General features: G+C 41.5%; 1 long non-coding RNA gene across 2 annotated transcripts; it reads left to right on the plus strand.

Moving 5' to 3' along the window:
* Positions 1–21,429: 21,429 nt before the first annotated feature.
* Positions 21,430–60,132, plus strand: LOC115095194. 2 transcript variants are annotated; one of them, XR_003857716.1, is made up of 3 exons: positions 21,430–21,497; positions 53,851–53,976; positions 57,358–60,132. It is a non-coding gene; the product is annotated as an uncharacterized LOC115095194 (long non-coding RNA). The 2 variants fall into 2 exon arrangements; XR_003857715.1 differs by lacking the exon at positions 57,358–60,132 and having other exon boundaries at positions 53,851–54,163.
* The last annotated feature ends 11,957 nt before the right edge of the window (positions 60,133–72,089 follow it).

A 72,089-nucleotide genomic window follows, 5' to 3' on the forward strand; every position in this document is an offset into this window, starting at 1 on the left:
CACTGCTCTTTGCATTAATGGTGGGGGTGGAAGGGAAATAGAACCAAAGGGTTACTAAGAGCCAAGAGTACAGATAAGTATGAGGAAAAAAAAAAGTGCGAAGCTTGCGGGCAGACTGGATGGGCCGTTTGGTCTTCTTCTGCCGTCATTTCTATGTTTCATTTCTATGTTTCTGTTACCCCATGTTTCTGTTAAGGGTAGTAACTGAAGATCCATCATGCAGGTTATCCCCAAGCCTTATGTTAAGGGTAGTAACTGATGTTCTGCGCAGGTTACCCCATGTTTCTGTTACGGGTAGTAACTGATGTTCCGTGCTGGTTACCCCATGTTTCTGTTACGGGTAGTAATTGATGTTCCGTGCAGGTTATCCTCAAGCCTTATGTTAAGGGTAGTAACTGACGTTCTGCGCAGGTTACCCCATGTTTCTGTTACGGGTAGTAACTGACGTTCCACGCAGGTTATCCCCAAGCCTTATGTTAAGGGTAGTAATACTACTAGCAACATTTTTATGGGGTTAGCATCTTTGATAATTTAGACAATGCTGCTTGAACATGTTTTTGCTTTTGGACTTGACTGCAGAAGCAGAACCTGGAAATAGCAAGGCAGAAAGCATTTGCAACATAGAGGACCTCAAAAATGCAACCCCCCCACCCCCAAACCTTTAGATGCAAAAACAGGGAAAAATAGTAGCAGGGGCTACAATAGTCTATGGAAAACCTCCCCTCCCCCCCCCCCCCCCCCCCCAAACACACAGACAGATTAATGGAGCAAAAACACAAGGAGTCCAATATTCAGAAGGCCATTTAGTGGACAAGTTATCCGGCTAAAGTTAGGTGGATAACTTGTCCCATATATTCAATAGGATAAATATCCTGCTGAATATACTTGACTACGCAGAGGTTATGCTTCCAATGCTAGAAGTGTACAGACATCTGGTGCTGAAAGCCTAAACTGTGTGCAGTTTCTGTTTCTAGTACGGCTTCTGGCAGAGCTGTGCTGGGATTGCGGAGGAGAGCAGGTGAATTCAGATCCTGCTCCCCACAGCGATTTTTGGGGTTCAGAGGGATGGAGGGAGGGTATGGGAGTGGGGTATTGCGGCCCATATTCTATTTAGATTACTGGTTGGTGGGGGAGAGAAGGGTCTGGTGGTAACAATACTTTTTACTGAGAGGAAAAGCAGATCCCACTTCATTTTGAGAAATTTACAAGGGGATTGGGGATTAAGGGTACACGGCCAAACAGATTTTATTTTAAACTTTGTGGGCAAAGATGTAAATTGGACCGTAGGCCCTTTACATTTCCTTTTTTTTTTATGTCAGCTGTACTTACCTGGATATCTTTTGAAGACATCCAGATAAGTATCAAGTTATCCTGATATTTGGCTAAGTTAGTCAGGTGACTAAAGCCCTCCCTCAAATCTCCCGCAGAAAACATCTTTTTAATCCAGCTAAATGAAAGCCGGATAACTACTTATGAGTCGTCTTTTCAAATTCGCTCTTGAATATTGACCTCAAGGAGACTGGGAACCAAAAGTCACAGTCTTGCTTTCCATTGGCAAAACAACGTCAGGCTACAGTTGGCCAAGGTGACACAGGAAAGAGGAGGATGACTTGGCGCCCCCACTCCACACACACTTATCCCTCTCTTCAGTAATTATAGGGCACAAAGCATTGTCATACTTACATTTCAAGTTTATTCCCCATTTCTGTACAGTAAAAATGTAATCTGAGATTTGCCTCTATCAGAATTATTGATGTCTTATGAAAGTCATGTTCAACATGATTCCACTCTAATCTTCAGAGTTGATAGAATAAGTTAACAAGACAGTATGCACTGTGTGCTGCCGACTCCTGGCAGTTGGCCTAGCCTCTAAGAAGTCAGCCCAAGCCTTGCGTTGTGTGGCTTGTAAGAGTTATTTCCCTTTGGATAAATGCCCTTCACATAGCGCCTAGCTCATGGTGTCCAGCCAATGCAAAGATGATTTTGAAGAACAGAGCGTGACGATTCTCACCCCATGAAACAATAACGGATAGACTTTGATTTCTTGGGAAATAAGTACTTCAGCTACATTCCTTGTCAGTCCATTCTTTTGAACATGTTCCCTCCATTATTTAGATTTTGAATCTAGTTTAAATGGCAGTAAAAAATTGTATGTGGCAGTTGGCAATGAAATTTAGCTTGACAGCTCGGACATAAAACTAAAAATAAATGGCTTCACATCCAAATAATAAGTAATAACAATGTTAGCCTGCATAAGAATAGCAGGGCTGGATTCAAATACAATATTAATTTTAGGAATATGAGTGACTAGGGAGAGACAGAGGCAAAGAAACAAATCCTTCATATAGCAATAGTGTCTTCCTATCCCCCAGGCAACTGCCTGCCTTTCACCTCAGCACAGCAATTATGTGGTATAATGACTGCAGTGCAAATAAGCAGAGAGATTTTATTAAACCAAATGAGCAAATCATCTGCGTATTATTGCGATTTGATTGACAGTGACAAGTGTCAAGCAGACATGGATGTGAATATGATAAAGAAGCTTGCAGGAAAGCTCTTGATAATGTTACTCTTGATAAAGTTGCTTGGAAAAACCTCTCTTGGTAAATAAAGGAAGGGAATATGATGCATATTAATTTGCCCAGTTTGCAGCCTGCCCGTAGACTAGCAGAAAAGTTGCATAAGGTTCAGTACATGGCATTTTATATGAATACCAAAATTGCATTTATGATTCGCATAGACTTTACAACAATATATTAATATTAAAAGTAAAGGTCATTCTATATATCAGCTAAGCTGCATGAGCTTCTACTTTTTTTTTTTTTTTGGCCTGATAATTTCCTCCTGCTCCTTTGGGTTTCCAGCTCAGTTGGAACCAGCCTCAGTTGGGCTACAGCCCCAAGAGCCTTCATTTGCAACTACCCAGGGATTTCCCCTTACCCCCCCCCCCCCCCCCCCATGCCCTATTTTATATCCCTTAGCCCAGTCATTGCAGTGGCAACCCTCTGTCAGGAAACACGCAGCAGGCCTCCTTCCAGAAACCTGCCATCACGTGCTCTAAAATTGGATATCAGGGGCCACCATGGCAAAGTGACCTGGACTCCATCCCCCCCCCCCCCCCCCCCCAGGGCCTGTGAATTCTGCCTTTGCAACATCCTCAGCCCTGACCAACTTGCGGGATTAGAGGACCTGATCTGGGAATGAAACCCAGGATCTTTTGCATGGCAGTGAACAGCACGGACACTGAGATGTCCATGGGCTTCCACTTTTCTATGGCAAAGTGCTAGAGAAATTTGAATGAAGAGTATTTTAATTCTGCCTGTAAAATATATTTTACTTCAAGCTAGAGATCGGCTCTCCATTTGCACCATATAGTTTCTCTCTCACAAGGATGATTAGATTTGGTACTGTATACTCTAGTTAGGAGATGATGATTAATTGCTGTAGGTCTGCAAACTCTCTCAAAATTTGCTGCTACATGAATGATTCTCAAATGACATCATGCTGGCTGATGCTGATATTACAGCTTCAGATTTCACTCATTCACTGAGAAGCTTTGACTAATTGCTGTTGATGGTCAGAATTTATTAAGAGATGTAATTAGGATGCTTCAAGAAAAAACACAGTAATGTCCTGAAGCAAAACTGAACCTCAGTCATGCTGAATGACTGTAGTCAGGAGCTGTATGGCTATTTCTGTCAGTATGGAGTTTTTCTTCAATGGAAAAATCAAATCAGACAGTAACATTAAAAACTGCTATTGCCTTTTGTTTCTGGCCATTTGCGAAGCCTGGTTAAATTTATTTATTTAAATGGTTTTTTTAATTCCTCCTCGTCCATAAATTATGCCCAGGGTGGATTACAGAAAATACATTCATAAAACACACAAATATAATAAGACAATACACATCAAAACAGATAAAACACGTAATATCATAAAACATGAAATATATCTTATAAAAGTTCTTTAGGCAAAAGTCTCGTTAAAAAGAAGTTTTTAGCTACTTATGAATAACTTTAAGATCAGATTCACTGTGCAGCTGGTCAGGGAGTTTGTTCCCTGACCAGCTTGACCCTATATTGTTTTAGTGATGGCACATATCATAAGTTTGCTTCTTCTGACCGCAAAGAGCATGCAGATACATAATGTTCTATTTTTGTTTTCAGTGCACTGACTTGTTCATTATGTAATAACTTGTGTATTATTATTATTAACAATTTAAATTGCACTCTGAAATACAGTGGGAGCCAATGGGGTTTTATTAATATCAGATTAATGTGCTCAAATACAGGGACAGCGGTCAATATTCGAGCTGCTGCATTCTGTGTTAATTGCAAAACTCTTACAATATTCTTTGGTAGCCTAATAAGAAGGCTATTAACAATAGTTGATTTGGCCAAACAATAACATAGAAACATAGAAACATAGAAATGACGGCAGAAGAAGACCAAATGGCCCATCCAGTCTGCCCAGCAAGCTTCCCTCATTTTTTCTCTCATACTTATCTGTTTCTCTTAGCTCTTGGTTCTAATTCCCTTCCACCCCCACCATTAATGTAGAGAGCGGTGATGGAGCTGCATCCAAGTGAAATATCTAGCTTGATTAGTTAGAGGTAGTAGGGGTAGTAACCGCCGCAATAAGCAAGCTACACCCATGCTTATTTGTTTTTCCCCAGATTATGTTATACAGCCCTTATTGGTTGTTTATCTTCTCCCCTGCCGTTGAAGCAGGGAGGTATGCTGGATATGCGTGAGGTATCAGTTTTTTTTCTTCTCCCCTGCCGTTGAAGCAGAGAGCTATGCTGGATATGCATCGAAAGAGAAGTATCAGGCACATTTGGTTTGGGGTAGTAACCGCCGTAACAAGCCAGCTACTCCCTGCTTTGTGAATGTGAATCCTTTTTTCTTCTCCCCTGCCGTTGAAGTTATGCTGGATATGCGTGAAGTATCAGTTTTTCTTTTCCCCTGCCGTTGAAGCAGAGAGCTATGCTGGAAATTCGTGATGTATCAGGCTTTCTCCCATGCCGTTGAAGCAGAGAGCCATGCTGGATATGCGTCGAGAGTGAAGTATCAGGTACATTTGGTTTGGGGTAGTAACCGCCGTAACAAGCCAGCTACTCCCCGCTTTGTGAGTGCGAACCCTTTTTTCTTCTCCCCTGCCGTTTAAGCAGAGAGCTCTGCTGGATGTGTGACTGTAGATAGTTCACTATTCTCTCTTTCAGCAGAGACTCCATTACTTTTCCCACCACTGAAGTGAGGCTAACCGGCCTGTAGTTGCCAGCCTCCTCCCTGTTCCCACTCTTGTGAAGCGGGACCACCACCGCTCTTCTCCAATCTCTCGGCACCACTCCCGTTTCTAGGGATCTATTGAACAGGTCACACAGCGGACCCGCCAGAACATCTCTGAGCTCCCTCAATATCCTTGGATGAATCCCATCAGGCCCCATGGCTTTGTCCACTTTCAGGTTCTTTAGCTCTTCCCACACATTTTCTACTGTAAAAGGATTTTCATCTATTCCACTTCCCTCCAGTTTCTTGTTGTGTAGAGATGGTCCTTCTCCAGGGTCTTCTTTAGTGAACACAGAGCTGAAGTATTCATTTAATATTTCTGCCATTTCTTCGTCTGTCTCCACACATTGATCATTACCACCTTTGAATTTCACTATACCACTTTGGACCTTTCTCTTTTCGCTGATGTATCTGAAAAATGTTTTGTCACCATTTTTTATCTCCTTGGCAATCCTCTCTTCTGCTTGATTTTTTGCCAACTTGATTGTTTTCTTCGTCTCCCTCAGTTGATACAAATATTCTTCTTTGTGCTCCTCCCTTTGGGATCCTTTATATTTCTTGAATGCTGTTCTTTTAGCTTTAATTTTGTCAGCCACCTCCTTTGAGAACCAGATAGGTTTCAATTTTCTTTTGCTTTTCTTTATGTTTCTAACATATAGAGCAGTTGCCTTGGTGATTGCTCCTTTTAGATTGGTCCACTGCTGATCCACATCTCTCTCGTTCTCCCATCCTTTAAGTTCTTCCTCCAGGTACTTTCCCATTTCCTCAAAGTCTGTGTTTTTGAACTGTAAAACTCGGGTCTTTGTGGTTCTTTTCCCTATTCTATTAGTGATATTAAACCATACCGTTCGATGATCACTGCTGCTGAGGTGGGCGCCCACCTGGACATCTGAGACATTATCTGCATTATTGAGCAATAAGTCGAGTATAGCACCTTCTCTCGTGGGTTCCAACACCATTTGTTTGAACAAAGATACTTGCATGGCATCCATTATTGCTCTACTATTTTTAGTTTCTGCAGATGGGATTTTCCAGTCTACATCTGGCATATTAAAGTCACCCACGATCACCACTTCTCCCTTCCTGCCTATCTTATGGATGTCTTCAATCAGATCTCTGTCCAGCTCTTCCTTTTGGTTTGGAGGCCTGTAAACCACTCCAATATAAATGGACACTCCGTCTGAGCAAAGCTTTGAGTGGACATAAAATATTTAGTTTATAAAATGCAGTCTGGTCTACCCTCCTAACATGAGCCTTTAAAGTTACTTTAGAGCCCATCAAGCTTTCTTGCTTCTAAGACAATAGGTTTTGAACAACTGCGTGAATTTGGGTATAGGATTCTGCTTACCAATCCACAAGAGAACAGACTTACAGACATTCATAAATAAGCCATGACATTGCAATCAGTTATTAATCAAACACTTGCAATTATCAAACAATATGGTTGGAAAAACACCATCAATGTTGCATGGGAGGAAAAAACTGAATGTCATCTGCATATAAAAAAAATAAGTAATTCCAAGGGATGTAATCAGTTCAGCCAGCTTATTTCCTGTGTATATACATATCTATCCATCTATCTATCTATATATCTATATGTTAAATAAAGTGTCTAATAAAGATGAGCCTTGAGGGACTCCTGATGTAGTATTAAACCAGCTGAATAATATGTGCTAACTTTACGCATTGTCTCCGTACATGGAGGAAGCATTTATACCATAAAGGACCAGTCTCCAATACAAAATTACTCTAGGCTCTTGAACAATTTATCATGAGGAGTGGTATCAAATACTGCACTCTCTAAAATCCTATTTAGGTGACACATGAGATCTGCCACCTTTGCACCAGGCAAGCAAGTTACCAAGCGATCTTCATGTCCAACCATTCCTAATGACTGAACTTGCCAGCTACAATGACCACCTAACCTTTCTCTGCTGGGCATATGAACCTGGAGACACATCCTTGGTGTAGGAGGATAATGCATCACCTGTAAAGTGATGCTAACTACAGAATCACTTTCTGCCTGATGGTCTCGGTACAGGTGACCTTGTTTCTCCAAGGCAGCACAAGGCCTGCAAGTGGTACCTATGTTACTGAAGGCCTCCTCTCTCTCTCTCTATATATATATCTCTGAGTAGGCTCTTCTAGATTTGCTACTGTAGCCTTCCAAAATTGGATTCTTTCTGTGAAAGGCAGGAGCTCTTTGCACCGGGTGCACATATACACCTTTTCACTAACTAATAGATAATCGTATATATGTCATGCAATGTAAGAACAATGGATAACTCTGATCTCAATGTTAGATACACCTTAATATTATTCAATTGTTAGTATTGTGAGGTTGCTAAAGAATAGAAATGTTTAGTCTAAAGTCACTTAAATTTATTGGGTGTAATTTATGTTGGTTTGGGAATGACCAGCAAAGGAACAGCAGCTAATCTGTCTATAAAAGCAGGGCTACTCCCTTGTTTTATCTGAATCCCTAATTGATTCTTGCTGTGAAAAATTTCCCTTGTATCCTTTTAATTGGGAGAACAGTCTAAAATATAAAGAACGTGCTTGGGGGTGAGTGGAAGTTGAGGAGGGAGAGTGGGAAAAAAGATACAGAAATAAGCTATTTAGCTTTTAATGGCAATCAAATACAAGGATAATCTATTTAGTTTTTAGTTGTTAAAGGCTTTCACACATACAAATAAGCCAAGTTAATTTTCAACTTTTAAAGGATCACACAACGAAGTAAGCTATTTAGGTTTTAGCTTTTAAAGGTTCTCACCCACAAAAATAAGTCACTTTGTATCCTGTTCTTTATTATGGAGTGGCACACATGGCATGTCTAGGAAATTGGTTCAGATCTCAGCTATTTCAGGTCTGAGTGTCGTTTGAGCAGCTATAGTTTAGCTTCTTTACTAATCATTCTCTCAGAAGCAGCTCCTTTGAGACAGATATGCAGAAACAGCCCCATCATAACAAGTTGGTCAATAGCTTGCAAATTCTTAAACAAGCTCACTCATGCTCTCTCTTTTATTTATCCTTTAGTCAATAATCCCGGTTTCCTCTTCATCCAGCCAAACCAGTCCAGATACATAGCTTTATGCTCCCCTAACAGCAGATGGATGGCTGATGTCATCTTATATAGGGTTCCATGCTTTCCATTATATTCTATCTCCAGCAGATGGTAAGCAAGAATCCCATGCTGAAAGCTGGTGCAAGGCCTAAGCTGGGTGAAGAGGCTTTTCCTGAAAAGAATTAGCTGCGCCTACGGTGATGGGGTCTTTCTGCTTGATCCTCCTCCTCCAGTTGTGCATAGCCTAAGGAAAAACCGGGGCTTCTGTGAGGCATTCAATTGCAAGGGAGCTGACTGGAATACATCAGCCCCGCCTAGGCGTTCTTCCATCTCCTCCCTGTATCTCTTCCTTTCTTCCCTTCCTCTTCGATTAATAAAGTTTAAAAGAAAAAGAAAGGTAGTAGCAGGCCAGCATCATTTTCATTTAGACAACGTGGGGCCCAGAGTCTAAGGGTGCTCCAGGACCTACTAGGCCACCAGGTTTTTTAAGGTATGCCTGGGGGGGTTGAACTAGGGTGGGCTGGGGGTTTCTAAGGCTGGGGAGAGTCTTGTAAAGCAAAGGAGTGGGATTGGGAAGGGAGAGTGTCATTCAAGGCACAAGTGCACTTTTTTAAAATTTATTTTTTACATCAGGGTATCTGTAGAAGTAGTTGGGGGTGAGTGAGGGTCTCAAGATCCCTGGGAGTGTTTCAATACTTGGAGGTTTATTCAGGCTGCTATGGTCCTTTAATAAGATGGCAGCCCTGGGCAAAAGGGTCCCATCTTATGGCATTTGGAAACCACTAACCCATGAGGGAAGATACTGCATGAGTTCCCAGTAACTTCAGGGGAAAATAGCACAGCTTAGTAAATGACCCCCATAGTAACATAGTAAATGACAGTAGATAAATACCAAATACCATCTAGTCTGTCCAGTTGAGATTCATTCACTTTGGGTGGATGCACATTTAAATTTCCATACTTAATCCCATACCAGATTCCAATCTTTTATTTGATCTCACAACCCTTTTCCTACCACTATCCTCTGTCTCTGACTCAAGTATGCCCCAAAATTTGTCACAATGATGGCATTTACCATGTCTGCTAGTAGGTTATTTCAAGCATTGTCATCTTCAATTTTGATTCTTTCAAGACCAATACTTAAGACAACACCTAGCCCCCTTCTATGCCTTATTATCAAATTTTATAATAATCATCATAGCCACCAAGTTTAGTGAAGCTGTTGTAAATGAATAAACAACTAAATTCCAGCCTCCTCATGCTCATTGTAGTTTGGGTTTTAGCGTTGGTCTCTTCATGCAGGTACCCCCAACATTCTTGGAGGACCAATGCTGTTGGATCACTGCTCTTTAAGATTGTAACCACTGCTCCATTCAGGTTACCCCATATCAACAAGAGGAAATCCATAGGCTGGCAGTGTTTCTAAAGAGTATCCAGAAGGGGTTTAGGAGTAAAGGAAACCCTTACTCCCGAGTGATCTGATAAATTATGATATATATCTGATGTTATTGCTTCGATTTTTGTTTTTGCTATCGATGTTAGATGAACCAGTGTACCTGTCATAAGGGAGATGGGTATAGAAAGCTAGAGTGAACACATTTTTGGACAGTCATAAAGCCAAATCTCAAGGAGGTCAATATTCAAAAGTCATAGCGAGAGAGAGAGAGATAGCGTGCATAGTTGTCAAGTATTTATATCGCCATAGAAGGGCCATATAATAGCTCGAGGTGAGGTGTTGATTGGTGGTGGTTTAGGGTTTAGGAACCAGTTTTCCATGTAGAGTGAGATGTACAAACAGCACAGTACACCTCAGTGAAGATTTGACCATTTGGAGTGAGGAAAGTCTCACAAAGATGACAGTTCTAGACCTGGACCAGGATCAATGGAGACTTCCGGAAGGAAGCAGGAAGTGAAGGTCCTCCGGGTGAGATAGGCAGCACCTAATCGGAGGTAGGCCGCTGGTAGCATCCAAGTAGGCTGGTCTGGTTGTCACAGGAGCAATAGAGTATCCAAGTGTAGCGCAAGGGTCAAAGCCAGGGTATCAGTCCAAGTGTGGTCAGCCAAAGCAAGGGTCAGTTCCGAGATTAGTCCATATGTGGTCAAGAGGCAGGCAGTGGTCAGTTCCAGGCAGCGGTCAATGTGGCCAGTAGGCAGGCAGTAGTCAGTTCCAGGCAGTGGTCAAATGTGATCAGTAGGCAGGTAGTGGTCAGTTCCAGGCAGCGGTTAAACGTAGTCAGGCAAGCAAAGGTCAGTACCGTGAATCAGTCCGAGGAGGTACGACAAGAGGAGGAATGAAGAGCAGGAATCGGGAGAGCGCTGGAGCACTGGACAAGACAGGAACACAGGAGCACTGGAACATGACAGGAATGCAGGAACACTGGAACGAGACTGGATCAAGGAGGCACAGGAACAAGGAACAGCAAACTAGCTACTCCGAGGTGTCAACCCGATTGCCAAGGTGAGGTTTTGGGGACGGGGCATCGCCTTTTATGCAGGGATTATGTAATGTCATCATCGGGCGCTGCCGACTGGGTTCCCGTGCTGGGCCCTTTAAAGGGACATGCAGTCCGCGCGCACGCCTAGGGGTGGGGCCGACACTGTGGAGGATGCTGAGCCCCGGCAAGAGGAGCACTGAGGGAAGGCCCCGACGGGCCTGGAGATGCCTGGGAGCGCCACGGACAGTGGGAGCTGGCCACGGCTTCTAGAGATGAGGAGCCGGAGCTGGTGGAAGGGAGCATTAGGTGAGCAGGCCCGGTTGTGGCACCAACACGGCCGGGAAACGCAACAGTACCCCCCTTCTAGGCCTCCCCCTTACCGGCTTGGGTTTGTTTGGATGTTGATGATGGAAGTCACGGAGGAGGTTCTTATCCAGGATGTGGTGAGAAGGCTCCCATGAATTTCCTTCTGGCCCAAAGCCCTCCCATGAAAGGAGGTACTCTCAGTGGCCTCTATGGGTTGGATGTCAAGGACCTCCTGCATCTGAAGGGTATTCTCAGATTCTGCTGAGAGTTGTCGGAGGAGGAGGTCTTCAAGAAGGCCATGATAATACTAGGGGTTTGAGCAGAGAGACATGGAAGGTATTATGAATACCAAGACTCGTAGGTAACTTCAATTGGTATGTGACAGCTTCCACCCATCGTACAACGGGGAATGGTCCCACGTATTTCGGAGCCAGCCATTGAGAAGGCAACTGGAGACGAATATGTCTGGTGCTGAGCCAGACTCGTTGCCCAGGCAGAAACACTGGTGCAGCATGGCGATGGGCATCCGTCACGTGTTTGGCTTGGTTGGCTGCTTGGCAAAGCCGCCCTTTAACCTGGACCCGGAGGCGACAAATGGTCTGAGCTGTGGAGTGGGCTGCTGGTGAAGGTATGTTGAGTGGAATTGGCAAAGGTAGTCGGGGTTGATGGCCAAAGACCACAGAGAATGGTGAAACCTCTGTAGCAGAGGCGACGTGGGTGTTGTGAGACAGTTCTGCCCATGGGAGGAGATCGGCCCAATTGTCCTGCTGATCATTGACATATGACATAAGGAAGGCTTTAAGGGACCGATTGGTCCTCTCGGCCTGGCCGTTAGCTTGTGGATGGTATGCAGAGGTTAAATTCAGGGATATATTGAACTTTTTACAGCGGGACCTCCAGTATTTTGCAGCGAATTGAGGGCCACGACCAGAAACGATCTCTTGTGGAAGTCCTTGGAGATGAAAGATATGAATCAAGAAGAGAAGAGCCAGTTACAAGGCTGATGGTAGCCCCGGTAAGGGGACAAAGATGGCCATTTTTGAGAAACGGTCTATTATGACCCAGATTACAGTATGCCCCTTGGAAGGGGGCAATTCCATGATAAAGTCCATAGATTTACTAGTCCATGGTTCAGTGGGTGCAGGAAGTGGTTGAAGGAGCCCCCAGGGATGCCCAGTAGGGGGCTTTTGTTGAGCGCATAGGGGGCATGAGTCCACATAGTCTCTGGAGTCTTTGACCATGCTAGCCCATTAATAATGTCAGCGGAGCATTTCGAGAGTTCAGGCTCGGCCGGGATGGCCGGCTGGTTTGGAGTCGTGGTCCCAACGGAGTACACGTTCTCTGAGGTGATGGAGCATGACCGTCTAACCGGCTGGTACAGTGGTAGCAACTGCAAGAGAGATGCAGGTAGGGTCAGTGATGTGCGCTGGAGTCTCTGGAGTGTCCTCTGGCTCTAAAGAACATGAGAGTGCATCTGCACAGAGGTTCTTTGCTGCAGGGTGATAGCGAAGCTCGAAGTTAAAGCGTGGAAAGAAGAGAGCCCAGCAGGCTTGTCTTGGATTGAGTAGCTGGGCTTCTTTCAAGAGTTCTAGGTTCTTATGTTCAGTAAAAATAGTAAACAGGTGTTGTGCCCCTTCAAGCCAGGGATGACATTCTTGGAGGGCGAGCTTCACGGCCAGGAGTTTGTGATCCCCAATAGTATAGTTCTGTTCCATGGGCGAGAACTTATGGGAATAGAAGGAGCACGGGACAAAGGCTCTTTTGGTAGAGTACTGACTAAGGACCGTCCCAGCTCCAATGACAGATGCATTGACCTCTACCATGAAGGGGCCGCTAGGGTCTGGATGGCGGAGACATGGACCAATACGGAAGGCTTCTTTCAAAGATTGGAACGTAGACTGTGCCTTGGGACTCCAGACCCGAAGGTCAGTTCCTTTCTTTGTCATGGCGGTGAGTGGAGTGGCCAGCGTGGAGTAGTCTGCTATAAAGTGACAATAATAATTCATGAATCCCAGGAATCTTTGCAGAGCCCGCAATCCTACCAGCTGAGGCCAATCACAGATATCTTGAAGCTTATCTGGGTCCACGGTGAACCCTTGGCTCGAGATAATGTAGCCCAGAAATGGAAGGCTAGATTGCTCAAAAAGGCATTTCTCTAGTTTAGCGTACAGGTGGTGTTCCCTCAGTCACTGGAGAACAGTTTCGACATATGAGCGATCGGAATCCAGATCCTTGGAGAAAATTAATATGTCATCCAAGTACGAAGAAGGTCTCGGAAGATTTCATTCATCATTCGCTGGAAGATGGAGGGGGCATTGCATGGCCCAAAGGGCATAACTACGTACTAGTAGTGTCCATCCCATGTGTTAAATGCGGTCTTCCATATGTCTTCAGGCTAAATCTGGATTAAGTTATAGGCTCCACGCAGGTCCAACTTTGTGAAGATTTGAGCCCCTTGCAACCGATCACTGATGAGCGGGAGTGGGTACCGGTCCTTCTGGGTAATGGCATTCAGACTCCTGTAGTTAATACAGGGTCTCAGACTGCCATCCTTCTTCTTTACAAAAAAGAACCCTGCACCTGCCGGGGAGGTAGAAGGTCTTATAAAACCCTTAGCTAATGTTTTCTTTAATATATGCAGACATCGCCTGGGTCTCCAGGAGTGAAAGAGGATAGGTCCTGCCCTTCGGTGGTGTGGTTCCAGATAAGAGTTCTGTAGGGCAATTAAACTTCCGGAGTGGGGGCAGGATATCTGCCTTCTGCTTGGAGAATACATCTTTGTATTCCATGTAAGGAATAGGCAAACCAGGAAGGGTTGTTGAAGTTAGTACGGGTACAGGCGGAGACACCTGTTGTAGACACTGACTTTGACATGGAGGACCCCACTAGGTCAATTGAAGTGATTGCCAGTCGAAGTGGGGTGTGTGCAACTGAAGCCATGGAAGGCCAAGGACTATGGGGTGTCGACCGTTTTTAGGATCAAAAGGGTAATTTCCTCTTCATGGAGTGTCGGATAGAACATAAGAACATAAGAAATTGCCATGCTGGGTCAATCCAAGGGTCCATCAAGCCCAGCATCCTATTTCCAACAGAGCCCAAACCAGGCCACAAGAACCTGGCAATTACCCAAACACTAAGAAAAACCCATGCAATTAATAGCAGTGGCTATTCCCTAAGTAAAATTGATTAATAGCCATTAATGGACTTCTCCTCCAAGAACTTATCCAAACCTTTTTTGAACCCAGCTACACTAACTGCACTAACCACATCCTCTGGCAACAAATTCCAGAGCTTTATTGTGCGTTGAGTGAAAAAGAATTTTCTCCGATTAGTCTTAAATGTGCTACTTGCTAACTTCATGGAAGATCCCATGCCACTGATGCAATTAATATACTCCAACACCCACTGCTCAAGGGAAACCCTTGCTCGGTGGTTTTGTGCGGTGGCTATGTTAAAGGACAACCAAAGTGGTTGTCCTTTAACATAGCCACCGCACAAAACCACCGAGCAAGGGTTTCCCTTGAGCAGTGGGTGTTTGGAGTATATTTTGTATAGGGAAAGAGGTTGGTTGGTGAATACTGATGCAATTAATAGCAGTGGCTATTCCCTAAGTAAATTTGATTAATAGCTGTTAATGGACTTCTTCTCCAAGAACTGAGCCAAACCTTTTTTTTAACCCAGCTACACTAACTGCACTAACCACATCCTCTGGCAACAAATTCCAGAGATTTATTGTGCGTTGAGTGAAAAATAATTTTCTCCGATTAGTCTTAAATGTGCTACTTGCTAACTTCATGAAATGCCCCCTAGTCCTTCTATTATTCGAAAGTGTAAATAACTGATTCACATCTACTCGTTCAAGATCTCTCATGATCTTAAAGACCTCTATCATATCCCCCCTCAGCCGTCTCTTCTCCAAGCTGAACAGCCCTAACCTCTTCAGCCTTTCCTCATAGGCATAGTTCGGTGAGTGATACGGTCAGGTCGAGGTTCTCCACGGATGGAGGCAGTTAAAATTTCCCGATCTACTTTGTTTCCACCACAGTGATCGCGGCATCGGTGTGCTCTAACCATTTTTTAATATTAGGGAAGAATATGTGATATATGCTCCATTGATTTCACTCAGGAAGATACAATTTATTAAGAAAATTGAGTTTTGAGTGGGAATATGCTGAGATAACAAGAGGCTCACTTGCTTACCACCTTTTGGTTAGTAATTGTCTTTTGATTGGTAATAGCAGAGCAGACCAGCAAGTTAGTAACTAACGATGTTCTTGTGCAGTAAGCAGTGATGCAGCATAAGTAGCAGTAGAGAAGAATGAATTAAATTAAAAAAAAAAAAATAATTTTTTTTGGAATAACAACAGACAGACCAAGACACACACATAGGGGCGGATTTTCAGAGCCCTGCTCGCGTAAATCCGCCCAAAACCGGGCGGATTTACGCGAGCAGGGCCCTGCGCGCCGGGAAGCCTATTTTACATAGGCCTCCCGGCGCGCGCAGAGCCCCGGGACTCGCGTAAGTCCCGGGGTTCTCCGAGGGGGGCGTGTCGGGGGGCAGGCCCGGTCGTCGCAGCGTTTCAGGGGCGTGTCGGCAGCGTTTTGGGGGCGGGTACGGGGGCGTGGCTACGACCCGGGGCGGTCCGGGGGCGTGGCCGCGCCCTCCGTACCCATCCCCAGGTCGCGGCCCGGCGCGCAGGAGGCCCGCTGGCGCGCGGGGATTTACGCCTCCCAAAGGGAGGCGTAAATCCCCTGACAAAGGTAAGGGGGGGGTTTAGACAGGGCCGGGTGGGTTAGGTAGGGGAAGGGAGGGGAAGGTGAGGGGAGGGCAAAGGAAAGTTCCCTCCAAGGCCGCTCCGATTTCGGAGCGGCCTTGGAGGGAACAGGGGTAGGCTGCGCGGCTCGGCGCGCGCCGGCTATACAAAATCCATAGCCTTGCGCGCGCCGATCCAGGTTTTTAGCAGATACGCGCGGCTCCGCGCGTATCTACTAAAATCCAGCGTACTTTTGTTTGCGCCTGGAGCGCAAACAAAAGTAGGCTATTCGCGCGCCTTTTAAAATCCGCCCCATAGTGAGTAGACAATCAAGAAACCTTTTTTATTTATTATTTATTTTCATTTTATTTTTATTTATATTGAGAAATGTATTGTGAAAAAACAGATTACAATCACATATGTCAAACTATCTATTTCAGACAGACATTGACTGGTGCTGTTTAACCTTCAAACAGAAACAATATATGTATGTTCAGATCCTTGAACAAGTCAGGTAATCCCAAACTAATAATTAACATTCATGGTATGTGTTAAGTTTTGTTTATTCCTTTTTAACTTGGGCATAATGGGTCCTTTTGGTTTTATAAATTCATACAATCCCTAAATGTGTGCAATCTATATTTGATTTTACAGTATCACATATATAGCCATTTTAGACTACTTTCTGATATAAGAAAATGTTATGCATCCAAGAAATACCATGCTCACTAGTTTGGTTGGACATTTTAAAGTTTTTGTTCTCTGAATGTTCTTGTGCTTAAAGATCAGTAATTTATGTCACCTTTTTTGTTGCAATTATTTTCCATGTTTTAGTTGTGTACCTGGATCATTGGTATGGTTGGTTCATTTACAATTTTTAACTGCTTGATGTTCTTGTGTTATAAATTAGGATTTTATGTCACCATTTTATTTGCAACTATCTTTCATATTTGTTTTATTCAGTATTTATTTATGTAAGTTTTGGTACCATATTTATGTTTTTATTTTTGTATGTGCATAAATATATGTGTATTAATATTTATGTATTTTATCATAGCCCCTGAGGCAGCCACTTGAGAAGTGGCGAAACTCGGCCTGAGTCGGGCATTTTTGCGTCTCCACTCTAATAAATGCTTATAAAGGACATCTGGCATCTATCTTGTTTGTTGATACCATTATGGCTTTCATAGATCTCCTCCCTTCTTGTTTTGTGAGTCCTTTGGTGTGGCTCCAGATAAGAGTTCTATAGGGCAATTAAACTTCCGGAGTGGGAGCAGGATATCTGCCTTCTGCTTGGAGAATACATCTTGGTATTCCATGAAAGGAATAGTTAACCCAGGAATGGTTGTGGTAGTTAGTACAGGTATGGGCGGAGACACCTGTTGACTCTGACTTTGACATCGAGGACCCCACTGGGTCAATTGAAGTGACTGCCAGTCGAAGTGGGGTGAGTGCAACTGAAGTCATGGACGGCCGAGGACTATGGGGTGTGCTGACCATTTTAGGATCAAAAGGGTAATTTCCTCTTTGTGGAGTGGAGTGTTCCCACGGTCAGTCAGATAGGCATAGTTTGGTGAGTGATACGGTCAGGTAGAGGTTCTCCGTGGATGGAGGCAATGCACAGTGGCACCTCCAACGGTTGAGTAGGTATCTCTAGGAGAGTGACTATCTCCTCAAGGATGAAGTTCCCACCTGCCCCAGTGTCCACGAGGGTGGTGGTGGCGAAGGAATGTGCCTCCCTAAGGAGGGAGACAGGCAGCAGTAGTTGAAGGCCAGAAACTGTGTTGCCCAAGCTCGGGACCCCCACCGGGCTCAGGCTTTGGAGTTTCCCGGACGTACCGGACAAGTCTGGAGAAGATGGCCAGAGCCCCCACAGTAGAGGCAGAAACCAGACTTTCTTCTTCTGAGGCGTTCCTTGGGAGTAAGGCAACCGCAGTTTATCTGCATGGGTTCTTCTGGAGGTTGAGAACCTGCTGGTAGCACCTTTAACTTGGGGCTCATAGACCGGGGTGGTCATAGGGCAGGAGGTCAGAGAGCCTTTACTTCCCAGTACCGTTCCTGGAGATGGTGGTCTATACTCCCGACCAAAGATATCAGTTCCTCCAAGGATGTAGGGATCTCTCAGGTGGCCAATTCATTTTTCAGAACAGGAGATAACCCCTCTAGATAGAGTGCCCACAGGCAGTCCTCCTGCCATCCCAACTCGGTTGCCAGGGTTTGGAACTCCACTGTGTATTCAGAGAGAGAGTGTGATCCCTGGCCGAGATCTAGGAGATGGTGACCAGCAACCGCCTGTCAGCCTGGGTCCTCAAAGGTGCATCGGAAGGCTGAGATAAATTGTGGAAGCTGCTGTAGAATGGAATCAGAATGTTCCCAAAGTGGGGAGGCCCATGCCATGGCGTTTCGGTGATCCTCCTACCGCCTGCATCAGGGGATTATTTCTCAGCTTTATGGAATGCTACCGGCTCGCTGATACATGATGAATTTAAATTGACAATATCAAAATAAACATTAATTCACCACACAGTCGTGTGGCGCCTGACATTGCCAACCTGTACATGGGATGTTTTGAAAAAGGAATTATAGCAGAGTCACCCCATAAGGAAAAGATAAAACTGTGGAAGTGTTTTATCGATCACAAAATAAAGGAGAGAGGAGAATCAACTCACTCAACGAATCTAACAGATCAAATATCAGTGAACTTATTGAATACCTGGCAAATGACAATATCATAAAGATTTTAGCTCTAGTGGTTATAATCTGCAGCCTCTCGCCACGCAATGGGCCGCAGGCTGTTATCAGCTTACAGAGCTTAATTTTGTATAATCATTTACTGTCATTTGTCCACCCACCAAATACCTTAATTGAAAAACTTTATTAATATTATCTTAAAATGCAAATTTAAACTGAACGAAACGTTCTTTAGATATTAAATTCAACAAATTGAATACTTAGCCAAAAAATTTTTTCATCGAGCAGCTACAGTGCTTTGCTGTTCAATTTGAATATCCCAACATGTTTCGACTGAAATATCAGTCTTCTTCAGGGGAATTGTAATGTCTCGAAACTGGCCAATATATTCCTTATATCCCGGACCCAATTTAAAGGTCTCTCTGAGGAATCTGAAATGGCGCCTCAGCGTCCCCTGAAGAAGACTGATATTTCAGTCGAAACATGTTGGGATATTCAAATTGAACAGCAAAGCACTGTAGCTGCTCGATGAAAAAATTTTTTGGCTAAGTATTCAATTTGTTGAATTTAATATCTAAAGAACGTTTCGTTCAGTTTAAATTTGCATTTTAAGATAATATTAATAAAGTTTTTCAATTAAGGTATTTGGTGGGTGGACAAATGACAGTAAATGATTATACAAAATTAAGCTCTGTAAGCTGATAACAGCCTGCGGCCCATTGCGTGGCGAGAGGCTGCAGATTATAACCACTAGAGCTAAAATCTTTATGATATTGTCATTTGCCAGGTATTCAATAAGTTCACTGATATTTGATCTGTTAGATTCGTTGAGTGAGTTGATTCTCCTCTCTCCTTTATTTTGTGATTAATTCAGGAGAGGTAGCTGCTTCATACTATTTGATTATTTATCTAGTGTTTTATCGATGACATCCTGATCATTTGGGAGGGTTCCACAGAAGATTTCGATGAATTTTTATCTTGGTTAAATGTACAAAATTCCAACCTTAACTTCACTGTTGAAATTGATGCCAACACATTGCATTTTCTTGACATCCAAATTAGCATAGAGAATAACAAATTTGTATTCACAATTTATAGAAAAGATACTGATCGGAACACAGTTTTGCATTTTAGTAGTTGCCATCTGTCTTCCCTGAGAAAGAACATCCCCACGGGACAATTCCTTTGTCTCAGGAAATTATGTTCTTCCAATGATGAATACAATTTAAAGGCTGGAGAAATGTTCCAAAGGTTTAAGGATAGGGGGTACCCAAGTAAAGCTTTAAAAAAGGCATTAAAAAGAAGGGGATGGGCAAACAGGGATTTGTTATTGATGTCCAAAAAGAGTGAGAAGGAATCATCTATAACATGTGTGTTGCCTTTTTCTCTGGATGCCTGGAAGGTATGAAAGTGTATTATGAAGCATTGGAATATTTTAAAATTACATCAAATTTTCAGGGAGGAACCAATGTTTGCATATTTCAGGGCCACAAATCTTAGGGACAGGTTGGTACATGTGGCAATTAATATGGTATCAACGGGAGCGGATGTCATCAGAGGACATGGGCCGTGTGGCCGGTGTAAGGTATGTCCACAGTCAGCCATGGGTGAAGAAATATCATTAGGGGATGGTCGTGTTTTCAAGTTATGTTCTCAAACTTCTTGTGAATCAGAAAGAGTTGTGTACTTAATTTGGTGTCCCTGTGGTCTAAAATACATTGGGAAAACGGTCAGAAAATTAAAAATCCATATACAAGAGCACATGAGCTGCTTGAGATGCAAAAGATTGGAGGCGCCCTTGGTCCAACATTGGCAGGATAGAAATCACGAAGTGGAGGATTTGAAATTCGTTGTGATTGAGCAGTTGCCCTTGAATATCAGGGGAGGGGATGTGAGTAAATATCTTGTTATGAAAGAACAGAGATGCATCTTTGAGTGGGACACTGTGATACCAAGTGGTTTGAATAAGGAAATTGAGTGGGGGGTGTTTAATTAGAAAGTGGTTAAAAAACCAAAGAATATGGTTGCTCATTTGATCGTCTTTTCCGTGGAAGGGGGGTGTTGGAGAGGGGAGTTTGTTGTGGAGATTATTGTGAGGTGGGATGATGTCTCAGTTGAGTGTTGTGGGGTAAAGGATACCTTTTTTTGTAGTCCCTCTCATTCCTACATACAGATAAAAAAATAGTAATAGAATGGCCACAGTCTATTCAGTGGCAATGTGAAGCTTTCTTTAAAATTGGAGTTCTCCATCAGGTCGGGTTCATTCGTTCTTGGGTTTTGAAAATAGAAGAATATAAAGAAATATTGTCTGCTGAACTTTGTGTCTTTTTGAGTTTGGAGTCATTTGACAGGTATATAAACAAGGGTAGTAGTTGGTTTAGTGGCTATTCTTTCTGTGCCACAGTCTATTCAGTGGCAATGTGAAGCTTTTCTAAAATTGCAGTTCTCCATCAGGTCGGGTGTATGTGATTCTGGATTGTGGCTTGAAAATAAAAGAATAAAAAGTTTTTCTGCTGAACTTTGTGTCTTTTTGAGCTGGGAGTGGTTTGATAGGCAAATAAATAAGGATAGTAGTAGGATCTTGACAGTTGATTCAGTGGCGATTTTTCTTTGTAGTTCTCTATCACGTCCGATTTATCATGTTTTGAAAAAATCTGTGTAGGTGTTCTGTTTTGAAGTGTTGATCAACACTGAGTAAAAATAGGAGAAAAATCGATACTTATGGAATAGAAAAATGAAGGAAAAATGGGCATATGTGTGAAAAAATGCTTTGAAAAAAACCTTAATGGTCCAGCTGTGCAGGGCTGATGTCATGACATGGGGGGTGGTTCAGGAGGTGTGGTTTATGGGGTTTAAATCCCAAGTGTTCGCGGCTAAGCTCACAGCTGTGGTGGAAAGTAAAGACTCATGTTAAAGTTTGAAGCCACATTAAGAAGTATCCCTGTTGAAAGATTTATGGGTGAGTGTTAAAAAGATTTGTGGGTGAATGTGTGTTCACTGTTTAGCGGTTTGTATTATGGTGATTAAATGAATCGAAGTGGATTTGAGAAGGCAAGTTTGGAAGAAGGGGGGATGGGTAGGATTGAATTTTGTTTTATTTTTAATGGGTTGGTGGTTACAATTGGGCATTGGAACTTCTTATTGATATTTAGAAAGTAGTGTTTCAATTCCATGTTGAAAGACTGTGTGGTGAATTAATGTTTGTTTTGATATTGTCAGTTTAAATTCATCATGTATCAGTGAGCCGGTGGCATTCCATAAAGCTGAGAAATAATCCCCCTGATGCAGGTGGTAGGAGGACCGCCGAAACGCCATGGCGTCGGGCATGTTATGAAGCAAGTTTCTTTGGATGTGCTATAAAACAAGTTTGCAACTACACTGGCAATTCAATCATATATCACAAAACTACTAATGCAAACACATATGGTAACATATTATATTATAATCTTTATTAAATTTCACAAAAAAGAAATTTCCAAAAGACCTTGCTTTCAAAATTTCATAACATTACCCCTAGGAATACCCATAAAAATCCCATCCAATGCTCACACACCATTCATGCCTCCTTACACACACACACACCACACACACATTCTCTAAAATACCTCCCAACATTCTTTCACATATATTAAAATTTCTCAAAATTTTCTCTTGTTTTCAAACGAATTTTTTCACAAACAGAAAATTTTTTTCATTACAGTACAAATTTTTTTCTTGTTTTCAAAATGAATTTGTTCACATGCAGAAAAAAATTCAATTTCTCAGATTTTTCTCTCGTTTTCAAAACAAAATTCCTTCAACATCCTCTTCATCCTCTCATGATTTGTAACCACCAACCCATTAAAAACAAAACAAAATTCAATCCTACCCATTCCCCCCTTCTTCCAAACATGCCTTCTCAAATCCTCTCATGAGTGGATGAAGAGGATGTTGAAGGAATTTTGTTTTGAAAACAAGAGAAAACTTTGTACTGTAATGAACATTTTTTTTCTGTTTGTGAAAAAATTTGTTTGAAAACAAGAGAAAAATTTGAGAAATTTTAATATATGTGAAAGAATGTTGGGAGGTATTTTAGAGAATGTGTGTGTGTGTGTGTGTGTGTGTGTGTGTGTGTAAGGAGGCATGAATGGTGTGTGAGTATTGGTTGGGATTTTTATGGGTATTCCTTGGGGTAATGTTATGAAATTTTGAAAGCAAGGTCTTTTGGAAATTTCTTTTTTGTGAAATTTAATAAAGATTATAATATAATATGTCACCATATGTTTTTGCGTAAAGCAAGTTTGAGCATGCTGTGAAGCAAGTACCTTTGGGTGTGCTGTGAGGCCAGTTCCTCCTTGGAAGAGGAGTATATGATTGACAACTTCAACTAGCAGTCCTCATGGGCACACTGTGAAGCTATATAGAAAGTTTGAATATGCTGTGAAGAAAGTTCTTTGGGAATATATAGTTGACAATTATAACCAGCAGTCCCTGCGTTTAAGGCACACTTATCCGGAGGAATTGAGCACTGTAACCAGCAAGTATTCAATTGAAGATGCCAAGGATATATGGATTTTAAAAACATATGTTTTATTGTTCCTATGACATTTTCTTGTGTGGGAAAACTGTTAAGATATTTATTGCAGTTGTAAAAACTGTTTTGTGGGGGTAATCATGGGCATGTATTTTATTGGGTAGGTATGAATGGGGTGAGTTTGTGAATGGGATATGTTTGTGTGAATGAGCAATTAAGAGATGTTTCATTAGGTTAGGGAGTAGTGTGTATTACCTGTTGAAACCTTTATAGGATAACATTTGTGGAATAAATAAAAGTTTGTATTTTCTCTAAAGGGGTGATTTATTCTGATAAAAGGTTATTAGTGAGCTGGGAAAAGACAAGTGGGTGGCCTGTATAGGGTATTTACAGAGTAGTTAAATCACAAGCAGATTGTGATAAATTGCAGGAGGACCTTGTGAGAGTGGAAAATTGGGCATCAAAATGGCAGATGAAATTTAATGTGGATAAGTGCAAGGTGATACATATAGGGAAAAATAACCCATGCTATAGTTACACAATGTTAGGTTCCATATTAGGAGCTACCATCCAAGAAAGAGATCTAGGCGTCATAGTGGATAACATATTGAAATTGTCAGTTCAGTATGCTGCGGCAGTCAAAAAAGCAAACAGAATGTTGGGAATTATTAGAAAGGGAATGGTGAATAAAATGGAAAATGTCATAATGCCTCTGTATCGCTCCATGGTGAGACCGCACCTTGAATACTGTGTACAATTCTGGTCACCGCACCTCAAAGATATAATTGCGATGGAGAAGGTACAGAGAAGGGCTACCAAAATGATAAGGGGAATGGAACAGCTTCCCTATGAGGAAAGACTAAAGAGGTTAGGACTTTTCAGCTTGGAGAAGAGACGGCTGAGAGGGGATATGATAGAGGTGTTTAAAATCATGAGAGGTCTAGAACAGGTAGATGTGAATCAGTTATTTACTCTTCTGGATAATAGAAAGACTAGGGGGCACTCCATGAAGTTAGCGTGTGGCACATTTAAAAATAATCGGAGAAAGTTCTTTTTCACTCAAGGAACAATTAAACTCTGGAATTTGTTGCCAGAGGATGTGGTTAGTGCAGTTAGTATAGCTGTGTTTAAAAAAAGAATTGGATAAGTTCTTGGAGGAGAAGTCCATTACCTGCTATTAATTGAGTTGACTTAGAAAATAGCCACTGCTATTACTAGCAATGGTAACATGGAATAGACTTAGTTTTTGGGCACTTGCCAGGTTCTTATGGCCTGGATTGGCCACTGTTGGAAACAGGATACTGGGCTTGATGGACCCTTGGTCTGATCCAGTATGGCATGTTCTTATGAGTGGCCTCAAGGTGGATTACAAGGTTTGGACATGAACAGAGTGCAGGTAAGGGCTGGAACTGAGGCTTGAGTGAAGGTAAGGACTGGAAGCGAAGCTTGGTGCAGGTGAAGACTGGAACTGAGGTTTGAATGCAGGCAAGGACTAGAACCGAGGCTTGAGTGCAGGCAAAAACTGGAACAGGAGCTAGACTAAGGACAGGAAAGAGCAAGACAAAGATAACACAGAACATGGAACATAAAGACCCGAAGGCAGCGTTAGGCACGGAAGGCCATCGGGGCAAGACAATAGAAAGGCCTGGATAGGTCACAGAGCAAGACAAGGCCTAGATAGACCATAAGACAAGGCAAGTAGCAGAAAGGCCCTTAGGCCACAAGGCAAGGCAATGCAAGGAGCAAGAAGGTCCAAAGGCCACAAAGCAAGACAAGGATAGACTTGGGTAGGTCGCAAGGCAACAATGGATAGATCTAGAAGCCGAGCGTGACTCGAGGCAAAAATGAGATGGGTTTGGCAAGGCTGGATTTTGTTAGGGCTGAGGCTTGGGTATACTGCAGGCAAGGAAGAGGAGCTTGGCAAGGCTGGAGCCATAGTTCACTGAGGACTCGCGGTGGCTAGGAGGCTGCACCACAGGCTGAGTTTAATGAGCTGTGAGGAGCTGATGGAGATAGCATGGAACAGAGCACCAAGGAGACCTCTGCTGGCAGGGAAGCATCAGTCAGGGTACGATGAGGCTGCATAGCAAGTGAAATTGTAACAATAAGCTTCCTTGTACTCATGGTGATGGGACTCTGGGCTCTTGCTAGTGCAGCCGGCACCATGAGCTTCCCGTGCTCCTCAGCAGGTGCCATTCTGCATCTAGGTGGTTACTGCCTCTGCTCTGCCTCCTGTCCCATTTCATTGGCTGAAAGAATGGTGCCCCATGGTCACAGGCTGGGATAAAGGTGTGTTTGGGGCAAATTGTAGGAAAATATTGGGCCATGGGATTTTTTTCATATTGGCCTATAGGGCATTAAATTATATTAAAATTAAAACGAAATTCTTTATTTACAGATACATACTATAAAATGGGATTCACAATTTCTAAATATAGTTCAATTACTGACATCAACAAAAAAGGTTATGTGATAGCATTATTTAAGGGGTGAAATAAATCCCAGGTGCCTAGTTGCCCAAATTTTCACACTTGACACTACCAGGCTGTGCTTAGCACTATGTGATACTGTGGCCCAGCGCAGCGTTCTGGACAGCAGAACAAGTGGCCTGAAGCAGTGCCACAGGATGAGCAAAAGTGTGACAGATCTAAGGTAATATAATATCATAGTGTATCATGTCATAGATAGCTTGGTGAGACCTTTATAACACTGAGCTGTATAACTTCGCTTAATGCTGTTCCAACTATGTTTTGGGAACAAAAAGCATTTAAAGACGCTCAACATTTATTTATTTATTTATGCAATTTTTATATGCCGTTACACAGAACACAAGATTCTATCTTCACAGTTTACATAATAAAAATCATTATACAAAAGTTAGAAACAGAATAAATACAAAATTCAATAAAATAAAAAACAGAATAGCTAAAATCTACTCATTAAAAATTAAAATAAATATAGCTAAGAAAATGAAAATAAGAGTCTCATTATTTTGAAAACATTTTTTGAAAAACGTGCTCTCTTTTAAGTGGTGTACTAGTCAGTGAAAAATAGAAAAGTGTGGCACTTATTTTATAAGAATTCTGGTCCCAAAAGTATGCAGTGAATCCTTTTTTATATGTCCGTGAAAGTAAAATCTAAGTTCTTTCTCGTAAAATCAGATTTATTTAATGTTGAAAACCCAACATACATCACATTTCATATCTTCTTCAGGGGCACCTGGAATATCACTGCTGCTACTGTAGGAAAAAAAAGAAATTACCTTGTCAGAAACTGAAAAACAGCATAAAAATAACTACTTACAAAACCTTTTTAGCCTTGCCTCTTAGGGGAGCTGTTCTATGCCCTTTATCATTTCAGTCATCCTTCTCTGTACTATCTCCACTGCAACTATATCTTTTTAGAGATGTATTTTTATTTTTTATTTAAAACTTTTATATACCATTATTCTGATTTCAATCATGACAGTTTACAAACTTAATAAAATAGTAATAAAACATTCATAATTACAATAAAATATGATGTAAAATAAATTATTCAAACAACTAAAAGGGGTCTAGCTTAAAATAATAAAGAAATACCTAAATCTTTACTCAAATAACATAAAAGTAATCAGATTTAAAAGTGCCTTAATCTCAAATGTTGAGGATCAAGAACCTTAGCCACAAATGTCGACCGGAATAACACACTGTATTCTAGGTGCAATCTGGAATGATACAGAGACATTATGACATCCTCCGTTTTATTTGTCATTCCCTTCCTAATAATTCCTAACATTCTGTTTGTTTTTTTGACCACCACAGCTCACTGAACCGATTTCAAAGTAATATGAACTATGACATCCAGATCTTTTTCCTGGGTGGTAACTCTTAATATGGAACCGAACATCATGTAACTACAGCATGGATTATTTGTCCCTATGTATATCACCTTGCACATTATATTTCATCTTTCATAAGGTCAATCAATCTTCCAGTGTCGTAAGGTCCTCCTGCAATTTATCACAATCCACTTGTGAAGTAACTACTCTGAATAATTTTGACATCGGAAATTTTGATTACCTCACTCGTTGTACCTCTTTCCAGATCATTTATAAATATATTGAAAAGCACCGGTCCAAGTAAAGATCCCTGAGGCACTCCACTGTTGACCCTTTTCCACTAAGAAAACTGACCATTTAATCCTACTCTCTGTTTCCTGTTTTTTAACATGTTTGCAATCTACAAAAGGTCATCGCCTCCCACCCCATGACTTCCTAGTTTTCTTAGAAACCCACATGTGGGGAGAGTGCTACAGGTTCTTCCGGAGCACACACATCAGCTCTGGCCCTATGCTGCATCTCTCTTCTCTTAAAATGTGCTGACATTTAGGGGTAGATTTTTTTAAAAAGCGCGTTCGCGTATTTTTGTTTGCGCACCAGGCACAAACAAAAGTACGCTGGATTTTATAAGATACGCGCGTATCTTATAAAATCCTGGATCGGTGCGCGAAAGGCTGCCTATTTTGGGCAGCCGGCGCGCGCCGAGCCGCGCAGCCTGTCTCCGTTCCCTCCGAGGCCGCTCCGAAATCGGAGCGGCCTCAGAGGGAACTCTCTTTCGCCCTCCCCTCACCTTCCCTTCCTCTACCTAACCCACCCCCCCCTCTTACCTTTGTCCGTAGATTTACGCCTGCGAGAAGCAGACGTAAATCTACGCACGCCAGCGGAGTGCTGGCGCGCCGTGCTCCAGCCCGGGGGCTGGTCCGAAGGCCTGGACCACGCCCCCGGGCCGGCGCCATGCCCCCGGTCCTGCCCCCAAAACACCGTGCCCCGCCCCCGAAATGCTGCGTCATCAGGTCCCGCCCCCAACACGCCCCCTTCCGAAAACCCCGGGACCTACGCGCGTCCCGGGGTTCTGCGCGCGCCGGCGGCCTATGGAAAATAGGCGCGCCGGCACGCAAGGCCCTGCTCGCGTAAATCCGTGCGGATTTACGCGAGCAGGGCTTTGAAAATCTGCCCGTTAGCTTGGAGCTGGGCCACTCAACACCCCCACAGTCTGGCTTTGCCCCCCCCCCTCCCTCACCACCCTCCTCGGTATTGCCACTGATTGAGACCCAGAAACAATGAAATGAGAAAACTACAGAAGTTTGCATCAAGACAAAGAAGGGCACTTGCGATGATTTGTCTAGGGATAAGCAATGAAAAGCAGCAGCATATTTATGGAAGTATGGGGAGAACTTCAGAAGTTGTGTGCTGAAAAAGCTCAAGTTTTGTATAATTCAATTGAGACAACAGTTGTATTCCAAAAAGCTTAGGGGTAGATTTTAAAAGGGTTACGCGCATAAGTTATGCGCGTAACTCTTTAAAAAAACACCCTGCACGCGCCGAGCCTATTTTGCATAGGCTCGGTGGCGCGCGCAAGCCCTGGGATGCACGTAAGTCCTGGGGCTTTGCTAGGGGGCATGTTGGGGGGTGTGGTGCCGGCCCGGGGGCATTCCGGGAGCAAGGCCGAGGCCTCGAACAGCCCCCGGGTCCAGTGATGCCTCCGGCAGGCGTAACTTTGTCGACAAAGGTAGGGGGGGGTGTAGATAGGGCTGGGGGGATGGGTTAGGTAGGTGAAGGTGGGAGGAGACTGAAGGAAAGTTCCCTCTGAGGCCACTCCGATTTCAGAGCGGCCTCGGAGGGAACGGGCAGCATGCGCAGGGCTCGGCGTGCGCAAGTTGCACAAATGTGCACCCCCTTGCGCGCGCCGACCCCTAATTTTATAAGATACGCACGGCTACGCGCGTATCTTATAAAATCCGGTGTACTTTTGTTTGCGCCTGGTGCACGAACAAAAGTATGCCCAGGCGCACTTTTAGAAAATCTACTCCTTAATGAGCATGCTAGTATGGATTCTTACTTGGGAAAAGAAAATCATACTATGACTGAATCTGTAAATATTGGCAACAAAATAGAAACTTAGCTATGAATATTTATTTATTTATTTATTTATTTATTTAACAACTTTTAATATACCGATGTTCGTATGGCACATCACGCCGGTTTACAAGTAACTCAATTAAAGGAGGAATTACAATGAACAGGGGGCGGGGGATGGGAGCAGGCCAGAAAGAGGGGAGGGCTAAGGGAGACAGGAGAGGAGAGGGAAAGATAGGTAGCGAGAAATAGAGAATAAAGAACAACCATAAAAATAAAAGGAACTTATTTACAGAAGGATCTATTTACAATAGTTGCAACTAAAGTAAAATTGTTTACCTCAGTTTATCTGAAAGATTTTGTAAAATTGCAGAGCGATAAAATGAAGGGGCGGGAGGGGGATGGCAATGAGGTATTGCCTTAGGATAAGGGGAAGGGCGGGCGGGGTGGGAGGGAGATGGGTTATTGTCACTTGTGCGTAACTTATTTGGCTCACAGTGTAAATATGTGACTGTAAAGCTCTCCATACAGAGTCAATTCCCTTCTTTGTGTTAGAGAAGGCCATACAACCTATTGTCCTGGGGTTACCCTGGTTGCAGTCGCACCAACCCCAATTTGACTGGGCTTAAGGTTTAAGGTTTATTTGTACTTGTATACCGTTGTCTCAGCGTAGCCTTCACAGCGGTTAACATAATAATAAAATACAATAAAAGAAAATTACAAACAATAATAATATGACATTTTGATTACCTCACTCATTGTACCCCTTTCCAGACCCTTTCCTTGGAACTCTCCCGCTGGGGCCCAGGTTGTCATGGAAAGTGCCTTAAGGAGATTGTTCCTGTCATCTGCATGCCTACAACTCCAGCGATGCCAGGACTGCCGTCTCAATACGCATCTTTTAGTGATGTGTTTTCCAAAGAAGCTGCTGACATTCTTCTTCCGCATAAGTCCTATGACTGTGCCATAAGACTGAAACCCAATACTGAACCTCCTAAAGGACGGATCTACCCACTCTCAGTGATTGAGAATAAGGCTATGTCTGAAAACATCGAGGAGAATTTACAGAAGGGGTTTATTAGACCATTGAAGTCTCCAGCCGGCGCAGCCTTCTTCTTTGTGGGGAAGAAGGATGGTACCTTACGTCCCTGTATCGACTACCGAGGTCTGAACGAGATAACGATTAAAGACTGCTACCCCCTGCCTTTAATCTTGGAGCTGTTTGACCGGCTTCAGGGGGCCAAAACTTGACTTGAAGGGGGCCTACAACTTAGTTTGCATTCGCAGTGGCCACGAATGGAAAACAGCCTTCAACACTCAAGACGGCCATTTTGAGTACTTAGTAATGACCTTCGGCCTGTGCAACGCACCCGCTGTATTTCAGAATATGATGAACGACATCTTGCGGGACCTGTTGTACAAGAGTGTCGTGGTATACCTGGATGATATCCTGATATTTTCTCAGGCTTTGCACACTCATCTAGAGGATGTCAAGCAAGTACTACGCCGACTCCGTGAACACTGGCTCTACGCCAAACTATCCAAGTGCGAATTTCATAAAGACTCTGTGCCTTTTCTTGGCTATATCATGTCTAAAGATGGCTTCCAGATGGACCCTCAAAAACTAGAGAGTATTAAAAATTGGTCCCAACCTACCAGCCTGAAGGCCCTGAGATGATTTTTGGGGTTTACCAACTATTATAGAAGCTTTATAAAGAATTACTCTTCTTTAACAGTGCCCTTGTCCGCAATGACCCACAAGGGTGCCAATGCTTCAAAATGGTCTGTGGAGGCCATTTCCACTTTTGAGAAATTAAAGACTGCTTTTTCCACGGAACCATGCTTGCATCATCCTGACCCCAACAAGCCATTCATCGTAGAAGTTGACGCTTCAGATGTCAGTGTGGGGGCTGTATTGAGCCAAACTGGAGACTCCAAATCCTTACGTCCCTGCTCTTTCTTCTCACGATGTTTCTCCCCAGCAGAGAACAACTATGGGATTGGAGATAAAGAGCTCTTGGCTATTAAGCTAGCATTCGAGGAATGGAAGCTTTGGCCTTGGCTCGAAGGTGTTCAACGTCAAATAATCATGGACCATAAAAATCTAGAGTATCTCTGCCATGCACAACGTCTTAACCACAGACAAGCTAGATGGTCCTTATTCTTCATTCGCTTTGACTTTGTGCTTAAATATCGCAACAGAGATAGGAATACCAGAGTCGATGCCTTGTCATGCTCCTTTCTCTCAGAGGATATGCCTGAAGAACCTCAGCACATAATTGACCCGAAGAAAGTCATCTTGGCGACTACACATTCTGTGCCCGCTGGTAAAACCATTGTGCCTAGACACCTCAGGAAGAAAGTGCTCTTTTGGGTACACACGATTCCAAGCTGGCTGGCCATCCTGGTCAACGCTGCACCCTGCTCAAGATCCAGAAGTTCTATTGGTGGCCTACTATCAAAAAAGATACAGTATCCTACGTGGCATCTTGTACCAACTGTGCCAAAAACAAACCTGCTTCTGGCCAACCGTGGGAATTGCTGCAACCGCTGCCAGCTCTGGAACAGCTCTGGTCACACATCGCTACTGACTTTGTAGTCGATTTACTCTTTTCTGGAGGAATGAATACCATCTGGGTAACAGTCGATCGCTTCAGCAAGATGGCCCATTTTGTGGCACTGCCTGGCTTACCTTCAGCCTTGGAGCTTGCAAAGCTCTTCATATCGCACATTTTTCGCCTTCACGGCCTACCAAAACACATAGTCTCAGACCGAGGATCCCAATTCATGGCAAGATTCTGGAGGGTCTTGTGCAAGCTATTCAACATCTCTCTAGACTACATTTCAGCCTATCATCTGCAATCAAATGGCCAAACAGAACGGATGAATAGAACCTTAAAACAGTTAATTCAAGTCTACATGAGTTGCCATCAGAATAACTGGGCTGAACTGTTACCTAGGGCTGAATTCGCCATCAATTCTCATCCAGCAACATCAACTGGATTAACACCTTTTGAAGTGGTTTATGGACGTTCACCAACACCGCCACTTCCACTGAAGCTCTCAGTGACGTCCCCAGCAGCTCAATCTACTGCTGATGAAATCCATAATCTGAGGACTCAGACAAAAGACATGCTAATTAAAGCAAGTGACCGAGCTAAGAAGTTTATATGACGCTCACCATTCTCAAGCGCCTGTCTTCAAACCTGGTGACAAAGTCTGGTTATCCACCAAACATCTCAGACTGAAGTTACTCTCCACTCGATTTGCTCCTCGCTACGTTGGACCATTTCCAATCCTCCAACGTCTTGGCAACATCACTTACAGTCTGAAGCTACCACCCGGACTTAACATCCACAACGCTTTTCACATTTCACTCTTGAAACTTCTCATACTCAATGAATTCTCTTCCAAGACTCAGGAACCACCTGCCATCAATGCAGAAGATGACCTAGAATATAAGGTCGAAGCCATTCTTGATGTCCGTAGACGAGGCAAAACATTAGAATACCTTCTTTCTTGGGAAGATAAATATTTTTGGATTTGTATTACATGTGTAAGAACATTAGAAATATTATTGTTCAATTATTACTGCTTATGTCTATTGAATTAAGATATTAAATAATATAAGTCTTATGTATAGCTTCTATTGAATATGTAGTATTCTCGCATTATATTGTGTATATTTCTCATAATTTGAGAGAAATCATTTTCACTTTCTTTATTTACCTTCAGGGATGTTTTTTCATCAGTCATTCAATTTCTTGGAGGGACCCAGTTGATTCATTCACCACCCATAATCAGGAACACACTCTGGACTTGATTTTTGTTCATAACGATTGGGTACCTGTTGATTCCTATTGGTCATCATGTACTGATGTGCCTTGGATAGTTCATTTCTTAATCCATTGCTTGGTAATTCAGCTAGTCCTCTCATTTCACAAGGCTGTTGCTCCTCATGAAGACCTCCGATCAATGTTGATCAGCTGCATTCTCAGTGGCTTCCTGCTTTTTCTCATGCCCCTGTGTGGGATGTTAATAATTTATCTGATTTTTGGCAGACATCTCTTCATAAAGCCTTGAATACTCTTGCTCCTATGAAACCTCTGCTTGTCCAGGGGCAGAAAACTGCCCTTTGGTATACTTCCTTCCTAAGGGCTTTGAAGTGGGAGCTCCAAGCTACCGAACATCACTGACATAGGAATAATTCTGATGCTAATCTTGATTCTTACCGTAAAATAGTAACATAGTAAATGATGGCAGAAAATTACCAAAGGTCCATCCATTCTGCCCAGCAAGTTGCTTTTAGTAATAACTGTCACTCTGTGCAGGTTACCCCTGTGTCTACTGTTAAGGGTAGGAACTGCCATGCTGTGAAGGTTACCTCCAGGCAGAAGTGTTAATATAGGTTAATCCCCTTTTTTTTCATTTCCATCTTCTAGCCTGTAGGGAGCCACAGTGCTTATCCCATGCCCTTTTGAATTTCATTCTCATTCTCATCTTCACCACCTCTTTAGGGAGGGCATTCCAGGCATTTACCATCCTCTCTGTGAAGAAATATTTTCAGATGTTGGATCTCAGTCAAACTCCTTAAAGTTTCATATTATGATCCCTAGATCTACAGTTTTCTTTCTAATGGAAAAGCTTTGATGTCTGTTAATTATTAAAGTCTAAAGGTCTGTATCATATCTCCCTTGCTCCTCCTCTCCTTCAGGGTATACATATTTAGATCCTTCAGCCTCTCCAATACAAACCCTGAACCATGTTGGTTGCAATTCTCTGGACTGCCTCCATTCTGTCTCTCTACCTTTGGCGATATAGTCTCCAGAACTGAATACAGTATTCCAGGTGCGGCCTCACCAAAGCTCTGTACAAGGACATTTTCATTTCTTTTTTTCCTGCTGGTTACTCCTCTCTCTCTCTGCAGTCCAGCATATTTCTGGCTTTAGCCACTGCCTTGTCACATTGCTTTGATGCTTTCAGATCTCTAGACCATATCACCCCAAGGTCCCCTTCAACGTTTGTGCCCATTAGTATTTCACCCCCTATTGCATATAATTCAATTGGATTACTGCACCCCAAGTGCATGACTCTGCACTTCTTGGCCTTTAAAACCTAGCTACCAAAACGTTGACCAATCTTCAAGCTTTTTAAAATCATTTTTCATTCTCTGTACTCCTTTAGGTGTGTCTTCTCTGTTGCAGATCTTAGTATCATCTGCAAAAAGACAAACTTTTCCCTTTAAACCCTCTGCAATGTCACTCACGAAGACATTGAACACATCTGGTTCTAAAACCAATCCTTGAGGGACTCCACTTAACATTGTCCTTTTTTCAGAGTAGATTCCATTTACCAGTACCCATTGTCTCCTGTCAGTCAACTTATTTTTAATCCATTCCACCACATTGACACCCATTCCTAGGCTTCTCATTTTATGAACCTCCTATGCAGGACCATAAAATCCAAGTAAACCACATTGAGTGCTCTTTCTCAATCTAATTCTATAGTCACCCAATCAAAAAATAAAATCTGCCAGATTCGATTGACAGGATCTTCCGCTGATGAAAACATGTTGCCTCAGGTCAAGCAATCTCCCATATTTTAAATTGCTCACTATCCTATCTTTCAGCAGTCTCCCTTAATTTTCCCACCACTGAGATAAGGCTAATTGGCCTGTAGTTTCCAGCCTCCTTCCTGCTACCGCCTTTGTGAAACAGGACCACAATTGCTCTTTTCCAATCTTATGACACTACTCTTATTTCCAGGGATCTATTGAACAGTAGGGATGTGAATCGTTTTTCAACGATTAAAATAATCGTCCGATAATTTTAATATCGTCTTAAATCGTTAGTGTGCACTAACTCCCGTTAGTGCGCACTAACAGAAAATGATACAAATTGACACTTTCCAGGTCAGTAAAGGTCAGTTAGGAATGAATATGTATTCCTATTGGCTGGCTGCCCTCTTATCTATTGATGTTACCAAGGTTCCCACTGAGGTGATGGTTGGGGGGATGGGAAATGGAAACTGTTGGTAGTTGACAAAAAAAGTAATGTGATCAGTCAATATGACTAGAACTTGTGCCCTATTCCTGATACCAGGGGTGTTGTGATCTTCCTGCACTCAGTGCCCTATCCCTGATACCAGGGGTGTTGTGATCTTCCTGTACACAGTGCCCTAACCCTGACACCAGGGGTGTTGTGATCTTCCTGCACACAGTGCCCTATCCCTATTAATACCAGGAGTGTTGTGATCTTCCTGCACACAGTGCCCTAACCCTGATACCAGGGGTGTTGTGATCTTCCTGCACACAGTGCCCTAACCCTGACACCAGGGGTGTTGTGATCTTCCTGCACACAGTGCCCTATCCCTATTAATACCAGGAGTGTTGTGATCTTCCTGCACACAGTGCCCTAACCCTGATACCAGGGGTGTTGTGATCTTCCTGCACACAGTGCCCTAACCCTGACACCAGGGGTGTTGTGATCTTCCTGCACACAGTGCCCTAACCCTGATACCAGGGGTGTTGTGATCTTCCTGCATGCAGTGCCCTATCCCGCCTGCATTACTAGTGAGAGGCTGGCTTCACAGACAGGGGGGAGCTGCCTGACCCTCACTCCTGACTTCCCCCATGTCCCAGCCAGTGAATGGTGTGTGGGTGAGGGGGGGGAGGATGGTGAGGCTGAAACAGCTCCTTCCCTGCATTACTAGTGAGAGGCTGGCTTCACAGACAGGGGGCAGCTGCCTGACCCTCACTCCTCCCCTCCCCCATGTCCCAGCCAGTGAATGGTGTGTGGGTGAGGGGGGGGGAGGATGGTGAAGGCTGAGACAGCTCCCTCCCTGCATTACTAGTGAGAGGCTGGCTTCAAATTGTATCATTTTCTGTTAGTGCGCACTAACTCCCGGTTAGTGCGCACTAACTCCCATTAGTGCACACTAATCGGAAAAAACAATTTTTTAACTAAAAAATCGTGCCAAACACGATTTTCTTCTCCTGCCAGACGATTTCAATCGTTAAGACGATAGGGCACATGATTCACATCCCTATTGAACAGGTCTTTCAATGGACCTGCCAGCACATCTCTAACCTCCCTTATTATCTCTGGATATACCCTGTCCGGCCCCATATCCTTGTCCACTTTCAATTTTCCTAGTTCTTCCCATGCATTCTCTTCTGTAAATGGTGTTCCATCTACCCCACTTGCATTTGTACCTTTTTGTAAAGCAGTATCAGTCCTTCTTCCAGGTTTTCTTTAGTGAACAATGAACAGAGGTATTTATTTAATATTTCTGCTATTTCTTTATCTCCCTCCAAATCTTGCTCCTTGTCTCCTTTCATTTTTATAATATCACCTCTGGCCTTTCTCCTATCTGAAAAATGTTTTGTCACCTTGCTTGACTTCTGTTGCAATTCCACTCACACAAGGGCCCCGTAAGCCGCCTCACTCACATCCTGGCACCACAAGTGTGCTGCCACCTTTGCATGGCTGGTGAGATGCTGCCACCACCACCATCTCTGTGCCTGCGTGGCTGGATGTTGCCTCTGTGCTGGTGCAACCCTGAAATGCAACTGACAATCCCTGACGTGGCGCACTGTCTTCCTAGGTTCATGAGCATACCTCTGTCTATAAAGGTTACCATGGTGGGAAAAGCCCCATGGTCCTTCCTGATGATGTCACTGCCTTGGGTCTTTAAAAGGCCACATCTTTCATTGCTCCAGGTCTTTGCAAGGTTACTGGTACTTCAAGGTCTCCTTTTTTCGTGTGGTCATCTCCTGTTTCCAAGTCTTCAGTCCAAGTCTTCATTCCTGCATCCAAGTCTTCAGAGTTCTGTCCAAGTCTGCGCCGCTGGTTCATCTTCGGAGTCCTCCTCCTTGGTTTTAGAGTTCTAAATTCCTGGTTCCAAGTTCCTGAGTCCAAGTTCTGAGTTACTTAGCCCGAATTCTGACTTTGAGTTCCAAGTTCCTAAGTCCTGTCCCTGGTCTCCAGAGTTCTTGCTCTAGCCTTCTGCCTTGTCCTCACCTGACCCCTGTCTCTAGTCCATGTTTGATTCCTTTTCAAGCCTGGACCTCCCTCTAGCCATGTTCCTGTCTCAAACCTTATATCAGTCTTCAAGCCATGCTTCAAGTCTTCAAGCCATGCTTCAGCCTCCGTCACGTCCAAGTCTTCAGCTTTCATGATGTCCTAGTCTTCAGTGTTACATCCAAGTCTCCATCATGTTGTTCATGTCTCCAGAGTCACCTTCAGAGTTCTATGTCTGTCCTCATGCAAACCGCTTCTATGTGTCAGTCTGAAAGGGTTTTTGGAGTGGCTGGAGGGCTACCCTAGAGACCAGCAAGGGCTGCTGGTTTTCAGTTTCTGGTGCATGTTGGACATCGAAGTGTTCCTATTCCCAGTCAAGAGTGTTCCTATTTCAGCCAGCCCATGCCCGGATGTGCTCGCCCGCCAGTGGCACGGACCACATCCAGCCCTGGGGTTGTGTCTGTCATGTCATGGCACAGGGGCTCATGCCCACGTCCATCCGTGTTCACAGCAACCTCTTTGGTGATCCTTTCTTCCACTTGATATTTTGCTTTGCTCATCTCCTTCAGCTTCACTAGATATTCTTTCCTGCTCTCTTTTTAGGATAACTTGTATTTCTTGAATGCTGATCTTTTAGCCTTTATGTTTTTAGCCACTGCCTTTGAGAAACAAATAGGTTTATTTTTCCTCTTTCTTTTGCTTATTTTTCTTACATAGAGATTTGTTGCCTTAATAATAACTCCTTTTAATTTGTTCTACTGTTGATCCACTTTTTCCATCTTTTCCCAGACTCCTAGTTTTTCCCCTTTTTTACAAATGAAATCCAAAACATGAATCTTAGAGTGACTTCTCTCCTTCCTGGCTGCTACATCAAACCATATCATCTGCTGATCACTGGTGCTCAGGTGAGCACATCCTGGACATTAGAGATATTATCCCCATTTGTAAGCACTAGATCAAGTATCACTTCTCTCTTCGTGGGTTCCATTTGTTTGAGTATAGCCCCTTGAAGGGCATCCACTATCTCTCTATTTCTTGTAGATTATGAGGCAGGGTACTACAATCCACATCAGGTAGATTCAAATCTCCAACAAGCAACACTTCTCCCTTTTCCCCCACCTTTTTGATGTCTTCTGGCAGATCTTTGTCTAATTCCATTTGTCTGATTTGGAGGTATGTAGCCCACACCAATGTAAATGAAAGCACCATCTTCTTTTTTTAAGACAGCCCATAGCACATCTTCCTCTCCCCATGCCCCTTCTATTTCAGATGCTCAGATATTGCTTTTGAGATAAAGAGCTACTCATCCCCAGTTTCTGTCTTCTCTATCCTTTCTGAACAGGTTGTAGCCCAGTATGGCCATATCCCATTTCTGAGCCTCACTGAACCATGGTTCTATCATAGCAACAACACCTTCATCTACTTCCACCATTAGAGCTTGCAGATCTGGAATTTTAATGCCCAGACTATGAACATTTGTACTCATAGCTTTCCAGTTTTTCTTATTCAGCTTGCTGCTTTTCCTGAACACCTTATCTGCTGTATTAAGCTGATTATTATTAATTTTTCTGTACACATTGGGGCAGACTTTAAATGTTACGTGCATGGGGTACATTTGTGCACGCTACCCAGCGCGCACAAATGTACCCCTGATTTTATAACATGCGCTTGTATCTTACGCGCGTAACCCTTTTGAAAATCTACCCCTTTGTGTATGTGTTGGAGGTGATATTCCAACTTCCTTCTGCCATCCCTATATGCCTAATGACATATGATATGAATTTTTACTTAGGATCCTTTTCCTGCCACTGACAGATATAAGCCATCTCTACAATATAGTTTTTTATTGTTCCATACATGGCCCCAGCTCTCAATGTATCCAAAACCTTCTTTCCCCGCATAATGTTTTAACCCAAGTATTGAAGTCTATATGGATTAGCCTTTCCTTCCCTTTTCCATGATCAATCTATTTCCCTAGAGTCTTGAAATCAATCTGAACTGTGTGGATGCTGTTTCTAGCAAGGTCATTGGTCCTCAAATGGATAACATCATCAATGTTTTAAACATTTTTTATTTATAGCTTTTCAAAAATACATCAAGATTAAACTTGAATGAGAAAACAACATGACAGTAAATCATTCAAATAAGGTAGAATAAAAAAATAATAAAGGAAAATTATAGCTTACTGTCTTCAATAAAGGAGATCCTAATACAACTGTAGGAAAATATGAGAGAGAAAGAGAAAGTAATATCTCAATCTCAAAAAGAATAAGAAAAGACTAGCACACAGGGGATAATTATTAGTCTATATCGGATCAAGGCTGAGATTCTGAGGCATTCTCAGATAATAGAGAGGGGATTACCGCTGGTTGAGAGGGAACTGTGTCACTCAAGAATGAAACAAGCTGTAAAGCTTAAAAAACCCATAATACCCTTATATTTTATACAACAATTGCAAGGAAACTTAAGGACAAAAAAGGCTCCCAGTTCCAAGACTCAAGGTCTTAACAGCAAACATTGCCTCCTCTTCTACTCTCCTCTAGAGTTTGTCTAGAAATGTCCGGGAAAAAATGAACCTTAAGATTTAGGAACAATCCCATGTGGTGGCGCAAGAAAAGCTTTAGAACCCAGTTTCTATCAGATTCTAAAAGAAAAACAGCAAGAAGAGTAGCGGAAACAATGGCTTCAGATACAGAAGATTCCAAAATTGCAGTCAAATCCATAATCAATGGTCTAATCGGAGACAGAACTTGCATATTGTTATCAGCTGGTGGGGACTTCTTGAAAGGTGGTAAATAATAAACCCTCAAAGTAATGGGCAAGGTAGATTCGGGTATTTTTAAGATTTCCATAAAATATTTCCTCAACATATCCTTAGGGGAAATGCCAGGATCTTTGGGGAAATTATTAAAGCAAAGGTTCTTTCCCCTTGCCAGATTTTCCAAACAGGCTGAAAGAAATTGATTTTCCTTAAGCAGATTTTGCTGCAAAACAGTGTTACTATCCACTTCTGATTTAAGGGAAACATTTATTTCTTTTAGAAACTTACTATCTTGCTGCATAGTTTCTACTTGGGTTTCCAAACCTTTCATTCGATGAACCACAGGATTCAATTGAAAGGAAATGTTACTACTGGGAGTCTTAATAGCTTCCCAGATGGTTTTGAGTGAAAAGGTAACCAGTCTTACCAAAGAGAGAGGTGTTCCCTGCTCCAAACTAGCATTTGTGTCATCTCTTCATTGAACTGCCTCTGTCTCAGTCAACTGCCCTTCTATAGCATGAATGTGAAATGCTTCCAAGCCTGCACCTGCTGTGCTTGCGGTCCCAGACTGCAACTCAGTGGTCTGCATGTCATCAGACTGCACCAAATACCATCATTCCTCCAGCAGGAGGGCTTGTGCAGGATTTTTGGGTGCGATACGATCAACTGGGGACAGAGAAAGTAGTGAGTCAGGGAAGGGGCCAAGTACAGCTCCTTCCTGAAGCCCCTCTAGTGACTCCACTCCTGGAGTAGATGTCCCCTGACTTACATGGGCATCCATAGGGCAGGGAGAAGGCAATTGGGACTTCTCGCTCCCTGGCCCTCTGTTTATTGGTAGAATGTGGCATAGTCAGTGAAACTAGAAGAAAAGAAAAGAGGATCTCTCAACTGTGAGTAGCTAGTATGGCCATCTTGGATCAACATTGATTTTTTTCATTAATCACAGACTATCTGGGGTATGTTTTACCAGATGAGGATCCTGGAAGGCATTTAACTACTGTGCTCTCCTTAAAATGAGTTCCTGTGATGACAGAGTCTCCCAGCACAAGTTTTCTGCTATGAATTTTGACAGTGTTGTAGCATTTCTCTGTGCTTTGGGAATATATTTTTATTTTAGATACCACTTCAGTATTGATTGTAAGAAGAGCATCTTCATTTTCCAATACAGAAAAGGCATTTTGTACCAGTATCTTTTGTGAGAGTGGGTGTATTTTGGTCACAGATTTAATCCCAGTGGTCTCAAGTCACTGCATTATATAAGAGGGCCATACGATCAGAATTGCATAGTGCAACCTTGATTGACTATTGTAAGAATGAAAGAATACCTCGAGGACTCCGGATATTAAAAGAACCAAAATTGTTTGTCGAAGATGATTTATTTCTTGAAAGGTGGAATTCACTTCTAAACAAATGCTCTTTAGATCTAATGATTTTAATCATCGAATCATCTAAAAAATTAAACAATGAATTAAAACAACAAATGAACAGATCACGGTGATAAAGACCACATCGGCAATGGATTCTTTTGACTAACTTAGAGGAATTGCAAAAAATAATAAAAAATTTAAAAGTGATTTGAAGAAGTACAAATTTTCAAAATTTATTAGAGACGAAAAAGATTATGCAAATAATTCCATATACCCTTGGAGACAAAACAGCAATAAAACAGTCAATAAGAAACAACATATTACTTTTCAGAATTCTTCCCATTATGATTCATCAGAAGGAGAAGATAATACACAGACTGCAGAAGAAGGTACACTACATTTTTTGGGTATAGATACAAAGAAGCGGGACAGGTGCAGGGGTTGGTGGAAGGCTCAATGGGGTCATTTCAGCCAGGATACAGGGCAGAGGTTGGGCACTCACTCATGGACCAACAACAACGACTGGAGTCAGTGATTATCAATTTATCAAACATAATCTCAATACAGAAGAAGAAAGGGTTTTGTCTAAGGGCCTTTCATTTGTACTAGTCGCTTTTTATGACTCTTTTCAATTTCATATAGATTTTGAGAAATTTATAAGATCACTGTCTTTCAGGTTGTTTTTTTAATCAACACAGTTCCATCAACATGGATCATTCAAGAGAATGGGAGAAATCCAAGTGGACCCCTCCAGGACTGCTAGATTCCATTCTAAATACATACAAGAAGATTGTATTAAGGGATGTGGGTAAATTAGAAACTTCCACATTTAGAAATTTAAAAAATTCCAAAAGATTTCATAATCATCAGAAAAGGAAAATACTGAAGATATTACAAGATAATACATTGATTGTAATAAAAAATGCAGATAAAGGAGGTTCGATAGTCATTCAAGACAGAGAGATATATGTGGACCATATTCTCAAAGACTTGATGACAAGACCACCTACAAACATTTGATAATGAATCCCACCCCCAAGTTACAACAAGATTTATTTAACCACCAAATAGGCATTGGAATCAGTTTTTTTGACCCATAAAGAAATGCAGTTTTTGAATATGAAACATCCACGGATTCCCACTATATATACTATTCTGAAGGTACATAAGGATGCCTCTAATCCCCCAGGACGTCCAATTATCTCTGCAAATGAATCTGTCCTTGAATGATTATCTATCTATGTTGATACATTTATTAAACCTTTCATATGTCAAATAGATTCATAAATACAGGACACTACTCATTTTATCTACATTCTGGAAGATTTAGACATAGATTGTATTATTTGTTTGTTATTGAGTGTGATTGGGTTGTGTGAGATCTCCATATTTTTTTTCCTTTCTAAGTGAAGGAATTCGGTCTTCTCTATATTAATTACAAGCTCCATTTGGTTTAATAGCTGTTTGATAATGTCAAGATACATGTTCGCTATGTTTAATGTTTTCTCAATTGTATCATCAATTGGTAATATTAATTGAATGTCATTCAGCATTACTCCAATTCCAATAGTGCTTGTTCTGAAACATCAGACAATAATGGCTTGTTTCACCTGTTCAGGCTGTAAATCTTCAAGCATTGTATAGATTGTAGTTCATATTTTTTGGTTACTATGGACATTAAATCTTTTTACACATCTATTCTGCAAGAAGCGTCTTTAGATATTATTAGAGAGACCTTGGCCATGAGACCAAATCCTCATGTGGTACCTACTGAATGCATAATGGGATTGACTAGGATGGCATTGACAAATAAAATAATTATTTTTGAAGGTTCATTCTATCAACAAATTTCCGGAACAGCCATGGGTGCCACCATGGCACCGTCATTGGCTAATTTATATATGAACAAATTTGAGCATGATTGGGTTTATTGTTCACTTTTCACAGAGTGCATTGGAATGTGGAATAGATATATAGATGACATTTTTATTCTGTGGTTGGGCACTGAAGAAGATCTTTTGCGGTTCATTTGGTGGATTAACACTTGTGAAGAATCTATTCAGTTCTCCATCAGTTTTGATTTTCAATGGATTCCTTTCCTGGATTTATTAGTACAAAAAGGTGAAGATGGGAGGTTGTTTACAACTTTGTTTAAAAAAAAAAACCAGACAAATACATTTTTGCAATATTCCAGTCACCACCCTTTTCACCTCAAAAATAGTTTATCTTTTTCACAATTTTTGAGAATCCAGAGGAATTGTACCAATGTGACAGACTTCATAATTCACTCGAATATACTGGTTGAGAAATGACTGTCTAGTGGTTACCCTCAGAGTGTTTTGTATAAAATGTATGTAATAAAAATGTATGTAATAAAAAACATTTTGATGAACATATGTGGTGAAATGTAATTTACCTCTGTGATTGGGTTTTGCTATTGCTATATACAGAGGGTTAGATAGACTTTCCTTATTTTTACCTTGTGAGTTTTGTAAGCCAAAGAAGCGCAAGGTACAATCAAAGAGCACCCGCACACACAACAGTAATCACTAAGTGTGCAGTTTTAAGTGAACCCTGCAGTAAAGGATAAAGTTACAATTATAGAATGAGTCCTGTACTCAAACTGCTATAGAAATTGAACTGGACATGTTTTACACTCTTCTAATTAATCTTGTTTAAAAACTGTTACCGAACCTTATGGCACCTATGTAAAATGAAAGATTATAATAGCATTACTTTTATGTGCCTTTATGTAAACCGTTGTGACGGTACCCACCTTAACGACGGTATAGAAAAGACTTAAAACAAATAAATAAATAAGTATTAACAAGATTGATTAATGGCTCGACAATGTCGGCTAAAAATGTCAAAATGACAGTGCTACAAGTATGTATTTTATTTAAGCGATTTGTATTCCATTGATCCACAAATCTCAGCAGATAACAAATATCCATAATAAAAAGATATAATAACATAAAAAAGCTAAAACAAATTGATCAAACAACAACAATAAGGCAAATCAAAACATTATATAACAAACATATTTAAACAAATTTCAAGCTGCTTACTTTCTGAACAGTCACAGAAAATCCAAACCAGTAAATCTAAATAAAGATCAGACAGGGAATTCCAGAGCAAAAAATAAATGCTTCTTTAAATCAAAGCAAATAGTTCTCAGTTTTAATCTCCTCAGGAAGACTGTTCTATAGAGCATGACTAGCTATATTAAAGATTCACTTTTGGAACTCAACCAAAAGGATTTGTTTTAAAGGAGGAATTTCTAATAGGTGCTGGGAGGAAGGACAAAAGCAATGAAATGGATGGTATCTCCAAACTATTGTGGTAATACAAGGCAGAGTGAGCTCATGAAGAGCCTTTAAAATCAAAGTAAGAGTTTTAAACTTCACCCACTCCAATGGCAGCCAATGTAAGTCGGTCAAAACAGATGAGAAATGGCCACACAGCAAGAACCCAGAAATTAACAGTGCAGCAGAATTTTGAATTAGATGCAATACATGTAAATAACAGTTTGGTAGACCCAAGAATATAACATCACAACAGTCAAGTAAAGACAAAATAAGAGATTATGCGACAGTGCAAAATCAGAATCGTAAAGATAGGGTTTCAATGAGTGCACGAGATGAAGCTTATTGTAGGATGATTGAACCATTGGTACTTGCCAGGTTCTTATGGCCTGGATTGGCCACTGTTGGAAACGGGATGCTGGGCTTGATGGACCCTTGGTCTGACCCAGTATGGCATTTTCTTGTTCTTATGATATATGGACACATTGACAGAGAGGAATCAACTAGAACACTTAGTCATGGGTAGTAAGTTGAATGGGATGGAATGTCCATCAAATACATAGGAATGTCATCAGGCACAATGAAAGATAAAAACAGAATTTCAGTTTTCTTAACATTAAGCACTAATTTGTTTCATACAACAATGCCCTAATCTTTGCTAGGCAAACAGACTGCTTTTTAAAAGTGAAATCAAATGTGGAAGCAATGGGGAAAAAACCCTTTATATCATCCGCATACAGCTTATAGGATCAGCCAGACTGGAAAGCACAGAACAAAGGAGAAGGTAGCAGATAGTGAAGACATCTGCAGGGCACCTGTGGTTAACAGGTACAAAACAGATGAGATATCACTAATCATAATATGGTAGAAACGATTAGAGAGGAAAGATGAAAACCAGGAGTAGTGAACAGAGGCAATGGACAGTGCCCCCAAGTGACCAAGCAGTAAATTATGATTATCTGTATCAAAGGCTGAGGATACGTTGAGTAAAATTAGAAGTTTTGTAAGCGACTTAAGACTTGGGATAATTGTGACCTATACATTTTTTAAATAAATGATTTTAGCTTCTTTTTAACCAGTTTGCAGCTAAACTCATTTGGAATCATTATTGTATTACTAACCGACAGATCCATGACAATTTGCTTTTCTTATTAGCAATCACACCTCTGTAAGCTTTTAAAAAAAAAACCCATATAATTTTAAAGCATTGAATTTACATGTTGATCACAATTAAAAATATACATTTCTTTCCTTTATATAATGACCCTGAGGCAGCCCCTGGAACCACTTTAACCAAAGGTTAAAGAAACTTTACAAATGATGACATTACCTCAGTTATAAATTCCAATGCACCAATTAGTCTCAGGCTTGTCACAACACACAGCCATCACTGGAACAGCTCATCCAATTAGTAAATGAACCGAGAACACAGGGTATCATTTGAACAGTTAGAGCATCATTAACCAAGAACGCTTACCCGAGTTGTTTTACAAGAGCTAACAGAGACAGAAAGAAAGGAAAAATCAAATTATATCAGATAACATAGTAAACGCTTCAGTGATGATTTCCTGATACAACCATTCATTAAAGAATTTCGAGGGACGTTTTATCTACACAGTAGGGGTAACTATTTAGTAAAAAGCATACAAATCTCATATAAAAACATGAAGCACTGAAGATTTTCTCCCCAGAGAATGGAAGAAATCATCCAGGTTGGCAGATCAAAGGGCAGCTTGTATAAATGAGCCCACAGTTTTTTGTTTTTTAATCTTCAACATAGATGCATGCTTTTTGGTCTATGATTACTTATTTAAATGTTAAGTTATAATGAAAAGTTACTTTAGAATATATATACATAGCAAGCAATCACATAACAGAAATGATGCATTTTACTAACTAAAAATGAAATAACTGTTAACATATGGTCACTATAAAGAACTACAGGATATAAACACAAGCTTTGAATGTTTGAAAACCAATAATACCCTATAACAAGATGAAGTTGAGCTGGCAATATATGCACTTACTGAGCTCATGCAGGGGACTGCTCAAAACACAGTCCGTTGATATAAGGAGAAGATGAGTGTCATCAATCATCAAAAGTAACAGCCAATCTTATTACACAGAAATAAGAAGAAATGCCAATAGGACTTTAGGTGAAATTGCAAGAAATACAATCAAACTCACATTCTGTATCAAACAAGAAAGACATGAGCATCTTACATATGTTCTGCACTTTCCAAGTGTGCAAAAGTTTAGAGCTGGTGTTGGACTTAACTAAAAATCATTCTTCAGTTGCATCTTGTTATGGCTTTATTGGTGATGGAATCGAAAGTCTGAAACTCTTTATCCAATGGAATATGTCTGCATGCACTGAACTAAATTTTTACATGAATATAAGGATGCTCTCTGTAAATGGAAGAATAGGATTTTGCTGGAGTTTCACATTTGACTAGAAACAACCTTTATTTTTTCCTAATACAGAACATACATGGGCTTCCCCATTGAACAAGGAGTTCAATTCAAGATTATTTCATTAGTCTTTAAATACCTCGATTTCTCTGTCCCAGGATACTTAGCTATCTGTTACTGTCAACTATCTAGAGAGCTGCTATCTGCTCAGTAAGTACTCTCAGTAGTGCCAGATCCAGCTCTGAGGTTAGCAGTAAGAAAGCATATGGCCTTGCAATGTTATGCATCATTCTTAGGGATTCTGTCCCATTAGAAATACATTTAGATCTAAATTATCTAAAATTCTGGGGAAAAAGTAAAGCTCCTTGAACTTATGGATCAATTTAGATGTGAGAATATTGATAGTTCTGATTTTGGAATGACTGCTGTTTTCATGGTGAAATATAATCAGATTGGGAGTAATTTTTTCAAAGGATCGACGTGTTTAAAATGTAGTTTTACATGCATACATGGGCTTTTAAAAAATGTGTAAAAGTAGGCACGGAAGCAATTTTATGTGTATTTGAAAGACGTGCTCCCAACGACAGGGAAACTATTTACGAGCATATTTTCAACATAAACATATGTGTACACATTTACACCTGCTACCAAGAGTGCACATATGCAGGGCCATTTTAAGCCTTTATGGGCTTTATTTTCTAAATGGATGGCACGTGATAACTGACGTTTCGCATGTGAAACGTCCCTTATCTCGTGCGATACCAAAATGGGGGCAGAGTTGGCCCCGGAAGAGTAGGACTCGGGGCGTCACCAGGGCCGATGCCGCAGACGACGAAAAGGTAAGGCCCTTTTTGCGTCAGAGTTAGCGCCCAATAGCTACACCTTCTATGGTGGCGCTATTGGGTGACAAATCGGCAGCGATCGCACCGTGATGGTGTGATCACTGCCAGCTAGCACAGGCCCACCTCCCGTTTCAGCCCCCTGCCCCTCATTCCCTAAAGTATCATAGGCCTGTGATACTTTAGAAGATGAGTCCCTATGAGGCCCTAGGCAAAACTCACTAGGATGGGCCCCTCCCCACACCTCACCATATTAAAGTTTTACACAATTTACAAACCAGCCAATCCTTGTTAAGATACACGTGTAACCCCCGAAAAGCTGTGTGTGTGTGTGTGTGTGTGGGGGGGGGGGGGGGTGTCACGGCCGGCGCGTCATCAGGGGCATTATGGGGGCGGGGCCGCGGGCATGGTTCTGGCCCAGGGGTGTTATGGGGGGGGGGGGGTGGCCGCAGCCTCCAGACCATCCCCAGACCAGAACATGGCAGGCCAGCAGCCTGCCGGCGCGTGCAAGTCACGCCTGCCTCGGGCAGGCGTGACTTGTAAAATAAAGGTAGGGGGGAATTAGTTAAGGCTGGGGGGTGGGTTACATAGGGGAAGGTGGGGGGGCAGAAGGAAAGTTCCCTCCGAGGCCGCTCCGATTTCGGAGCGGCCTCGGAGGTAACGGAGGATGGCTGCACGGCTTGGTGCATGCAGGCTGCCGATTTTGCGCAGCCTTGCACGCGCCAACCCTGTATTTTATAACATGCACGCGGACCTTTTAAAATCTACTTTCTGTGCATGGGCTGTTATAGAATTACCCTCATTCTGTTTTATCATTAATTTGTTTATTTAATATATTTGTGAGATGGGTTGCAGACTGCATTGAGGCTGGATTCAGTTAAAGATGGTAAATAAAAAATAAATATGTAAATAAACAAACATGCAACTCACTGGGCTACAATTGACACTTTAGATGATTCGCTCTGTTATTTAAACCATTTGAATTCATTCCCAAGTAATGATTTTATTATTTATTTATTTAATGCTTTTCTATACTGACATTCATGACACATGTCATATCATATCGATTTACATCGAACAAGGGAAATACACATTAACTTAAATGTAGCTAGGGGGCTACTGATAGAGATAAGAGAGGAGGTGAGTTAAATGAACAAGGGTTACCGGAACCTTGGAGGGTGGAAGAGGGTGAGGAGTGAAGGAACAGATATCTAAATCGATTAATGATGGTCTCTTGCAAGCTGAAATGCATGTCACTAATCATTCATCTTGTGATTTTAGAAAAATAAAATATTAGCTACAGCAGTGCTGTTATAATGGCATATTATTATGGTCTATATAATTCGTTAAGAAAGATCTGCACCATATGATTGTGAATCAAAGTTCTTTAATGCACAGCGAGACAAACCAACTGCAAAGCAGCTAAAAAAAACCCCCAACTTCATGAAACCACAATGTATTCTAATATTCATGAAAGTTCAGCTGAGTTTGGCAGTAAAAGAACACAGTAAAAAAGATATGAAAGTTAATGCTTTCAATTTTAAATCAAAACAAGTACTTTTTGGTCCCAAGACATTTTATTAGTGCATTAAGGCAGTTCGGGATTTTACACACTAGCTGGGTGCTAAAAGCTCTTATCCTTTGGCCTCACAACATATCAGAGGTGTCTAGTGAAACCCTGAAGCTACTCAGCTGGAGTTCATCTGGGGGTGTAGACAGAGCCATCTCTAAATACAGTTTTTACTGGAGATTTTGCAGGCCTTTAAGGGCTGTTTTTCAATGTGCGATTTACATACATTGAGCTTTGAAAATCAGCCCAGGGGTCATGTATGTAAATTATGTGTAAAACCTGAGTTCACACATGCTTGTACTCACATTGGAAGTAGGTGTTCTCGGGGGTCCCGAAAACTCTTCACATTTTGGAAAGGATGCTCATAAATCTACTCGCACAAAGTCAGAGTGGCTCAGGAGCAGTTGTGCCTTTATGTGCACTTCTGCATGCGTAGCCAGCAAATCCACACATTTTCAAAGTGGATTCATGTGCACAGGTCTGCTTTGAATATTTAGCTAAGGTCTGCAGATGTAAGTCCTATGTGGGTATTTATAAAATGACCCTCTTAGCCACTACTGTACTAATATAAATGTTCACTATTTACATAAAAACACAATTAGAAGTGTTTAAATGTATATGAGTTGCTAGTTATAGATAAGGGAACATTATTGATATCTCTTGTGACAAATTTGGAAGTGAATAAAATAATGAAAGTCTACTTCAGGAAATATCCCATAAAATTTCATGATTTAAATATTAAAATATTTCCTGATTTGGCCTTAGCAACCCAGCAGAGACGGAAGAGTTTCTTGAATTTACGTCAAGAAGTTATTGCATTAGGTTATTCTTTTTTATTACGTTTTCCTTGTAAATGTTTAGTTAAAAAGCGAGATGAATGCAACATCTTCTTTACCCCAGAGCAATTAGCAGGGTTCATAGGTTAAAGAAGTAGGTTTGTCTTGTGCCGCTTTATCTTTGGTTTATCCTTAAATATAATAGGAAACAAGTAACTCCCTTAATTTTCTTTCAGCCTTGTTCTAGAATCATTGAAGTATAAGCTATCATATTTTCTAATTTGAATTAGTGTAAACTATGTTTCTTGAAATTGATCAAGTATGATACTTGTTTCTGTTATGAACTAATGTTTTGGTTTTGTAAACTTATAAAAAGCTATAAATAAAGAATTAAAAAAAATGTATATGATTTAATGTTTTCTACGAAAGAAAACCAAAGAATTGATCATAGCAGGGAAAATGCTTCACAGTGAAGGTATATTACAGCAGCTTTGGTAGTATCAGAGCTTTAGACTGTAACTTGCAGGAATAAGTACTGTAAAGATACTAATTGAATAGCTAAGCTGTATTTATGTCTAATTAGTCTTACCGTTTTATGTTTATCCTTACCATTTTTAATAGGCTTAGCTTTATATTAATTTCCAATTCAACTGGTCTCCTCATACATATTAAACACGGGCAGGGAACCCTTGTAGTATTATGGTATGAGCAAAGCAGAATGCAGGGAACAGATTCATGTTTGGGAACCACTAGATCAGTATTTGCCATCCAGTATGTAATGCCATGAGCCTGCAGCCTGTTGGAGGTTAGAAATGAGTGATAACCTCTATTATCAATCTAAAGGGGCCAGGGCTGGATGCTGGGATCGGTTTTCTGACTTTTCATTGGCTAAACACTCCAGAAAATAGCTCAGTGGTTATGTCTGAGCTACTAGTAGGGAGTTCTGCAGAGGGCAGCCTGCTCCCTCCCTCAGGGAGTTAGGAGTTTTGCTTCTGTGGTACCCTTGAGAGTGGTAAAGCTGTGGAGCAAACGACGCAAGGTTCTTCCTACATTGAAGCACATTATTATTGTTGTTAGTAAACATTTGTATAGCACATACCAGACATATAATAGAGTCTCTACTCTTTGGAGTTTAATCAAGACAGACAGGCAGGATGCACAATGAAAAAGAAGCTTTGGCATGGAGGAGGGGTAGTGCGAGTGTCTAAGTGGAGGAGAGTATTGTATTGCATCTATTAGTCATTGGGCAGGTCTCTAATTTGGACAAAAAAATCTAGAGGTACAGATTGATCTAATAGAATAACGCTAATTAAAGTCTCAGTGGGCAATATCTAACATCCACAAGAATACACAGAGCTGCTATTCTTTAGTTTTAATTTTCTGACTAAAATGGCATTTTCCCTTTCCCCTATTTATTTATTAGTCACCTGGTGCCAGGCTCTAGGCAACTTGCATAAATATTCATAAAATATAAAATGACAAATTATATATATATATATATATATATTTTTTTTTTTAAACCAAGATTCTTTATCTGTATAATGTAATTGAATCTTCTACCACTAACTTAAGAATTATTGATTGGTACTTGCATAAAATACCCACTGCTCAGTGTATTTTCTTCCAGGGAGCCTAACTTTCAAACCTATCCACAGTACAGTATTTACGCGCATTTAAGTGGACTCGCAGAGATTTCTGCTAGTAATTTATAAAATACTGGTTAGTTCTGCTTCAAAAATACATGCACATGTTTCAGTATGTATGAATATTTTCAATGCAAGAAGACATACCTTACTGAATTTCCAAATATACATGCGAATATTTTAGGTGCAGAAGCAAGCATTTTATAAAGTATATGCATAGGGACAGTAACTTTCAAACTGGTGCAAGGGCGCTCTTTGGTATGTTGTGTTCGGTACATGCCTAGATACGTGTCCATTTTATAACTTGTTAGCATAAATGCATGCATATTATAAAATAGCCTGACCGTGTGCATATGTGCGCCCAATTTTAAGTGGGCACGTGCCTAGGTGCATAAACCCCTCTTCTACTGCTTAAGTTGGGGAATTTAAAAGGGGCAGGTGTCCTTGCCATTGCCAGTTTCACCAGTTTGTCCAGTTAACAGCTAGGTCCTCTAGTTTAATAGTCTCTACTCCCACCAGTTACCACAGATTCTTTTAACCCCTGAGAAATGGCTCTGTTTATTTTTTAACTTATACTTCATCACTAGCAAAAGTAAACATAAGAGTCACTGGTCCTGGACGTGCAGTCAGGCGCGCAAGTATTTACGTGCCCATCTCTTGGCCACGTCCTGAAAGCCCATGCCTCACCCAGACCATGCTCTGCCCGTTTTTGAAACTTTTGAGATGTGCGTGTAGCAGGAGCTTTTAAAATTTGGTCAGAGCATGCCAGCCCGACTTATGCATGCATCCCCTAATTGATATGCACACCAGGCTTTTAAAATTCACCTTATACTGTTTTAAAAATACATACTTGTGTGTGTATTTGAAATCCCCAGCTTGACCATACCTCGTTAATTCACCCAATCTTATCTCGTTCACCCTGACCCTCCAGCAGTTCACCCAGATCTCCAACCCAAAAACTGCAGACAACAGACAAGTCCAATTTCACTTGTGTGGGTCAAATAGCAGGTGTAAAAGTGTCTGAATAAGTTTAGTAAGATATGAAAATATGTCTTACAAAATAGCAACTACCAAGCATTCTTCTGACCCTCGCCCTTAGCCCACCCCTTCTTTTAAACAGATACAATATAATTTAAAATGGAAAATATGTGCTCTCGACATTTATAAAATAGTATTTACCTAAGTACATTTTTGCGTGCAAAACCCCTTTTGAAATTGACTCTTAAAAATTGTAGTTGATTTTTGTTTGGCAGGGGTTGGCTTGTTAAGCTTATTCAGGGTCATGGATCATCACCTTTGGTAGGTGTTACACTAATTTCGCCATATTTATGTTCATAGCTCATTTGATCATAAATAAAAGGTAGAATTGGTTGTGCCTGGACCTTATGACTTCTTTGACTCCTAAAGATTGCTAACTTTGGCATAGATTCATCATTTTGCTATAAGTTTTGCATGAATAGTGCCTGCGATCAAAAAGATATATGATACACAGGGTAATTTATCACAATATCCCCTCACACCTAAATAATATAATACCCAGAGAATATTTAAACAATACCAAGTAATGTGCAAACTTTATTGAATCATATCACAATCCTCACTCTATCTAGACAATAAAAACTCTATATCACACATTCACACCATACTAAAAACATTTAAAACATATGTCTGATAAACATAGTGACCCCTAATACCCTTCACCATAAATATAACAATAAATTGTTTATTCAATTTTACAAATCTCTCATTATTATTTCCTTAATGTAGTGGATAACCACCACTGCTCGCCTCAATTGGGTCATAGTCCACTAGCCATTATTTCTCAGATGCTTTTTTTAAACCGTTGGTTATTTCCTTAACACTGTGAACGCCAACTTTTGCTCGCCACAGTGTAATCACACTCAGCTGTCCGACAAAAGATCTTTATTTCTCCCCTCAATCGGGGCTTCTTCAGGGACTCATGCAAAATAAACAATTCATCAATCCGAGATATACTGTTCTTCACAGATTTCTAAAAAAATTAAAAAAAACCCTGTAAACATTTCTATCACGGAATAACATCTAGATAGACTTACCCGTACAAGCCGTTCTCACAACGCCCGCCATATCCTCTACGGATAGTACCGGCGTTTTGTACTTTAGATCAGTATCTATTTACTAGATGTTCCGTGATAGAAATGTTTATGGGTTGTTTTTTTTTATTTTTTAGAAACCTGTGAAGAACAGTATATCTTGGATTGATGAATTGTTTATTTTGCACGAGTCCCTGAAGAAGCCCCGATTGAGGGGAGAAACAAAGATCTTTTGTCGGACAGCTGAGTGTGATTACACTGTGGTGAGCAAGAGTTGGCATTCACAGTGTTGAGGAAATAACCAACGGTTTAAAAAAAACATCTGAGAAATAATGGATAGTGGACTATGACCCAATTGAGGCGAGCAGTGGTGGTTATCCACTGCATTAAGGAAATAATAATGAGAGATTTGTAAAATTGAATAAACAATTTATTGTTATATTTATGTGATTTCATGTTCACAGTGTATTGATATAAAATTGATGAAGGGTATTAGGGGTCACTATGTTTATCAGACATGTTTTAAATGTTTTTAGTATGGTGTGAATGTGTATGAATGTGTGATATAGAGAGTTTTTATTGTCTAGAGTGAGGAATGCGATCAAAAAGAGGCATGGTTAGCGTTTCACATAGGTATTTTACCACAACACATGTTAAATTTATCACATCCACGATATTTTCACTTCACACCTTGTGAAGTACCCAGACAGGCATTTCCTTGTTTTGGGATGCTCTCTACCTACTTCACTCCACTCCATCCCTATCCCTCTCCCTCCCTGCCCAAATCGGGATGCGTGCTAAATATCACAAATCCCGTTTTGGGCATATCACACAGCTTAACGTCAGAAAAAAAGGTGTAGTTATTTCCAGCATTATAAAATGTGTTACGCTATGGCACAGAATGCTAAACATCCCCCATTTTCATAAACTCCTCCCCTTTGACTAAATTTTCAGAATTTATATATGCATCATGTGATGCAAAAAATACTGCATGCGTTATGGTGTTATCACCTGTGTTACGGCTCTAACATCCGCGATAATGCCCTTATGATTTTTGATGAGTGACCCTGTTTGCTTGTTGCATAGATAAAAATAGTCCAGATCTTTTTGAAAGATTTTTATTTTTTATTTATTTTATTTATACGCTTTTATATACCGAAGTTTAGCTAGAGGCCTTCACTCCCATTTACAGGTAAAACAATGAATTACAGGTGAGAAAACAACTGGTATAACAACATAACTGGTATAACAACAGAGAAGAAAAGGTTAAAACAATGGATGCAACATTGTTATAGCTAACAGCTTATTTAGCAACAGATTGTGTTTATCGTCGGTTGTAAAGAGTTTGACTATTCGTAGTAGAATTTAGCTGTCCTTAATAGTATGCGGTGTCGTTTGTGGTGTGAGTGATTAGCCGATTCCGTCTTTGAAGGCTTGTCTGAAGAGCCATGTCTTGAGTGCCTTTTTGAATATTTTAGTGTTTTGTAATCTTAGGTGTTCAGGTAGAGAGTTCCAGAGGTGGGGGTCCTGCTATTGAAAAGGCTGTTTCTTACAGTGGTAAGTTTGGCGTTTGAGGCTGATGGTATGACTAGTTGTGATTTGTTTGCTGCTCTCGTATTGTGTTGAGAGATGTGTTTCTGAATAACGTCGTTTAGCAAGGGCGTTCCCTGTTGTGTATTGTACTGTGTATTATGGTTAGAGTTTTTATATTCGATTCTCAACTTTGATCAACTTCGATCAACTTTGAGGCATTCACATATAATATAGAAGTTGAGTAGACAGGAAGACTCATGACAAAAGAAAGGAGAACTTCATTCAGAAGCATTATTTGGGAACTTATCTGGATAAATCTTAGCCAGAGAACTTTTTGTCTGGATAAAATTTGGCCGAATAAATCAGGCACATTCCGGGGATGTAACTGGAAGGAGCTGGGTAACTTATCCAGCTAATTCTGGTCAGCCCATACATCTGTCCTAAACTTATCCCGCTAACTTTGATAGCCGATTATATTCAGTGGCATGGCTAAGCTGCTGAATATATAGGCTTAAGGTAGCCAAATAAGTTTATCTGACTGACTAGCTAAGCTGCACAACAGTTGAACATGGATTTCCACATTTATATCGTGTCAACCTCCCCTTTCACTTGGTGGCATGCAAATGCATTCCATCTGGCACAAGGATCCCCAGCTGATGTTGATGCTAGCATCACAAGAGTTTATAAAATTCACAGGCTGGCCTATGCATTTTAAAAACACCTATGGTGCTGGCATCTCTACTTGTCAAGGGCCAGAATACTTGGCGGAGGTAGGATTTCCCTGAAGGCAGTCTTCATTATGATGGAATTATAAAGAATGCTAAAAAAAAAAATAAAAAATCAGCATCTCCACAGGATCCCCCCTCCCACTCAGCTATCTCTTCATTTGTATGGGTATGTTGGAGGGAGGGATCCTGTGGAAATAATTGTCTTAATTTTTTAGTACTCTGCCAAAGAACTCTGCAGATCTGCTGGCCCATGATAAAATTATCATGTAAAAAAATATCACTTCTTTATTTTTTACACTAGTATGATCGTGTTGCATCACTAATGTAGTTGAGAAAGGAAAATGTAGAGAAATAAAGCACGGCTTTGTATACCTTATAATCATTTTTGTAGTGTATGATGGTAACTTTGAAACAGTTGCATAGGCGCACATGTACGTGGGTTTGTGAGCTCGCATCCAAAGACACGTCCCTTCTATAACATACATGCATATATAAATTCCCCCAATTACGCACATGCATAATTGGGGGAATTTTATAAGGGACCATCGTCGACGCCAGTTTGCCCAATTTAGTGATAGGACTTGCAAACACCACTAACTCATTTGCCTCTCTTTCCCCCTGTTAGCCCCACTGACTAGCCTAGCCATCCATAGCAGAAGTAAAGTTACAGGGCTGGAGACTCCGGCATGTGCCTGTGCTACATGCACAGGTTGAAAATTTAGAAGCAGAGGTGGGGAAGTGGGCGTGGTCTGGGCAGAGCATTGCACGTGTCGGGGAAAGGCCAAGATAAGCTGCCAGTAAGTATTTAATGGAACATGAAAGAAAACCAGTTTTCAAAACCTTGCTTTAAACTGGTCTCACTGGCCAATGCTTCCTATCCATTATAAGCATGGGGGTACAGGCTCACAAACGCCAATAACCCATGAGTGTCAAAACATGGAGAGGAGTTGTAAGCCGGAAATGATTTCTATTTAACCACAGAAGGCATTGAAAACAGCACAGAGGAAAGTTTTGTCCCTAGTAGAGAACTGCTTGCATACATACAGTATTTATTTTACTATAGAAATAAGAATAATCCAGTATATAATAAGAGCTATATGTTTGCTAGGCTCCTACTAGACAAGTGAATAGATTTTTCCAAGTAACATTCCTACTGTAAGCTCAGGACCCCTAGATGTCTAAATAAATAAATACATTTTAGTACATAGCTCAAAGGTTAAAAAAAAAAGTCTTTGACTTAGCTTTTATAGTATTTAATTTCTATCCAGACAGTAGTAATTAACTCTTAGCCAGCAGTTCAATAAAATTAATTTAACATTAACTTTAAATTTGGCTTCCAAAATCTATTGAGCCAGTAAACTCTTCGATTTCTTTTCTTTACAGTTGCTGCACTGTGTTTGCATGGGCTTTAATACTAGTAATAACAAACACATCGTTGATTCTTTGCCTGCATGGAAGTTAATACAGCATCCTTTCCACTTTGGAATTACTATAGGATGCTGTAAGTCAGCTGTTGAGGATCTGCTCATCTCTCAAGGCCTGCGGCAGGACGGATGATCCAATGCCAGACAAATAAAGAGCATGAGCTGACTAGAGCCAAAATGTCTGCATTCAGTTTTCTATATTTCTGCACTGTGAATGGGTTTGCAGAAATAACAGAGAAGGTTCAGAGAATTGCAAATTTAAACATTATATACAAGATTATAGGCTTATTTTTTTCTTAATGAAAAACATGTTGAAATCTGTTTATTTCTATCTTTTATTATATTATTATAGTAGTGGGATCCTCTGTACACAAGCTTTTTTTGTTTCTGTGTGCTACTCCATTACAGTTTTTAAATTAAGTTGTAATGCCATAGGGTTCAGGTCGCTGGTAATCACTGCTGTAGACCTACTAAGCTTGCAGAGTTGGTTTGTGCCAAGGTCTGTAAGGAGGAAGAAGGCATGTCAATACAGCAAGCCACGATAACTCACAGTGACTGCCTCCTCCCTCACACCTCTCTGAGTCACTAACACGGCATAGACCTGCGTGTTTTGAAAATTCCACTTTGCAGCTTAATTATTGCATTACATTGGCACACTGCCCAGTCGAGTCCTCCGAAGCCTATATTGAGTCTTCTTAGCTGTTGTAATTCAGAATCAGGGGAGATAAGGGAGGAAGGACGCAGGGGTTGGGGGCTTCCTCTGGGGCCCGTTGTCACTTTATCCAGTTCTGTGCTCCACGCTGAAGATGATACCTCCTCCTCTTTTTAAGTTCTGCTTCTGATGAAAAATAAATGCAGCCTAGGTCCTGTAAAACGAGCGTTTTCTAGTCAACCAAGTGTCTGCCTGGTCAGTTGATCAGGGCTCCAGCTCCTGCTTCTCAGAGTGGCATTAAAAGTTACATATTTTATTGTTCTGCATTACGATTTCTCAGCCATTTATTTCCTCAGTACCAATGTTTGACTGACTAGAGGGATGCTTAAGGCTTTAAAACTCAGCTTTCCTTTTTAGAATGACAGATTTCAGCCCTTTAGAAATCAGCTTAGTTATGAGACATTAGTGGCATTATTGCCTGCTTTAATATTCCTGACAGTCTCCAGCAAATGTATCACAAGTTGGCATTTATTAGTGCTAGGCACAAGTAAGGGGCATGTTATTTGATTTGAATAACAGCTTGGAGCTACAGTTTGAGTCCAGAAATATATTAGTCAGAAGCAATCTCATTTAATAACAAAGAAACTAATAAAAGAAAAGTATTCCAACTGATTCAAAATTGAATTTATGAATATTGCTTAGCAGGATTAATGATCAAAGAGTGAACCTGTTTGTCATGTTATAGCAGACTTTTCCATTTAAATGCAAAACCGCAAGTCAATAAGTCCAATGGATTGTATATTGCTTTTAAGAAAACCAGTTCATTTTACTTGTAAGCTCTGAAATTGGCAATAAACTTTAATTACAGGGTTAGATAATCAAATTATAATCAAACGGCCTCACACAAAAATCTGTGTTTGAAACTAATGAGATACCACTCTTTATTACTGCTATTCTGTAACTTGCTAAAAGACATTTCATTTTAATTTGAAAGTCACCGTAAGGACGCCTCTCCTCAATTTCTACTGTACTGTGCAGCTACATTTGATCTGGAAAATATTTCATTCTTAGAGCATGTTGGTCCTAAGGATTTGTATACGCTGCTGTCAATGTCTTGATCATGACTGGGATTTCTCAGGGACAGCAATTCATAATTTAAAATGTATGAGAGAGTCATTGAAACATATTAATCTCCCACCATGGTTTTTGTAAAATTACTTTAATTTTGTTTGTATATATTACTGTCAGCCATACACTTGGCATGACCTGTTTGCATAGTATATGAAAAATGGTAATACTGTGGATTATGTATAATCAGGACATCTTGTTATTTAAAATATGATTGCAGGTCTTGCAAATAACCTTTATGTGTTATTTGCTAGTTTATTAATCTAGCTTTATATTAATAACAACATGTTTAGTATTGCTGCTGCCCTTAGTATATGAGTTCCAATCTATTTTCTCCATTAAAATGAAAACTCTCATGTTCTTTGTAATACATTTTTGGAGTATGCATTCGTTAACAATAGTCCAGTCCTCCAAAATAGAACAAAATGTCACATACTATTGACATCACTGTTTGCTTGTTTGAAAGTTTGAAAACCAAATGCAAGAAACTGTCATAACTAGGTGACTGTGTATTCCATTCTGAAAGCATAATCACATGCACTCATACTTTTCCTCAAAATATATTTTTGACGGCTTGTATGGTTCTAAATTTAATTTGAAGTTTGAAAATCATAATAAAACTCAGCATCAAACATTATTCTTCCAAAAAAGGGCAAAGCACATTCAGTTGACATCAGTTGAGCATTGGTGGAGAAACAAACTGCCATGTCAACGTCTAGGTGGAAGGGTTTTTAGCTCTTAAAGACACTGTCAAAGCATAATCTCATAATTAACACAGACATGTTAAATCTATGCAACGTTTTGTATACTATAGTTATGATGGTACAATATCAAGCAATCCTTGTTCTTGTTACATAGTATTCAGTATACTCAGATGATTAGAATTACTCAGTAATATCATCAGCAAGAAGTCATTTTTCACTGATTTTTCATTGGTATTATGCATACAGAAAATTAAAGCTAACATTTTAAAACTATTGAATGGCAGTTTACATAGTCTAAGACAGCACGAGCGCACATGCTCGCACCCAGGGATGCAGCCATTTTATAATATACACACGTATTTGCACTCATGTTATAAAATTGTGCACGCGGTCATCCTATTTTATATGGACATGCATGTGTGCACAAAATGCCACCTTTACTGTGCGCAAGTGGGAGAATTTTATAAGGGACGCGCACCAACGCCATAGGTAGTTTTCCCAGATGATTCCCAGTTTGCCCAGTTAAGGGATAGGACTTCCAAACCCCAGTAGTTTATTAGCTTCCCTTTCGCCCCGGTTAGCCCCAATCCTTGAAACCCCGCAGACTAGCTTAGATTTTTTTTTTTTTTATTACTTACACGAAATCCATAGCAATAGGAAAGCTACATGGCAGGGGAGCCCGGTGCGTGCTTGTGCGAGTAAATACTTACGTGCAGATTTCAGGTTAGAGTCCCCGAATGCCCTTATCCCACCTTTGCCCCACCCCTTTTCGGAACTTTTTCACCTTTAAGAAGTGAATTTTCAAAGAAGTTGTGTGTGTAAAAGTAGCTTATATTGTGGCAATTTTCAAAAGTCCATTTGCACGCATAAAACGTTTTTTGAAAATTCCCTCCAGTCTGTATAAGTGCTTTCAATAAGTGCAAAAAAGAAATTTTAGCCTCATATTCTCTCTGGTGTTTTTCTCCTAGTTTCTGGTATGCGTGCGTTCTCTTTTGTTGTATCAAGCAAACCCAAGGCTTACCCTCTGTTTTTTTTTTCTGCAGTTCCCAGGCTTCCTGCTCCTGTTCTTTGAAGATTCTGTGCAGTTCACTTTTCTTTGGTTAAACAATACCTGTAGAAATTGCACACAGAGCTCTGTGCAGTCTTTGGAATGTTGGGTAAATTGGTAGAGATTAAAGAAAACCAGACACCTTTTCCAAATAGTGGATTACAGTAATAGGATATTTAAAAAAAAAAAAATGGTCTGAAAGGATAATCCCATTATTTTGTTTTATGTTAAGGAGTAAAAGTAACAGAAAACTATTTTAAAACAGGAAAATTCTAAAAGAAATATTTCCCTGCACAAAACTGATAACTGAGACATAAAACATGGAGAACGATACGGTCTTCTTGATTAGAAACTGATGTAAATCTTTTAGATAGTCAATGTATGGCTGTATACTGAAGATTCACTTGCTAATAAAGAAGCAATAGAAACATAGATGCCGTTGAGAAGCCAGGATCGCTTGTCCACCCACTCTGCCATTTGTGCCTATCTACTGTGCTGTAACAGATCTTTGTCAATGGGTAGGCTTTCACGCCCCCGACACCAAAATCTCTATTTCAAACTAGCTTACATTCTGACACAGTTTTGGCTCTATCCACCTCCGCTGAAAGTCTATTCCAGTACACTCAGTAAAAAACTATTTCCTCTCTGGTTGGAAGATTCGGGATTTTCTGGTAAAACCAACTCTAGTACTTAGCCACATTTTGGTCTCGTCAAAGATATGCTTCAGTCTCTATATCTACAACAACTCTGTGTTTTGTACTGTAAAGGATCTTGTATAGTGGTATATAGTTAAGGTTGGTTTTCTTAAGGAAATTAGAAGAAGTCTGTAGATGCCGTGGATTAAAACCAGGACTGATTCAGTTTATCTCTTACAACGTAGAGCTTGTTGGCAACCTTATATTTAAGACATCTACTGACTGATACAGTACATCTACTGACATCTACTGACTGATACAGTACATAGTACTGATACAGTACATAATATCAACAACAAGGAGTCACCTCTAACAAAATCAACCCTCGGCGTACCACAAGGATCCTCCTTATCTCCAACCCTCTTTAATATATACCTCCTCCCCCTCTGCCAACTGCTTACAGACCTCAACCTTATTCACTATCCGTACGCAGACGACGTGCAGATTTTAATCCCTATAACAGAATCTATCTCAAAAGCTCTCACCTTTTGGAATAACTGCCTTATATCCATCACTAATCTACTCAACAGCTTAAACTTGGTTCTCAACGCCTCAAAGACTGAGCTTCTCCTCATCTCCTCAAATGAAAACAATCTTCCTCCACCTTCACCAAACAACTCTCACATCACTTGTACGCACATTAGAGACCTTGGGGCAATATTAGACAATCGACTAAACCTAAAAAAAATGGTCAACACAACTTCCAAAGAATGCTTCTACAGACTACAGGTTCTGAAACGACTTAGACCACTCTTATTTTTCCAAGACTTCAGGACAGTCCTCCAAGCGCTACTGTTCACCAAAATAGACTACTGCAGTGCCCTCTTCCTAGGCCTCCCCAAATCTACCACCAAACCACTGCAGATGTTACAAAACGCGGCAGCGAGATTGCTGACTAGCACCAGCCGCGGTGAACACATCTCTCCCATCCTCAGAAACCTACATTGGCTACCAGTGAATTTTAGAATCCTGTACAAATCTATTACCTTAATACACAAAACCATCCATCAGCAACTCCAACTCGACCTGGAAATCCCATTCAAACTCCACTCTTCTAACAGACCAACCAGAGATATTCACAAAGGCACTCTGAAATTTCCCCCTACTAAAGCCACACGCCTCTCTACGACCAAAGACAGAGCTTTTTCAACAGCAGGCCCATCTATCTGGAACAACATCCCTTCAAATCTCAGATTGGAACCCTGCCTCTTAACTTTCAGAAAAAGACTCAAGACGTGGCTCTTTCACCAAGCCTTCCCTGACCCACCAGACAACCACTAGTGTGAGCCTCACCGCCCACTAGGTTTTTTGGCACTCAGCTTCTTGAACAACGGACACTGGCATTTCCAGGTTAAAGCACTCAGCCTTAACCCGTTACTCAGTTGTATCTCTCTATAATTATTCTTCTGCCTTTATCTTTCTTCCAGCTTGTTTAAGCCTCCAAGTTTTCCATTCCTTGTTGATTGTAACTTTGACTTATTCCTTTCGTTTGTTATCTTTTGTTTACCAGAATTGTTACCCCAGTTTTTCCTTTGTTAAATGTAAACCGATCCGATATGGTTATTTACTATGAAGGTCGGTATAAAAAACTGTTAAATAAATAAATAAATAGAATATTGATAAAAGTCTCAGTAAGAACTAAAGCAACCTATCACATTCTATATTTTTAGACTGGTGGGAAATCACATTGTTTTAATCTAGTTTCTCCAGATGATTATAAGTCTTGTTCTCCATAAACCCAATCCATACATCCCATATTTAAATTTGCAGGGTGTCTTTAAGTACCAAACCAACCAATCAGTTGTTGCAGAAGGTACTCTGAATGAGCGAGTATTTCATTCTGGATCAGAAAATAAAGATTTCTGTTGTGAATATATGATAAGAAGAAAATACTGCCTAATGCTAATCCAAAATTTAAAAAAATGACAGTAATTGTTTTGAATGTTTTTCAAGCAATATGTATCAAACATGTGCAGTAAATTTTAAATAGCATGAGGTAGAAGTGCTCACTAAACCAAGAGATATTGATATCTTGTAAACAGCTCTGATTCAAACTTTGAACTTGGAGGTTTTTTGACTTACTGTATGTGCATAACCATTTTACTTTAAGATAAAGGCATAGGGTATTGTATTCTTAATATCAAGGGCTTTCATACATTGTAATCTGTTTCTAAAATGAAGGGGTCTTGTCTAAAACAATAATTGCAGTGTTAGCTGTCTATACATAAGAAATCCACTAATAATTTGCAAAATATTTTTATCATCCTCTATTAATATTTCAGAGGCAAAGTTTTTATTATAAACAAAACAGGTTATAGCAACCTACAATGTTGATTAGATCTGAGGGGACTATGTAATATACAATGATTAAATGGATATTGTAAATTTACATATGGCTCAGCATTATTTTTGTTACAGTTATTCATTTACTAGAAATATTGGTATTAATGAGAGTCTCCCATTTGGTGTTTATGGAACAACTATTAAATATACCTCCTGGGTGAAACCAAGTATAGCTGGAGATAAAGTGATTATACTACTACAGACAAGTATGCTAAATATTTGTTTCACTAAAAGCTGTCTTTTATATAAAAATGCAATTGCATACAAATCATAATTCTTAAAATAAATATATATTTAAGGCAAATGTTTTCATTTCTCTGTAAGAAATTGGATATCATTTCAGACATTTGCTGGTCCTCAGTGATATTTCTATTATGCAAATATTGCTTTGGTATTAATTATTCCATGCACATAAAATGTTTTATTCCTATTTACCCATACTTGGCACCTATAAAAAAAAATAAACAAATTGTTAGAAAATATTTATTTTGTGGATTTTATATCTATCCTGTTATAAGAAATAAAATAGAGCTGTGCACAAACCTCTGATTCTTTGCATATAAGTAAATACTTGGGTATGATCTGGAAATGTGTGGAAAAGAAATATAATATCATAATTCAATCTCAAATGCCTGATGCTCGGTACCTTCTTGAAACAATTTCTATTTTTTTAGTTTGTTTTTTTTTGCCCCTCCTAAGTCAATTGTCACCCCGGGTTCAAGTCATTCAAATTCTCTTGGCCTTTAGAGGGTGAATAGTGGAAACTGTTATAAATGCAGATACTAGGAGAATATTTAGTAAGAAAAGAAAATATTCATCATGGCCAAAAAAAAAGTGCAGGAGGAGCCACCATCATAAATGCTGTATTAATACCCAATCTCCAAATATATACACAACTTTCATTTGCCTCTGGTTGCCCTCAGACCTGAATACATTTATTGTTGCTCCAGGCTGGCGTTAGTTTGGGCTGAATTGTAGTTTCAGCCACGCAGTTTCCATTACTAATAGAAGTGAATTTGACACTGTTAAAAAAAATTATGCTTGGTGGGATAAAATGTCTGCTAACTTGAACAGACCCTCTCACCCTTAAAACATATTTCTTTACTTTCCCTTGTTTGAAAACACTGATTAAACTTGCTCATGCAAAAGCTGATTTTGAGAGGGAAGTGATATTTTTCTCCATTAAGGGTCACAGTGCTTGCCTTTTAATATATTGCTTTAAAACATTCTAACGGCTGCAATTCTCATCTAAACCATCCATACCAGCACTTTTATCCTCCTAAAAACCTACTTTTCATTTTCTTCATGTATTTATTCCCTCTCTCTCACATCCGTACTATTCACACACATCCTTTTTTATCTTTCAAAAATATCAACATCTGTAGCACATTGCACTCATGTCATAATGAATCTACAGGATTGTAAAAATATCATAAGACACATACAGTACTATCAGATAGCACATCAATATTATTACACATATTTACAATGACAACCAATAGTAGTAGGTAGCACTAGGGCAAACTATGAGTGTTGGCATATACATGTGTATATGGCTGCGCGTAGATCTATGATAATATTTTATAACCCACACGTATCATTAAAAAAAGCATATCTTTACCCCGGAACATACATGCATAGGTATGTTACATACAAATAATGTAATGAATAGAACCTGTACTTTTCCAATCTGTTTAAAAAATATATATATACACACAATGGGGTAGATTTTCAAAGGGTTACGCGCGTAAGATGTGCGCGCAAGCCCCGGGATGCATGTAAATCGCGGGGCTTTCCTGGGGGTGTGTGTCGGAGGGTGTCGGGGGGCGTGTCACGGCCAGTGCATCATCAGGGGCGGGGCCGCGGGCGTGGGTCCAACCCAGGGGCATTCCGGGGGCATGGCCAGGGCCTCCGGACCAGCTCCTGGACTGGAACATGGCGTGCCGGCAGGCGTAACTTGTAAAATAAAGGTAGGGGGGAATTAGTTAGGGCTGGGGGGTGGGTTAGATAGGGGAAGGTGAGGGGGCCGGATTTTGTGAAACCTTGCGCACCGACCCTGTATTTTATAACATGCATGGCCTGGACACGGCTGAGGCCACCATTTCGGACCTTGGGGACAGGGTTTCGGAATCGGAGCGCCACGTGGCAGAGCTGTGAAGCCAACAATGTGAGCTTCTAACTAGGATGGAAGAACAAGAGGACTGGGGACGCCGGAACAATTTGAAAATCATTGGCCTCCCGGAGCAAGTAAAGGATGGCAAATTGAGAAATTTCATTGAGAAATGGCTCCCGGGACAGGTCGGATTGGATCTGACAGATGAGCGCTTACAGTGCGAATGGATTCATCGGGTGGGTCCTCCACGCGATGGAAATGGCAGGCCTCGGCCTGTGATGGCAGGCATCCTGCACTGGTAGCATAAAACGCAGCTGATGAGGGCCTTCCGTCAGAAAGCTGCGGTGGAATACCAGAACAGCCGCATTTTGTTGATAAATGATTTTTCAGCGAGCACTGCAGCTCAACGGAAATTGTTAGCACCGGCCTGTATGAAGCTCCATAAACGGGGCATTCAATTTGTGCTGTTGTATCCAGCAAAAGCTGTGCGTGCATCATGACAATAAGGTTCTTCACTTCCAAGGATGCAGCAGATGGCTTCCTCAACACTCTCCCACAGCATGATGAAGAGTGAGGCAGGAGTGTTTCGTTATCAGTTCATTGTTGTTATATCTGGCATGGTTCAGTTGGAAGAACCACGATGGCCAATGTGATGTTACATGGGCAAGCGAGACGGCTGCAACCGGGGGTTATCCTGTCATCTGCACCTAGGCCCACTGAGCAGTGAATTCAGAGCTTAACGGTAGCTGTATTGCCTGAACTGGTAGGGGCAAGCTGCCCCTCTTGATTCTGGTGGGGTGGCGCCAGAATGACCTCTATTGGGCAGTGCGTGCAAGCCCCAGGATGCGCGTAAATCCCGGGGCTTTCCTTGGGGGGGCGTGTCACGGCTGGCGCGTCATCGGGAGCGTTCCGGGGGCAGGGCTGTGGTTCAGGCCCAGGGGCATTCCGGGGGCAGGGACGCGGCCTCCAGATCAGCCCCTGGACCGGAACATGGTGCGCCGGTGCCTATTATTATTACCCTTTTTGATCAGTTCCGACTAGTGGTGGGGCTGAAAATCAATTATGGAAAGTCAGAGGCTTTGGCCTTAAATGCCCACCTGACAGACTCCTGGGACAGCCCTTTTCCCTTTCAGTGGGCCCCCGACAAGATAAAATATTTGGGTGTGTGGGTTCCCCGGTGCTTGGAATGGCTGTATGAGCTGAACATTACCCATGTCTTCTTAAGCTTCAGGTGCAGGTGCAGATATGGACCCCTTTGCCACTCTCCCTGTTTGGTAGGAGTGCTCTTATCAAAATGGTGATCATGCCCCGGCTACTTTACTTGTTGCACATGATCCCTTGCTGGCTGAAGGCTGGAGACCTTCGTCAATTATGTGCCAGTTTACAAAGTTCTTGTGGAGGGGGAAGCTGGCCCGGTTGGCAAATATAGTCCTGGAGCGCCCTCGGGAGCAAGGAGGGCTTAATTTGCCAGACTTTCGACTCTATAAAGTGGCATGTCAACTGCGCTATGTGGGTGAATGGATCACGGGAATCTACTGTTACTGTGCACCAGGGATGTTAAATAAGATGTCTCAACCTAGCGCCCCTTTAATTATCATTCAGCTGTGCCCAGGGCTGCAGTGTAACATGGCTTATCCCAGATTTTTTCTATACCCCTGTATACGAGCCTGGAGGTGGTTGTGGAGCCTATGGGGATTGTGGGGAATAGCCTCCCTCTTTCTGCCCTTTTTGGGGAATGTGAATTTTGTGCTGGGGCAGGACAGCAAGGCTGTTTTCCAGGCTTGGGCAGATAATGGGGTAGTATATGTATTTAATTTGTTGGACCCGGACTCCCATGTCATCCATGATTTTGCTACACTGGCTCGCACATTTCGGCTACCTACCAAATACTTTTATGCATATCTGCAAGCCCGCCATTACATCCAATCCCTCTCCTGGTCTGTGGAGGAGTTAACAACGAAACTACTTTTGCTACCAAGGTTTTTGACACTGCCTGCCTCACTAACACGATTACTGGTTGGAAAAAATTGAGTCAATCACTTGGGCAGGCGGGACAAATGCAGTATCTTACGACTACCCTGCTGGACTCGCCGTGTCCTAAGCCCAAGCTCGACACTGAGACCTAACTCAGAGCACGGATCCCAATGCCTCAACATCAACCTAGTCCAGGGCCCAGCCTGATAATGGGGCCTGGCCCGGAGGCAGAGTCCCAACGTGGGTGCCTTGGCCCAGAGTCAGGCCCAAACTACCTCAGAGATTCTCTTCCAATGTCTTCTTTCTTTGCTTCCAAGCAGAGGGTGCCATTTTGATGTAAGCAATCCAATTAACTACCTTGCATCAAAATGGCACCCTCCTCTGGGGAGGATGCACAGGAGTTAATTTAATCTAGCACATTGCCAGCGGATGCCATTATTTCAAGAAAGAAGAAAAGACATCGTAAGTAAACCTGTGAGGCCTGGGACTGACTCTGAGCCAAGGTCCTGGGTTTGGGACCAGGCCTAGGTAGGGTCTCGATGCCTAGTGAAGAAAAAAGATGTCAGAAGAGAACCTCCAAGGTCTGGATTCTGGGTCTAGGTCTGAACCTGGGCCAAGGACCAGGAATCAAGATCCAGCCTTTGGAATGAGCCCCAGCATCAGGCAGGGGCCTATATCCTAGCCTAGGCCAGGTTCCTGATGCCTAGTAAAGAAGATGTTGGAAGAGGACCTCAGACGATTGGGCTTCTGGGCCTGGGATTGACCCTGAGCCAATTCCCTGACATCAGGCCTGGGCTGAGGCCCTGACATTGAGACCTGGCCTCCTGGCCAGGTCTAAGCATTGGGCTGAGGCTCAGGCATTTGGACCCAGCCTCTGGACCAGGCTCTGGTATTGGGTCTGGGCTGGGGCCCTGGCCTAGGCTGAGACCTTGTCTGGGGTCTGGGATTAGGTTGAGACCAGGCATCAGAACTGGGCCTCCAGGCCAGGCCTCAACTTTGGTCCTGGGCTCAGGCTTCGGGACGAGGCTTCCAGGCCAGGCCCTGCTCTAAGCTAAGGCTAGGTGTTAGATGTCATGACTCAGCCTCTGGGCCAGGACTCAACGTTGTCCAAGGCCCAAGCATCGAGACAAGATGTCTGGGTCAGGCTTTGGCCTTGGAGTCGAGCCTGGGCCTGGCTCTGAGCCCTGGCCTAGGCTGAAGCTCAAGCGTCAGGATTGGGCATTGGGAAATGGTTTAGGCCAGGGTCCCAATGCCTAGCAAAGAAAGAAAATGTCAGAAGAGGCCCACTGAGGTCTGGGCTTCTGGCATGGGGTCTGGGCGTAGGTTGAGGCCTATTCGTTGGTGTTGGCCTAGGCCCATGCCCAGGCATTGTGACCCAGTCTCCTGGCTATGCCCCGGCATTGGGCCTGGGTTTGCACCAAGGCCAAGGCGTTGAGACCAGGCCTCCAGACTGAGGTCTAGGCATCGGGACTAGGCTTGGGCATTGTGTAGGACCTAGACCAAACTCATGGCAACCTACTGCAGCTTAGGCCTATGCAAGGCCAAGGCATCGGCCTGGCCTAGGCCTCATCTGCTGACCCCCCCCCCCCCCCCCCCGGACTGGGTAAGTGGGGGCCAGGGAGGATTCTGCCCTGGCATTTTTCTGGGTGGGAGGGATGGGAGGCTTCTGGAGGCTGTTTCTTTTTTTTTGTTTGTTTGTTTTTGGGAGGGGTTTTTTTTTTTTTTTTTAACTAAAAAATGAAATAAGTCATTCTTTCAAGGCACCACTCAGACACCAAGACTTTTTTTTTTTTTTTTTTTTTTAAATAAAGGTTCTTTACTGGTACTGATGTCAGGGCAAACAAAATCCAGAAGGATCCTCAATAACTAGTGCACCAGAGAGTAAAAACAAAGTACAAAAAGATAAAAAAAAATAAATATTAGTCACTTTCAGCAGCAATCTGCTGCACTCCCAAACAAGTCAGCTCTTAGAGCAGGAACCTTCCTCCCCCCCTTGAAACTTCCCAGGTACCTGATCTGAAGGCAGTGCTCCTCTTTCAGCAGCTTCTCCAGCTCTGGTAAGCTTCTGGCTGACGCCTCTTTTACTCAGGTACTCCTCAGGACCCTTCCTCAAGTTAGTTCCTCTTTCAAACTCCTGCTAAGCACAAAATTCTCACTTTGTACACAATTCTCCCACTACTCTCTAGACAGATGAGGAATATTGCCTGAATCCCCTCTTTAAGATTTCTTTTTGACCCCCCCAAACCTCCCAGGAATCCATTTTCTGGACCTCCAAGAGTCCTTTATTCTTAGAAGACCTGGTGATCCCGATCTTGGTCCCCCGTCACATTTTCTAGACCAGAACCTTTCTCCTCCAGGCAAGTATCTGTTGCCTGGAGAGAAAGATCCTTCCAAGGTCCCTACATAAAGAAAGGTACTCAGAGTTCCTTAGCCCTTAGGTGCCTAAGGATGACTCCCACTGAACTCTCCTCCCCCTTTCATCCCACGACTGCAGGAGTTTTACCAAACGTAAGAGGCTTCCCACTGCGGAAAGTCAGATCGGCCTAACTACTGCTGCCTACACTGACCTCACACTAGGATGCCAAATCTGAGGAGACCAATGCGACCATAATGTTAATGGCCAAATTTAGGGGCTACCTTACACTCACATCCCAGTGCTCCTACCTGGTCTGCCAATACGTAGCACCGATGAACAAATGTCCTATATGAAATTACAACAGAAGAAATATATAAAATACCAAATGTTTGTTTACAAAACACAAAAAAAAAAGTAATCACATTAAACCGAGCTTGGCTGTTTGTGTCTGGGGTGTACCCGGGCTTCTTCAGGTTCTGGAGAAGCTGCTTCCAAGAGAGCTGGGAGTGCTCATGTTTCTTCCCCACCCCCTGGAAGAGAAGCATGTCATCACAAATCAGATATTTAAATCCTTCTGTAAATCCAAGTGAAGAGAAGGCTCGATTCAAGGACATGACATGGACAGAGGAGGCTTCCTTTCACACGAGCACGTGCAATTAAATAGAAGCAGATGGACAATCACCTGCAGCCATGCACGCACACAACACAGCCCTTCAGGCACTGAAACCAGTATTAAAATTGGTGAAGAAATTCAAAGGTAATCAGCAGTATTCTCCTCCAAAAACCGAGGCGCCCTTGGATCTGGCTGGTCATCATCTCGATGGTCAGGAGGAAACGTGTCTCTGGTGCCACCCTGTGCAAGCAGCAGAGTTTGTAATGAAGCTCATATATTTTAAATTTGCGGGGTTTGTTTTATGTATGTTAAGTTTTACATTTCTTTGTTTATTTGTTAGCTATATTTAGTGTTTTGTATAAATAAATACATACGGTCATTATGTTTCAGGATGTTCACTCCCATCAGCACATCTCTGCCAAACTTTTCCCCATTTCCTCAGTCTGCCCTCGTGACCTCACGGTTAGGAATAGCAGGCACAGACCTGAGGCCCATAGGCCCAGAGGAACTTGTACAATTGAGGAGCCATCAATGCAGAAAAGATGAAAAGAGAGCAAGTCCAAGGCAGACAAAGAATATACTAAGAATGTACTAGGGAGTAGTAATGTTTTTCTGATAAACACAGAGTTGATGTTTGTTTTTTTTGCAGGGGGGGTGAAAGGAAGTTTATAAGGTTTTAGTGAGATAAACAGGGCTACTGACCCTTTTTGTTTTATTTTTTATTTCTTTTTCCAGAAGATCTGAGTCTTTTTATTTCCTGAAATAAGCTAAGTAGTTATTCTTTTCCTAGCATGTTCTTCCTGTTTGCAAATTTGCCACTCCAGAACAGTAATTGGTTAACTATTCCAGAGCTGGAAAACATTTATATTATTTTGCAATAGGAGGGATTTACATAAATTTGCATTATTGAAAAGGACTAACAGGGCTCTTTGGCCATCCTGCTTGTCAGTGCTGTTTCTCATATCCGTAATGCTAGTATTTCTGTGCTACAGTAAGTATGCGCAAATAGCTGCCTCTGCCATTCTGGGCTCATGGAAGGACCTTCTGTTATGGTTAAAAATCTGC

This window comes from Rhinatrema bivittatum, chromosome 7, assembly GCF_901001135.1.
Source record: "Rhinatrema bivittatum chromosome 7, aRhiBiv1.1, whole genome shotgun sequence".
NCBI classification, from domain to species: domain Eukaryota; kingdom Metazoa; phylum Chordata; class Amphibia; order Gymnophiona; family Rhinatrematidae; genus Rhinatrema; species Rhinatrema bivittatum.